Genomic DNA, 72,089 nt, shown 5'->3' on the forward strand with positions numbered 1-72,089 from the left:
TTGATGTGTAGATAAAATCTAAATTCCGATAAGAGTTTTGATGTAAGCATGGCGTTATTTTAGATAATTGTCTTCTTACCATTTCGCACCATCATGCTGGCTGTCGCCCCATTACCATTTCAAATGGTATGGTTGCTTAAAAACAGTGAAGACCTAGATATCTTTGTCATCAGCATTAATTTAACCATAGTTATAAAGGTATCTTTACATCGGAGGTTAAATTAATGTAAAGGTATTAATCTTTAAGCTATATATTTATCCTTTAAGCTATATATTTATCCTTAAGTTATATAATGTATTGTATTAAATTATTTTTAATGTTATGTTCTCGAAATAGTGTAAGGACTACTGTATGACGAACAAATGCAGATAAGAATAAACGAATGAATAAAGGTATGACTTGAGTGACTGAAGGAAAATTTTATGAATTTTAAGGAATGAAAATACTGTCACTTACACAGTGTTCTATAATCTTCCCACTTGATACATATTCTTAGGAACCTTGTAAAAATAAATTAAACAAGTATTTATATTAGGGGTTGCAAATCAGCATTTCAGCAAGGAAAAATACATTAAAGACATCTAAATAATCACGGAGGAAAAAGAGACAGCAAACTCGAAACCTGTTTGATTGCAGTAGATAACAGAGACGACTTGAAAGGTGATTATATGAAACCCCTTGAGGTTTCGCAAGACAATCTAACTAGTTTTGATATATTTTGTTCCACCCTCTTTCATTAATGATGCAACAGTTTCCAAAATTATTTTTGTCTCTTTTTTCAATCCTTACAAAGAAACGAAAAATATATATTAAAGGTAATGATTACGTATAAGGTAGTTCTAACTTAATTTTAGTCCACGCTTTTTCTTCTTTTTAAGATTCTGCAACTAGTTCAAATTTTTAGAATACAAGAAGGTTTTTTTTTTAAATGAAAAAATAAAACAGCAAAAAATTCTGACAGTTGGAAACTCATGATTTAGAATTTTGATAAATTTGTGTTTTTAATTTGAAAAAACAATGTCTATGAATATTTTTTGAATTAATTAATGCTTTTTTTTCAGAAGTGATCCTGTAAGCTGTCCTAAAAAGGAAATCATTGTATTTATTGTAGTGTTATATATAAATATCTTATAAATTTATAAATAAAATATTATATAACAATCAACATAAAGAGTTTACAGAAATTATTCGTGTATTTAATTTTAGCATACCATTATTTATTACTTTTGGTTCGTCAATGTACTGTCCGATTTTTTGTCAGTATAGTATAATTTATGATTTCTTAATTTGAACTTTTTAAACTCAAAATATTGTATCCTATAATATTAATTTTATTTAAATTGATTATCATCGAGTTACAGATTGTTATCAACAATAATATCATTTCTAATTAGGTCGGAAAAAGCGAAACAAACATTAAAATAATCAGAAACAGTTTAGTATTACAACACAACTTTTGGGTAACAAATTGTACAGCAATAATCTATTATTTCTACTAAAATTGAAAGCCTAAAACTACTTAACTCTGCAATAATAATTCTTAAGAAAAGATGATTTCAAAATTATTCTATATTTTAAACACTTAAATAACCTTATGATAGTACAACTCTTCATTTATAAATTCGAAAAAAAAAACTGCGAAATTTTGTTTGGAAATTTTTAATTTTATTTACAACAAAATGTGATACATTATAAAGTTCAATAGTATAGTATATTCAATAAAATACAAGAAAATTATTAAGAGAAGCAGTCCTGAAAATCAATAATCCAATTATTTTTTTTAAACAGATACGTCGTATGAAATTTTGACAGAAAAAAAAGACAAAATAAATGTAGCAAGAGAAAAAGCTGCAATGACTATTTTTGGCACAATTGAGTTCACTGACAATCGCTTGAAATTCGTCTCTGATGCTTAATATTTTTATCTTCTCTTTTATTGTCTGATGACCACAATGATTCTTCTATTTCTTGAAAATGGCTGCAAAACAAAATTAAATTATCAATATTTCATAACATAGTTTTCAGAGTACGATGCAAATATGTAAACTAATTTGCCTCTTTTCATTTAATATATTAGTTTTAATTCCTATTGTGTAAAAAGTTATATTCTTTTAATATTTATTACAGATAGAAAGAAGATTACAGTTTTTGTCATCTAACTTTAAATAAAATTTATTAATTGTAAGCTATACTTCCATCTGACTGTAAAAAACCTGCTACCTTAGTGCATATGTTAGTGCATGTTAAATACCTATTTGCACAATACCAGCTGAAAATATTATTACAATCAATAAATAATCACTTGCGTGAATGATAGTTTAAGCAATTTTTTACGGCCCTCGTAGAAAAAAGAATTTTCTAAACTCACTGTAAGTATTCTATTTCGTTACCATTTCATCCTGAAACAAAACAGTGTTAAGAAAGTTATCGTTGTTCACATCGCTAAACAAATTTCTAAACCTATCTGATATTTCCTATTTTACAGACTTAGGCATGTACGCCATGTTACAAACCTAAATTAACGAAACATACAAGCAAATAATAACGAAAATAGGTAAAACTAGCTTTTTAATCGAGACTAGATATTAATACTTAGAAAATTGTCATGTCGTTAAAAAATTGTTAATTTTGTTTGATGCAGAATTTTTCTCATCTGCGAAAATAAAAGATTTTTTCGTAAAATTTTTTGTTAAATTTCTTAAAGCAGGATTAACAAAAATGTATTAAAGGAAATGTAAAAGGGAACATTAATTTTTAAAAAAAAGATTGTATCACGTCTCTTTACTTATGGCTTAGTGCACAAAACTGCGGGTTAACTAGTCTAAACATTTTCAATTGGTTGTTAAAGAAAGCTCTTTTTTAAAATTTTAGTCTCTTATAAAATTTAAATTTAAAAATAATTGTTTAATGCAAAATTCTTTCTGTTTGAAATTAAAAAAATAATCAATAGTTTATTAAAAATTTAAATCGTAATAGTCTATAAAATAAATTAATTTTACGTATTACAAATTAATGAATTGGAGATGCACATTTATCTGGTTCAGGTCAAAATTACGATCTGTGGATGAATGAATGGATGTACGAATGGGTCCAGCCTTTGAAACGGACTGTGACGTGTGTGTGGCTGAAGACGTATTCTTGGCCATAGATGGCCCCACTGAACAACAAGAAACGTACCTTCAGCCTTAAATTTGCTTTGTTTCTCCAAGCAGGCTCGCTGGTAATTGGCAAGTGGCATTAGAAACAGCAACACAAAATAATTTTTATTCACTTGCATTTATACAAAAACGTATTTCATATTTTAAAATTTTTCAGTTTATCTCTTTTAAAAAATTCTGCTTGCAAGAAATTGTTAATAAAATTTGTTAATATGTTGTTCAGTATAACATTTTCTGAGAAAAAAACAGCGTTTATCTGTCTGAAGCAATAAAATAAAAATATTCTTACAAAATATTTAATCACGACGACCAAATTTTCCGTGCCACATTTTACTAACTATTAAAACATCAATAAAATATATAAATATCTCGTGAGGAATTATTAGTTTTAAATTATAAATTTAGAAAATCAATAATGGCAATCATTAAGATAAGATTATTTTAAAATGGCATCACTTTCTGATGGATTCTATTTTCTTCGATGATCAAATAACGATTCCAGAAGAGTTTCCTTCTATATTAAAAAATTACGCAAAAGCTGCAATTAAAACCAACCCACCTGATTTGCTTGCTTGGTCTTTAAAGTATTTTACAGCGTTAAGTAAAGGTGAACGCCCACCAGCAAGAGAGAGATTAAAATTTGATAAATCTCAATATCCCTTCTTAACCGTCGTTTCAAAAGAAGCAAAAATGGCGGAGAAGAGTTTGGAACAGAGACTGATTGAAAATATGTCTTTGAATGCTATTGATCACGCATGCGCCTACACTATTTATGAAAAACCTCATCATCCAAGACTTAGTAAAATAGTGTGCACTATAGGACCGGCTACGCAGTCAGTAGAAAAGTTAGTGGAACTCATGGAAGCCGGTATGAATGTGGCTAGACTTAATTTTTCTCACGGAGAGTATGATTATCATGGCCAAACTGCGGCTAATGTAAGAGAGGCAGCGAAGATAGTCGCAAAAAATAAAGGTTTGGATTCGTATCCTGTAGCTATTGCACTGGACACCAAAGGGCCAGAAATCAGAACTGGTCTTGTAGAAGGGGATAAGTTTGGAGAAATAGAACTGAAGAAAGGAAGTACAGTGAAACTTACGACTGATGACAGCTATTTTGATAAGTGCAATTCTGAAACAGTGTATATTGATTATAAAAATATAACTAAAGTGATTAAGGAGGGGAATAAAATATACATGGATGATGGACAAATTACTCTCATCGTCAAAAAAGTGGGCGGTGATTGGGTGGAGTGCGAAGTGGGGAATGAGAGCAAACTTGGAAGTGAGAAAGGATGCAATTTACCAGGGATTGATACAGATTTACCTGCAGTTTCTGAAAAAGATAAAGAGGATTTTGCATTTGGACTCGAACTGGAAGTTGATTATATTTTTGCCTCTTTTATCAGAAATGCTGACGGCGTAAAACAAATCCGCAAATTATTAGGAGACAAAGGCAAACATATTTGGATCATTCCAAAAATTGAAAATGATGAAGGAATACAGAATTTCGATGAGATTCTAGAAGTTTCAGAAGCAATTATGGTAGCCAGAGGAGATCTTGGGATTAATATTCCAACAGAAAAGATATTCTTGGCGCAGAAAATGATGATATCTAAATGTAACGTTGCTGGAAAACCCGTCCTTTGTGCTACACAGATGTTAGATAGCATGGTCCAAAAGCCAAGACCCACAAGAGCTGAAGCATGTGACGTCGCCAATGCTATTTTGGATGGCGCGGATGGCGTTATGCTTTCTGCAGAATCAGCCAAAGGACAGTATGCCGTTGAATGTGTCACAGTTCAGCATAAAATAACACATGAAGCAGAAACAGTTTTAAATCAACGCGTTATATTTTCTGATCTCTTATTTCGAGAAGTTATTCCTTCTCACTTTGATACGTGTATGGCGATTGCTGCAGTTGCTGCATCATTAAAATGCTTGGCAAGTGCCATTATAGTTTTGACCAAAGCTGGGAGATCAGCTTATGCCATCGCCAAATTCCGGCCTAGGTGTCCAATCATTATGGTTACAAGATCTGGCACAGTTTTTCGCCAAAGTCAAATGTGGCGAGCTATTTATGCTTTCCATTATACGGAGGAAATGCTACCTGATTATAACGAAGATGTCGATGCTCGTGTTCAGTATGGTATTAAAAACGGCATACAACTTAATATTTTAAAAAAAGATGATCCTGTTATTATTGTTAGTGAGTCGACTGACACTATGCGTATTATTAATATTGAGTAACAATTTTTATTAAAAAAATCATCAGGAATATTTTCATTTCTAAATTTAACGACACTGTTCATTATATTATTTAAGGTTGTCTTTATCATTTTTTAGAAGTAACTGCACCTGTAAATTTAACAGAAGGTGAAACTATTTTATCTTACACGCAAGGAACTTAGAAAATTGCGAAACTTGTTGTAGTTATCACTGAAAAAATTAAATATTTCATTTTAATAAGATAAAATTTGACAATAAGTTACATGTTTTAGACATAAATATATTATTAAAATGAGACATTTTATAAGGTTTTATTTTTATTATCTTAAGAAAAAATTTGAGAAAAGTATCGATATTTTTCCCGCTTATTAACCCCAGTAGATATTTTTTTAAAACTCTATTCACTTAAATACTATTAATCATGTGGAATCTATAGACTAACTATAATATTCTAATATTGAAAAAATTACACAACAGGCACGACAATTTAAGTTTCTTTTACAGTTAAAAATAACCGAATTTTTCGATTAGTTTATTTTTAATTTTTTTAAAATATTTATTTAATTTTTATGTTTGTTAAAAAAATATAAAAAATAAAATTAGTTGGTGGAAGTCCATATTCTTTGGCAACTTTCCCGGCTAACCTAAAAGCACCAAACTAGCTAGCCCTTTTTTACTAAAAAAATTTTAGTTTTTAATACTTTAAAAACTAGGAGTTGAATTTGACACAGAGACTTTCTAGTTCTCATTTATCAGATAAGTACCAAACTTTTATTGATTGATAAATGTAGTAATAGTTCTTGCATTTTTTTTCTTTTACAATTTATTATTATTTTTTTGGACTTTAAGCGAAACATGAATAAAATGTTACGTAAATTATATGTTTAGTTAGTAGTTTTTTAAATAATTTTACCTTATCAGAATACAGTGAAGCCAAAAACATTACTAAGCTACTCAAAAATTGTTTCACTTAATAATTAAATCTTTCATAACAATGACACTCAGATACTATTATACACATTGGTCAACTATTAAACACTGAAACGAATTTTGTTTTTAAATTTTACTCATACATTTTGACAGATATAAAATGCGAGTTCATTTCGGATATGAATATGGTAGTCATTTTAATTCGACTTATTATTATGTGGATGATTAACGAAATAGAGCTTTAATTAGATTTATTTTCTGTAATAATTTTGGTTAGCCAAGCATAAGCGAAAATTTGTCATAAAATGTTGACCTCCGCCAATTTCATATTTAATTTTTTCTTTTTTTGACTTTTTATACACATAAAAATTTAACAAAATGAAGAATAAAAAAATGATTGAATTTTCTGGCACCCGGCTTGCCGAAAAGTACCGATTTTTCTGCTTGCATTAAGAATTAAACGAATATTTGTCACGTGGTTTCTTCAATAATTTTTTTTAAAAAAAATATTTGACTGTAATATATCTTTCTAAAAGCATGTCAGTCATGAACGAAAGAAATATTGTTATTAAATAATAATAATAATTAATATATTTCTTATAATTTCCTACTTTTTTAAAAAATTTTACGCAGTATGAAGAATTAGTTTCATTTTCACTTGCATCTCAATAGTCAAGAGCAGTCAAAAGTTTGAACTCTATAATGTTAAGTATACTACTTTTGTATTACGTCATGTTTTTCGTATTACTTAATCAAATCAAAACATCTTAGTACATATTTTTTAAATTTGTTTATCTAAAGTTTGTTCCAGGTTACAAATATTTATTTTTAAAATCATGTATTTTGGTATTTTTGCATTTTGCCGGGGCAACGAAATTTGGATATTTTAATTTAATTATAATTTCTTTTTAAATATCTATCTTATAAAATAAATAAAAAATGCTGCATCGGATTGGCGACTTTATTGCTTGCGCATACGAAATGTAAAAGTACTAATTCTCTAATTATTTAATTTAATAATAGTTAAATATTTAAATTAAAAGGTATACAAAATTTTACTTCAGTTTAAACTACGTAGAATTAAGCTATTCTATTTTCAGATAAAAAGTCCAAAATTTGAATGGAATACGCAGTCTCTGGAGAAATGAAAATTTAAAAATATTATTTATTAAAAACTTACACTGTAAAAAATTTCTAGATTAAATTACGATAAAACGTACCGCCACTCAAGGTACTTTCGTTACGTTTTACCGCAAAATCAATTTTTAGCGGAACATGCTACGGAGCTAAAAATCTGAAATACCGCAAATTTTACAGTAATAATCACCGCAAAATGACTGAATCGCACTAGCTAAATAAGTATTACTGTTAAAATTACGTGTAATATTTTACGAAAAGGATTTTTTGAAAAGGACTCTACGAGTGATGTGCCCAAAGTATTGGCACTTTATACCGTAATTTATCCGGCATTTTTTGCAGTTTAATTTTTCAAGAACTTCCAGAACTTGGCCGATACCATTCGAATTTTGGATTTTGACAAGAAAATTGACAGAGTTTAAAATAATGCAACTATTCGTAATTATGCTTCAAAATTATTTAGCTTATTATTACAACAAAAGCCATTAAGTCCTGTACCATTCATTATTACAACTTATCAGAATGATACCAGCTTTCAGGATTTCAATTACCTTGTAAAACTTAAAAAGGGGCATTCATTTTGTTCTAACGAAGCTAAAATTTCCCAGAATTATATTTCACTTTTGAATTTAAAGCAAAATCCTCTAATAGACTTGTTTAAAGTTTTATTACAATATTCTAATAGTGAAAAACATAATATGTATTTTTCCATCTCAATATTATTGCCAATTTTTAGTTTTTCTGAATATGCAAGTGCCTTGGGTCCTCCGTGGTCGGTCAATAATTTAAATTGATTAGCGAAATATGCAAAAAGTGAAATTAACATTAAGTGGTGTTAAAACTTTTAACAACCTGACTGAAATAGTAGGCTTAAATTTTCTGGATTGCAACCAGCTTAACTAGCTATTCTAAAAGTTAAGAAACCATTATATTATAAATATTTTATAAATAACGATGATTACCTCATTGAGCTAATTAAGCTAATTTTAATTTTCTAATATTTGCTTAACATGGTTTAACTGTTAAGTTTACTACTAGACTTACGTAGTATGGAAGTGTAATGGTATAAAGATGTACAAAGTTTTTAAATTGATGGTTTTAAACATTTTGTTTAAGTGGCCCTACCTTTTTCGTTATTCAGAGACAGTAGGTTTTTGTGTTCGAAATCATACTTCAAATTATCATGCGAGGAAGAAAAATAGCAAATTTTGTCTTAGCACTTTAAGACGATTAAGATTATCAGTACTTGGCAATCTGATCAGTAGATCAAAAGTTATTAAAGTGGCCATTAAAAGTTATTAAATATATCACGATTAAATAACTTAGAAAATAGCTAGATGAATAAAAATTCTTTTTTATTTCAAACTCAAAAAGGCATATTGTTTTAAAAGCATGCCCACCTTTGTTTTCCGATTCCTATAAGTAATTTGATGGTTCCATTAAAATGTCATAAGTTAAACGTAGAAGAAAGTTTATTTAATGAAAGAATAATACCACTGCGTCAAAACTCATAGCTTATTGAGAAATGAATCTGTCAGGAAAAGGGTTTACCCGTATCTTGAGCAGTCAATATATTTTTGTAGCTAAAACGTAAAATTTTTATAGATTAAATCAATCAAAATTTAATGAAAAGTAGAATTTATATGTATTTTTTAAAGCGGATTTGTAAAAGTTTATATGTTGAATGAATTCGATTTATTCCAACACTTAAAATTTCAGAAACACTCAACATAATATTAATGCAAAAGAAGAGTTATTGAATTAAATAGAAGACTTTTGTTATGATTAAAAATATTTTTTTTGTTATAAGGTAAAGAAAAAATACGCGGATTTTTATTTTAAGTGAATATAAAATATTTTTAAAATTAAACAATATCAAATGTTTGAAAAATAAAAATGAAGGATAGTTTTAATTACTATTTATTTACTTTCAAATTAGCATTTAAAATGTATAAATTGTTCAAATATTTGACAAAACCTATTTTTAAAAAATTAATGGACAATATCTAGATGAAAGAAACATAAAATAAATAATATTGAAAATAGCTTTGATTTACTTTAAAATAACATTTAAAATGCTCAACTAAACTGAACTGAACGAAAAAAGTACACGAATTGAAAAATTATGAAATATTTGAATAAAGAAAAAAATATTATTGAATAAAAATGTTTTTTTATTTCTCATTTTAAAGTCAAATGCTTATTAAAAAAGAAGGAACGACAATATTAAAGTGACAGATAAAATTATTTTTAGTTTTAGTTTCAGTCATTTTTAGATTTTGATGTAATTTAAAAATCAACTTCTCAATTTTAGTAGTAAATCGTAACACTGCTTTTTAAGATTAAATTGTGTAAATTAGTTATACTAAAATTTCGCACATTCTTTCCAAAAATGTCAAAAATTTAAGCTAAAAAAGCTAATGGATATTTTTTTTCAAAGTATTAGAAGTTTGTAATATTATTTCTAGGAACATGCAAATAATTCATAAATAGACTAATTTCCTCAGTTATTGACATAAGCAGATCGATACAATAAATAGTTCCAAAGCCGGATCCATTCTTAGGGAATAGCCTATATTGCATTTTCAATTGATCATAATTAAGCATCGAATTACATACATAGATTTATGAATGTATTGCATAATCTCAATCAAATAAAGTGACCCTTGCATCTCAAATAATATCATAATATTAATAGACAGAAGCCATAATGATGACAATGATGGTGAAAGTTAGTAAGAGGGTAAGAGTTCAAACATTCAATTTAGCTTGGATTAATATCAGTTTTGGTAGAAGGAATTCCGTAATAACGATCTTGTGTATGGGGACTGCAAGCAATCACAGCTCCACTTTTGAGCATTTAGTCAGTCGAAATTACCCAGAGCCTTGAGTTAATTACAGTTTGTGCTTTTGTAAAGCATTTCAATGTTGATATACTCAATGATGCTTTCATGCCAAGAAATATTCTTGAAATTGCTATGGGTGGGATGTTCAGATATTACGTATTATCCTCACGTTTCGATAAGTGTTTCAAGCTCTTATACATTTTTTTTCAAAATTGTCCCCTAATTATTACCAATTAGTTATTTCAATTGATACGACATATCGATATAACACATCTCATGTATTACAGATCAATATAATCCATATTATATGAATTATTAAGGATCAATATGATCTTTTGGATTGATATGATTTATTATTATAAGTGATTAATACCTTATAGACCTATATAATTAATTATTATATTATTTTTCCTAATATGTTATTTTTATGACGTTTTACATGAATTAATATATCATACATAGGAGATTCAAAACCAAAATTTAAAATTTATAAATGTAACTGGGCACTCGCACTTGAAGAAGAAGAAGAAGATCACAAATACCAACACATGGGACCTATAACGTCAGAGCTAGCTGATCGTTTATGAGCGAAATGACGTGCTAAAGTTAAGTTTCCCCACATAAGTTAGAATGTTAATTAACATGAAGTTAATTAAATAGTGAGCTGTATCGCACACCAAATTTGTTGAAATATCATTCATTCTAGTCTACTTCTTTTACTTAACTTAGATTTATTATTTGTTTATGTCTTTTCTTGTAACCATGATATAATTTTGATTTGTGTATCTGGCAACTTTGATACATAATTAGTGTGTTTATGTTCTACATGGCTTCGTGCCTGTCTTTGTGTTAAGTAAGAAATATATAGTGAAAAATTCTTTGTAAAAGAATATAGAATGAGTCACTTAAGAGAATTGATACTTGACGGGTTTGGTTTACTCGAAATGGAATGGAAACAACAGTTTCTAACGTAAACAAATGCCACGTTTCACCAATCGATCAGGATGAAGATACCTACACTACGTCACTTGCAGGTATCCCATTATAGCATAACTGTTCATGCCTTTTTACATTCTTTAGTGTATTGATACTTCAATAAATCTGTTTAAATACAAATTTTTGAATTTTCTCCGCATATAAATGATATAATAATATCTTTCTTAATGCCAAAAAGGTTTCAAGTCAATGGACAAACAATTATTTCTTTTAATTAATTACCATGACTTTTTACAAGCTTTTGCAAGCAGACAATTAAAATAATAAAATTTTTACGCAATTTTGAAATTTTTTGAAAGAATTTTTACAAGCAGTGAACAGATTCATTTTAAGTACAAAAAGAGGAAATAATAATTTGTTCTTGAAATATCCTTTCTAATACTTATATTCCCTTTAATCTCTTGATAACTTAATCCCCCAGTAACTCACGCAAATAACGTTTATGTTTAAAGATGCATAAAATAAACAGTGATATAGTGTGTCATAAAAATGCCCTATACCATTAAATTCAAGAGACGAATAAATTCGCTTCCATTTAAAATAAATTCATGTCGAAAAATGTGGCTGCTAGGAGCCCGTAGTAACAGATGTTGGCGACACTTGAATTACTGAAATCTCAAAAGGTTTTACAACACAACTAGTTTCATTTGAGTTGTAATCCTAGAGGAATCCACGTCTATTAAGAGAAGAATGTAAGATATTCAGGATGGATTTTTAACAATAGCATATTGAAAGGATGGCTGAGTTGTTGACTGTAAAAATAGTGCATCCATTTTTATTATGTGAGTCTTGACATTGATATGTCTTTAAATATTTCGTTAAAAATGCTTTTTTATTATTCGTGCTTCAACAAATTTAATGCAATATCTAAGCGATTTTAATATTTTTAAACTTGGGGCATATTGTAATTTTAAAAAAAAATAATTTTATATTTAGCTCGTCATCGACTTTAGTGTGTAGATTTCTTAATAGAATAATTTTTTAATGTGGAAAGGAAACAGTACAGTTAAGGTTTGGACAATTTATAGGGTATAAAAAACCCAAACATGTAAAAGATAATTTGCTAGAAAGTGACTTTTCAATAACTTAAGAAAGCCATTTGATTTTAATTGGTATTTTAGTACAGAAACACAGAGTTAGCATAAATGAATGACTGTATTTTGCATATTTATATTTTTGAAGCAATTACGTGCATAATATACGAAATTCAAGTAAAATATACCCGTTTTTTAGTTATATGTGTTTGATATGAGAACCCTTTTGTTACACGACAAGCATTGAACTGTAGACTAGATCGATTTCTGATTCGCAAATAAACAAAACAATTGAAAAAATCGTTCAAAGGGATGAAATTCAAAACTTGAGAAGTATTTCTTCGGATATTTCTGGTCCCACATTTCAAGAATAAACTCACCAAATCTCAATGCATAATGAATTTAATGAAGAAAGAGAATTCTAAGGCGCATTTTTTGCTCTTGAACAAGCATCTAATTCCTAATCTAATTCGTTCCAAACATTAAGTCCAGTTTCACACTGCTAATAGTTCTAAATACTGCGTTTTTACTCTTTAAGTTCAATGTTTTCGGTATCGGTACTTCATAAATACTGTCTTGGGCGTGAGGGTGGTATGGAATTCACATTTAATAATATGGCCATTAAGACCTTACACCATGTGAATTTTTTCACAAAGCCTTATGTCAAAGGTATTATTTATAAACCACTGTTTCGAAAAACACGGTAAAAATTTTGTTGTAAGAGAAGCAAATAATTCCTGAAGTGAGAAATAAATTTTAAAATTTAACTCTTAATTAAGTCTTTTTAACTATATTCATCAAAATAAAACCAACAATTTTTTTTCCTTAAATGAAACTGAAAGACTAAATTGCAGTAATTGGATAAAACACCAAATTTCTGTTGGTCATAATATTAGAAAATAATTGGACAATATTTATTGTTCGCAAGTCAAAGACCTCATGAACTATTTTTATTTATTTATATCTAACTTCAGTTTCCGAAGACATCATTTTATCAGATGCTTTTCCTATCTAAAAATAATTTTTTTCCCTTTTTTAATCTATGAGAAAGTTGCGTAAGGAAAAGAATTTTAAGGGATTAGCGCAATAACAAGGTAAATCCAGACTCAGAAATTGTTTTATTAATTTGCAATAGCTTTACATAGTTTTCCTTCGCACTAATTGATTCACAAAAAGGGCTTATTTCGCATTCGTACTCGTTTCCTACTCTAATCAGCGAAGCTATATTGTGTACAGAAGCTATTTCTGACATAAAATCGTTTTGTTGTTATTTTATTACACTTATCCTTTTCAATTTCTATAAGACTTGTTCTAATATTGTACGCTTAGTTGGTCCAATACTCGTTTGTAGATGATATGCAAATCCTCTTTTTTTGTGATTATTAATTTATTTTCAGCAAAAAATAGTGTAATTAAATTCGGAAATAAATATTTCGAAAAAAATAGTGTGATTATTAGTAGGGTTACAAGCTTAGGCTTAAATTTTTAATTACGAATTTTAAAGATTCAAAACTATTAATTACTCTATGCTCCTATAATTTTTTTAAGAAAAGATACAAAAGAAATAAAGTTAGCTTACAAAAATATTTATTCTTTTCTATCCCTCTTCTCAAACGTTTCAAAGCCCGCTCGGTCGATTTCATCGAAGTTCCTCTTGTTGTAGGTCTCAAATCCAGCTCGATCTATTTCATCGAAATTCTTTTTAGCCAAGGCCAAACTGTTATGTCTGTAGGGTCCCCTCTTGGCGAATCCAGTGAATCCTACGTTGTCGATTTCATCGAAATCCCTCTTACTCATGCCAAAAGTAGAGCCACTCAGGGAATCGAATCTCTTGCTCATTCCAAATGCCATTCCGTTGAGTGTGTCCAAGGTTTGGGTACGTTTAGGAGATGGTGGGTGTCTGAGTTTAGACTGGCGAGCTCTGTCCAGAGCACCAAGGACTGACCCTCCTTCGACTGCATCCAGAGAGCTAATGAAATCGCCACCAGTCATTCTGTCCAGGACGTTCAAGACTTCTCCGCCTCTATAATTGTCTAGAGAATTGAGGTACTGTCCACTAGACAGCTGGTCTAAAGATCTTAGCATTTGGCCACCGCTCAGAGGGTCTAGTATTCGAATGAGTTCTCCGCCGCCCAAGCTGTTGAGACTCCTGGAGTTTAGAAGACTTCGGATAACATCTGCACCACTAAACTCAAGGTGACCTCTCATAGATTTATCTTCTCTGGCTAACCTCATGATGTTATTTCTGGGTCCACCCTACGGTAGAAAAAATATGACATATTAGGAAAAAATGTGATATGACATGTGAGGATACTGATGATGTGATATGATATGTCATTGTCATTAAACATGCCTGTTACCAAACTCATAGGTGAGGAAATGTTCCAAAAATATCTTCTATTTTTACATAAGATTGATTATATCTTTGCTTAAAGAAAAATGGTTTACATTGTTTAGGAAGTATACATTATTATTGACAATTTACCCAAATTTATGCGAGACCTTATTTTATTTTTGTTTTTTTACTAACGACAGTGACAACACAAAATATTCTTAATATAAGATAGATCACGAGTCTGCTTTTTCTAGCCATTAGATCGACTGAAATAAACATGTATAGTACTCAAATTTAAAAAAAAGGTTACACCTTTAACGTTTAACTAAAAGTACTTTTGCTCATTGAAGAGCTTACCAAAGAAGAGCAATTTAAATAGTTCCATTCAATTTGACTTAGTATACCAGGCAGAAAAACATGATTTCTTAGACACTTTCTTTTCCGAACTGTCTCTACCTTTTGACCATCAAGGTTAAAGGGCAGCTGTAATCTGTCAATCGATCCGATGGCCAAAACCTTGGGTCCTTCAATTTTTATTCGTCATATCGCTAGAAGTGATTTTCTTAGTCAAAATCTGGCTGCACCTATAATAACTCCTTTATTTGATGATAATGCCCTGCAATTTTTTCCCTTATTAAATACCATTTCTTATTTAATTCAATAACGTAAACTTGATTAAAATCTAAGTTATATAATTTTTTATATCATGTTAAGCTGTGTAAAAGTTAATGTTCAAGTTTAAAATTTGAAAGACATTATGCGAATACAGGGTACCTGTAAATAAAATTGGCACTTGTAAGTAGTCTATCTAAGCAACTAGAAGAGTTTCATAATGATGTAATGAAGTTGTGTAAGCGGGAGGATGTACGGATTTGATTGGATCTCAATACACCGAGTCTCAGATCCAAAAGGATCTGAGTGACCAAGTGGTTGAGAAATGAGTCATCTAGTGGAACAAATGATTATTTCCTGGATGAGATACCAAACATTTCATTATGTCACTATCCAATCTACAAATTTATTCAATCTGTTTTACTACAAATTTTCTTTAAAGTAGATTGCTCAGAAATGCTAACTGGACATCATGTAGGTTGTGATTAATCAACGATTTGCCTCATATTTCATACTTTTATATTTTAAGCTACGTAAATTAACTCAAATTAAACATTTTTTATACCTGGTATGCCAAAACGTCCTTTACTGAGTGAAATAATAATAAATAATAATAAAAATGCAATTTTTGTATGAAATTATCTTTGTTTGAACAAGTACTAAATATGAGTGCACAAAAATTTTGATTCCTGCAATTAGGTCTAAGTACATAATAAAACAAGCTCAAAGTGAAGAACAACAAAGGGGAACTGAAAGCTATGACAACTCTCCCGATTAAAATGTTGAAATCGTATTGTGGCTACACTTTATTTCGTAAGAATCTAAATTAAATTCCGAAACCGATGAAGGAAATTATGCGTATTCAAAAAATGTACGTTTTTTTCATTCTATTTCTTAATTTAGGGTATCTGACAAGTACAAAAGCATGATTTAGGGCAAAATTTTTGAAATTGAGTTTATTATAAATTTGGAATCCCTGTACTCTTAGCTGTCCAAAAATACTTTATTTTTGCGCTCAATTATTTGCAAAGTTATAGCAGTTCTTGTGCAAGGTCATAACAGTGAATAAATTAATGATTTTCAGTTATTAAATGCGTTTATCTCAAAATTAGATTTTTTTCACATTTTTTCATATTTTCACATTTTTCACACGATATCACATGTTGTTTTTGAAATAATTACCTATAATTTTTCATGAGTGTTTATGATTATAACACACATGTTTTGATCTACAGACTAAGAGAAAAAAGCAGAATTTCATTTTTTAATCATGTTTTTCCGCAAAGACAAAGGCGAAAATTTGGAAAAATTTGCTTTAGTAACTACATTGATCTCTAACTCGGTAGTGTATGCACTTGCTCTTAAGATGATATCCAAAACGCTGTTGATAGCCTTTTAAATAAAATTCTCAAAGGATTTTTTTTTGCTTCAGGCGATAGAACTTTTTTTTTACAATGTTTAGCGTATATGCAAAAAATGTCCTTTTTTTTTACTAAAAAATGGATCTTTAAAATAATAAAAATAATATTTTTTTGCTAGTTTTATAAGTTTTTACACATAATAAAACAAATAAACTAGTTTTTCAAAATGTTATATTAATATTGAAAAAAAAATTATTCAATATTTAATTGTGTTTCTTGAATCGTTAGAATTACATATGTTTGGAAACTTCATTATTAGCTCAAAAGTTTTTCTTTCTTTGTATATAAACAAGATGTTTCGAAAAGACAATTTTTAATTCGAAAGTATTTTAAGAATCTATTTTTAAAAGGAATTAAAATGTATACATATTAAGGGTTGTAAACTAATTTTTAAACGAGGAAAAAAGCAAACGTTATCGAAATGTGTAGCTAGTAATCATATCACTAGTGAGTAAGGCGGAATGAAAAACTTAGAAAAAAAAATTGAATTCTTCATAAAACTTGTTTTTAATAATAACTTATAAATCTTCTCTGTTTTTACCTGCAATCAAATAGGTTTTGATTTTTCCAGTGCCATTTTTCTTAATAGTGATTGCTTTGATTCAGATATTAATTTCGTTTTTTCCCACTTTCGTTATAATTTTCGAAAGTAAAAAAGCTTTTTTTGATATCATTAGTGACGAGGGCTTGGAACGTACCTATTAAGGGTGGTTTTCGCGGAATACCCTATATTGCTAATATGCTGTAATACGTCCCTGTACCAATTCGTCTACAGAATTCATTATAACCATCCGTGTCCGGAAGGAATTTTCATTTGAAAATTTAATGCATTAATTTTTTTCCTCTTCCCCTTCTAACTTTGAACTTTCTGAAATATTTTTCAGATTCTTTTTCATATTTGTGCTTCTAGAAAAATCTCAAGAGCATGCAAGCAAGAAATGTAGATACCTCTACTTTAGAATTCAAATCTCGACTATCAAGTGAAATACTTCAAAACTTACATTTATATATTTATCTTAGAAAGAGACGAGGTACGCTCAAAATGTGAAAATGTTATGATTAATTTAGATTTTCAAAAGAGGTTTATTTATAAATTTAAATAATGACATGAAATAAGGTTTATTAGATCTTTCAACAACTCCGAAAAAGTTTTCAGTTTAAGTCTTAGGAACGTAAGAATAAAATGATATTCAAATAGGCAACGAAAAAAACTCATTCGCAGTTTCATAAATCAGTTGTTTCAGATAGCATTTGCATTGAATTTTAAAAAGAATATTTTAAAGTTACGAAACGGAAATATCATTTCCAAAAAAAATCATTACTAGCTTAAACAAATCTGAATTGAAATTCAAAATAAATTCGTTTGATTGGACATCATGTGCAAAACATGCAAATGATGTTATATATTTACAAAAACTGAATCTTTAATAAAAATGAAATAAAGTTATTTATATTAAACCTGTTCAAAGCAATAAGAAGACTAAAATCTTTGAAATCTGCTTTGGAACAGAAATATTGTTTAGGTAGGTAGGCATATCATTTGCAACAAATAATAAATATCTTTCGTTCATGAGAATACGCGTTAAGGCATAAAAACATGCAACAATTGATAGAATTTGATGTTAATGCGAGAAAAATTTCATTCAAGAATTGCTTTTTTTAAAGTTAATGATTGCTAGTAGTTTAAGGTATAGGTGCTTCATAAAATAAAACTAATACCAAAAATTAATTAGTTACTGCAAGTAATGATAAATGTTCATGTTCAACCTTATCGTGGTTTAAAATTATTTACGTTTTTACCCATGGACGCAGATGGGACAACGGTGTCTCTATCATATATTTTTTTCTGATGCTCCTACATACAAAAATATACTTTGGTATTTTTTAATTTTAAAAAACAGTCTAATAATTTCTAAAAAAATCTATTACATTAAAGGATATATATTAGTACAAAAGTATAAGAACTGAAAAATATTAATTAATAATTAATTAATTTCGTTTTCATACGCATTCAAAATTTATCAATAGTTGATTTGGTAAATTATGTGAATTTTAATGATGAGTGATTGCTTCTCTTAGATATAAATAATTGCAAATAAGTGCAAATAGGAAAAATATTTTTTTGGAAGTGAGCCATGTTTTACCTTCAATACTGAAAAAAAAACACCAATGTTTCATGTTGTATTTCATAAGCATAAATTGCATAAATGCTAAGTATATTATTTCTCACTTATTTTGACCTAAATTAATACAAAATAATGAAAAAAGTATAAAAAATATGTTTAAGAAATCCAGACTCAAAGGGATAATAAACAAAAATAATTAATAAACAATTAATAAATTATAAAGTAATTTTTAAACTGAATAATTAATTATGAATAATTAACTATAAGAATAACTCATCCGTTAATTTATAAGACAATTAATAATTTATGAAATAATTAGTAACCTAATTAATTATTAATAATTGATAATAAAATATTTAAAAAGCAAAAATAATTAATAAACTTTAATATAGGGCTTTCATGGGTCTTAATTGCTAATCGTGGTAGCAAAATGGATATTATGGTAAAAGGAAAATTAAATTTGAATTTTTGAAACAAAATTGTCGATGAAGTTATGATAACCAAGCAAAATAATTAGATTTGGATTCCATCGTGATAAGATTGGTAACTAAATTTGTCACACCAAACCTGAATTGATACTGTAAAACAAATTGAGGTCTTTCAATTGAACATTTTTCTAATTTTTTTCTATTTTTTAAACATATTTTTAATTTTTTAGAGCCATGGTGGCTGAGGGGATCGAGCGTTCGCTTTCCAATGTTCCGGGTTTGAATCCAAACGAAGTTGGTTCCTCACGCAGTTTGCACCGACTACAGTGCTGACGTAAAATATACTCAGTGATAGACGGATCATGGGTTAGAATTCCGTTGCCGTCAGGCTAACCGTCGCAGGTTATTGTGGTTCTTCTCTCCATGTAAAGTAGATGCTGGTTAGTTCCATCAAAAAGTCTTCCTCGAAGGCTAGTTTCCCCTAATGTTTGATCCAGGAATTACTCTTGTCTTTAGGCTAGGGTGCCAAATTCCAAGGATACTGAGCTCAACATTGGTAATCTTAAATTAAATATTGGGTCGATTGTTCAACGACGGTTATAAAATAAAATAAAATAAAATAAAATAAGATCGTTAAGAAACACAAAATGATTGTTGAAAGCGTGATGTTTGGGGAGCAAGAGAAGTAGGCAGCTGAGGCACGATGGGAAAACTTCGTAATAGTAAAAAATAAAACAGCGAGGAAGTTACGATTATACACTGAAATATTATCTTCAGTATACAATATAATACAGAAAAAACAAAGTTGTTTTTTTATATCGTAGCTTGCATCGAAAATGATGATTCAGTGTGGCATCGAAGCATGGGAGACAATGCAACTAATTTTGTTGAAATCCTTTTGTTATGAAAGATTCAGGGAATTTAGTGGAAATTAAAACACAAGTTACAGTTTTTTTAAGTCAAAAGATAAAAGGCTTTAAGGTTCGTAAATATTAGAATTTTAATGTAATAAATTGACAGTCTTTTAGTCTGACTTATAGTAACTGTATCATTGTAACTGGTGTATTAATTTTTAAAAGTTCCTAAGCCTTTTACAACGAACGGAGATTATAGAAATTTATTTATTATTTTCTTCTGAAAGCTGTTTAATTTATTATTGGGTTGTTTGGAAAGTTAAGTCTATTTTTACAAACAGGACAGTATTTTTTTCACAGTCATTTTCGCACTTAAGTCGCGTGATCATTATATATTTTGAAGCAGCAGATGTAGCAAGGCTAGCTTTTGTAAGAAAGTTCGATTGATTCTATGCAGCAGTTTTTGGTCGGTGATCTTTTAAATATAGAAAACGAAAAGCTGCATTTCTGACATAGTTCACTTTTTTTCACTACCTAAAAAATAAAAAAATGAAAAAAATTTAAACAATGTATAGAAAAAAGATGTATCAACAGTACGCCAGTGCCAAAACTGGCTTCTGAAATTTCGATTTGACAATTTTGTTTTTGAAGAAGATGCACGTTCTGCAAGGCAACTTGAGGATGATGAAAATTTAATAACAGCATTAATTGATGATAAAATGATTGACGAAATATCATGGAAGTAGCGATGATGTACTGAAGCACCATTTTCAGTGTGCAATATAATACGGAAAATGGCAAAATGGTTTGCTTTATGTTGTAGAGTGCATCAAAAATATCAAGGATATTGCAACTAATTTTATTAAAATCCTTTTGTTATAAAAGATTTAGGGAATTTAATGAAAATTAATGCATAAATTACTATGATAAAATTTCTATAATTCAATGAATAAAATAATTTAATACACACAACTATATTATACTAGAATTTTAACGTAATGAATTTGTCAATCTCAACGTCTTTATAGTAACTGAATCATTGTAATTTGAGTAGTAATTTTCACAAAATTCCCTAAATCTCTCAAAACAAATGGAGATTAGAATTTTTTTTTAATTTTCTTCTGAAAGCTGCTTATTTTATTAATTTCTTTTGTTTCCATTGTCACATTTTTGACAATGTCTGAAAAATAGGAGCATATCAAATATGGCAGTGGGTACATTTTTAGAAAGTAAATCTTATTAATTGAGGGGCAAAAAAGTATCGACAAGATATATATATTTATATATATAGAAAAAAAAAACAAGTTGAGGCTCAAATTAATAGTTTTTTAAGTTTTACCCAGCGCAGAAGGCATGGAACTTTTTTAGCTTAAAATTGACTTTTGGTTACTGAAATCGTGCCAAAATTGCATTACGCGTTTCCTTTAACCTCCCATAGCTCGGAGGAAGAAAAAAAAAGGTATGATTTTATTATTAGGACCAATTTTATGTCACAACGATGTGGGTCTGAACCCCAAAACTGCCTAGAAATACAACTGGTACAGCTCAAAGTTTCAGATAACATTCCACTGATACGAGAACTTATGTCTATGATAAAACAAAATGATCTTTAAATCTTAGTTTTATCCATTAAATTTCTTTTATTTCTAGAAAAATGTAACATGTTTTTCTATAAAACTGTAACATAATAATATTGTAATATTTCTTAACTTACACATCCAAGCATTAATCTTAAGTATTTTATATTTAAATAAAGTTATTTGAAAAAATGAAACAAAACAATTGCTGCAAACATCCCGCGTGCTTGCCCTTATCATTCCAATCTTTACACAAGTGCCTATAAAATAAGGGAGAAACGCAATTTCTTATCGAGAAGTGTTAAATATCTCGAAAAGATTTAGATTGCAGCGTAGAAAGGACATTTTATTTGTCAATAAATTCATTTAAAGCCGTTGAAGCTACCGACATATCGACTAACGTTTCTAAGCAGCGATTGGTCGGATAATGCTGAATATTCAACCTATCTTGCGGAAGGTGCACTTTTATTTTCTATGGAATTTATCAAATTGGTTGATAAATTAGAAAATCTTCATTTGTAGTCGAGGTAACCGAATTTGAGCCGATCTAAATAATCTTTGGAAAGGGTGTATATACGGGAAGGATGTATATACTTTGGAAAGGGTGTATTTAATTTCGAAATAATTGAAATACTGTATTTAGAAAACTTTAAAGATCATACTGAATTATAAAAAAATGCTTGGAATTTCTGTGCTACAAATTATGGATTTATTAAATTTTAGTCATTTGCAATCTAATTTGTAGTTTTACTGACGAAGTGATTCTCGGATTTACTGATTCAGCTCTTTATGCGTTTCAATTGATTGTATTGATTTTTTATGATATTGAGTGTTATAAAAACTTTTAATAGCATTCATAGGAAATAAAACAAATTCTCTTTGAAAGCAATTTGTAGATTCATTTTATTTAATTTCAATATTATCCACAAATGCATTGTCTCTGTAATTATCTGATTCGTCAATAAAGTGATTCATGGAATCAGGGATACACCGGCTTACAAATTCCTTTTTTTTGCAATATCACGCAACTTTGCAAGATCTTGTCAAGAAAATAAAAGTGATTAAAAAATACACTCGATGTGGCAAATATTCAATTAAATTCGCCACAATTTTTTTCAAATATTTCACAGTTTAGTTTTGAATGATAGTTTCCAAACAAACAATTTTTATAAAAAAATAAAGATGGAGCGTTTAATTTCCAGTCGTATTTAAATATGTTTAATCTTTATTCGATACTCATAAACAAAATTTTTCCGCAATAATCCTTTCATAAAATGCTAAACATATGAAATATTACGAACTTTAATAGCCATCACATTTTAAATTTTGTATTGACTACTTTTCTTTACATCTTCGATAATAAACCTCTGTATAATGAGAGAAACTTTTGATTACAAACGACTTAAAGCTGTGCGCGTTCGTAAATTGTGATAAGTTGTAGTTTAATCCTACTTCTTGAAGTAATGATGATATATTAATGTTCGATAAAATATTTAGAAATGCACTGTTAACACCACAGAGACAGCTTTACAAAATAATGATTCTAACACGATCATTTGCTTTTAAGAAAAATAACGTTAAATGTAAATTATATTTAAATAAGATTAGATGTTGAAGAAATATGTTTTTGAAGGATTGAATGAAATTTTGTAAACATAGTCTTTACTCAAGAATAGCATATTCTTATTTTAATCATAGCTGATCAAAGGCAAAAACAAAGATTGCTTTAATAAAATTGCATTACATATGTACTAAAGTACTACTATTTCTTTTCAATAATCAAATTTTAAAACAAAAATTCATAATTTTTTAAACAGATTTTATTAAAACTTCTTTGTTATGTGACCATTTTATTATTTGGTTGCACTCTTCTGTTGCCTGCATTAAGGATTTGATACGTATTACTTAAAATTTTTTTAATTTATTTGGTCTCATTTGTTTATTTATGCCGAGACTTATTACAAAAATTAATATTCTATCATTGCTTGCTTTTTTAAAACAAAATTATGCTTAAAGCACCTTCTTCAGTACACAACCAACTAACTAGGAATTTTGTCTAAGCCTTATTTTATATAAACACTAATATAATTGGTACTAGTGTAATTGGTAAATTTTAGTACAAATTTTGCAAGTAGTTCATCTGTAAAAAAAAACTTAAATAAGTTTTGATTTAATGATTAGATTTTCATGATTTCTGATCCTCAAAATATGTCACATGCCTCAAAAAAATGTCATATGCATCGTTTCAATCTAGAAAAATATGATTTCAATAGTTTGGCGAGGAGAGTGTTTGAAAGTTCTAACTCCTTAATGATAATTTTATTTTTTGCGTATTTCGCTATATCTAGAGAAAATTTCAAGCGAATTGAAAACTTTTCGTACAAAATTATACAATTTGTTTATCGAAACATGCAAAACATAAATTTTTAGTAATTATTTAAGAATTATCGAAGAAGTATTGAAAATTTTTCCCATGATTTTAATGAATATAATTTTGTATGGCGAAATACAAAGTTTGAACGATATCGGATGAACAGTTCCTGAGAAATCAAATTTCAAAGAAAGTCGTACATTTAAAATTCAACTTCTCAGGGACTATTAGACCGATTTTGTTCAAATTTAATTTTTTTTCAGATAAAATTACAATCTTTAAAATGATTTAAAAATTTTTATCCCTTACAATTCAAAAAATTTTCAACTATTATTAAATAAAGTGATAAAAATATAAGATGCAATTATTTAAAAAAATTTTTTGCAACGACTCATCTTTGTATAAACGAATTTTATAATTATGCGCAAAGTTTTTTCAATTCGCGTAAAAAATTCCAGAGATATGGCAAAATACGCAAATAGTATAATTAACAATTGAGTCCAAACTTTAGACCGCAATCTGACCAAACTATTGGGACACTATCTTCTAAAATGCAGCTACCACCCATATTTTGAGAGCCAGAAATTACCTGCTTATTTACCTCAATATATCCAGTTTGCATAGAGTCGCGATGGCACTGTAGTTAAGGCAATGATCTTTGTGAAAGACTGGGGTTCGATCACTAGTGGTGACTTGAAGCTCACCCAATTTCAGATCGATGGGTATCAGCTTGCCAGGGAAGTAAATGGCGGTCGGTACACAGCGTTGACCACATTGTCACCATCATGACCTTTGATCTCTTAAGTTATGGAGTCTTAACATCTATGGCCCCTGGCCCTCAATGGGCTGTCGCAGAAATATTTTACTTCTCACATCCATTCGATTTCTTTTTGTATTAAATATTCGATAAAAATGATCTCCATTTTATAGGTACTTTTTCTTCGTGGCTTAACGTTTAATCTTGGTAATCTTTTACGGATGTCTTGTAGAAAAGCAACATTTATAGTAAAGCAACATTAATGTTGTAGTAAAGCAGTTCAACTGGATAAAACATTTTTCGAATACCTTTGAGTTCTATCTTTCGAAATGAAATTTAAAGCTTAAATTTTGGTGCAAGCTGGTAAAAGCTTAAATTCAAAAATGAGTAAAAAAACTCATGAGAAATTCTTCACAATCAATATCGCTGAAGACAATAAACACACTAGACAATATAAAAGTTTAAACGCTTACGAAGCGCTAGAGTTTAGAAAAGGCGATAAATTCCAATTTAGCGATGTTCGTAAAGTATTTATTCAAATTCCTAAAAGGAATGATTTATCCTATCCATTTACTAAATCTTTCAAACTTAATAAGTTCGAAATTCTTGAGTCTAATTGAATCTGATGTTTCTCCTGGGAAATCATTATTTTGAATAATATTTATATAAGGAAATGATTTCGTTGATATCTTGAAAAATTATAACATTCAAATACATTTAAACTAGTTAATGAAATGAAATTTAAACTAAACAAGTATTTGAATCCTAATCTCTTGTAATATTTGAGGACTTGATAACTTCTTTAAATTAAATTCCATTTAGATATTAAAAATATTTTGAAAATAACATTTTATTGTGCAATAAGTAGCACATTTTGTTATCTGTTATCCGTTTAAATTTGTTAGTGAAACAAATACCGTTGAATTACTTTCCAATAACTCAACACAATATAACTTAATTCAATCATTGCTTACGTGGTGAAGTCTATTATTCTGGTCCACTTGTGGTACCAACCGTAAGCAAAAGATTTATATGCGTTTCAATTTTTTTAGTCAGACAAATACCGTTGAGACATTTTCCAACAACTCAACTCTATGTAACTTAATTTAACGTATGCCAACGGCGCTTGCGTGAAGTCTATTATTCTGGTCCACTTGTGGTACCAACCGTAAGCAAAAGATTTATATGCGTTTCAATTTTTTTAGTCAGACAAATACCGTTGAGACATTCTCCAACAACTCAACTCTATGTAACTTAATTTAACGTATGCCAACGGCGCTTGCGTGAAGTCTATTATTCTGGTCCACTTGTGGTACCAACCGTAAGCAAAAGATTTATATGCGTTTCAATTTTTTTAGTCAGACAAATACCGTTGAGACATTTTCCAACAACTCAACTCTATGTAACTTAATTTAACGTATGCCAACGGCGCTTGCGTGAAGTCTATTATTCTGGTCCACTTGTGGTACCAACCGTAAGCAAAAGATTTATATGCGTTTCAATTTTTTTAGTCAGACAAATACCGTTGAGACATTTTCCAACAACTCAACTCTATGTAACTTAATTTAACGTATGCCAATGGCGCTTGCGTGAAGTCTATTATTCTGGTCCACTTGTGGTACCAACCGTAAGCAAAAGATTTATATGCGTTTCAATTTTTTTAGTCTGACAAATACCGTTGAGACATTTTCCAACAACTCAACTCTATGTAACTTAATTTAACGTATGCCAACGGCGCTTGCGTGAAGTCTATTATTCTGGCCCACTTGTAGTACCAACCGTAAGCAAAAGATTTATATGAGTTTCAATTTTTTTAGTCAGACGAATACTGTTGAGACATTTTCCAACAACTCAACTCTCTGTAACTTAATTTAACGTATGCCAACGGCTCTTGCGTGAAGTCTATTATTCTGATCCACTTGTGGTACCAACAGTAAGCAAAAGATTTATATGCGTTTCAATTTTTTTAGTCAGACAAATACCGTTGAGACATTTTTTAACAACTCAACTCTATGTAACTTAATTTAACGTATGCCAACGGCGCTTGCGTGAAGTCTATTATTCTGGTCCATTTGTGGTACCAACTGTAAGCAAAAGATTTATATGCGTTTCAATTTTTTTAGTCAGACAAATACTGTTGAGACATTTTCCAACAACTTAACTCTATGTAACTTAATTTAACGTATGCCAACGGCGCTTGCGTGAAGTCTATTATTCTGGTCCACTTGTGGTACCAACCGTAAGCAAAAGATTTATATGCGTTTCAGTTTTTTTAGTTAGACAAATACCGCTGAGACATTTTCCAACAACTTAACACTATTATAACATAATTAAACCTTTGCCTACGGCGTATCCTGTTCCATTTGTGGTGTCACCCGCAATAACAACTGATATGCGTTTCAACTTTTTAGTTAGACGAATTTCGTTGAGACGCTTTCCAACAACTCAACTCTATATAACTTAACCTTACATTACGGAACTTGTGTGAAATCTATCATTCTTGTTGTATTAGCGTAAGCAAAAGGTTAATATGCATTTAAAATTTTTTCGTTGAGAGATTTCCTATGAAGCAAGTTTGAAAAACAAACAATATTAAAACAAACATCACTAAAGCAAACTTTATTTGTTTATTAAGAAGGAAAATGAGAAAGAATTGTAACGAGATTAAATAAACAAGAGGGCTTGATGTTTAAGACTTTTTGCTATTCTCAAGCGACATGCAACTAAGTAATTTAATGAGCAATAAATAAACAAATAAGAAATCTTAGTAATCGTAAGTAAACGCTGAGTTTCGTATTTTATTATTAAAAGTAACTAATTAATAAGCAAACACTTCTGAAGAACTTTCCCGAATACTTATGTCTAATTTATATTTATTTATAGGTTCTTAAAATTCGCGAATATGTTTTTTTTTTCAACATAAGCTTGTATTTATCGTTTGATGGCAATTCAAAAGTCTTTAGTTTAAAACTAATCGATAAATGGAATTTTACAACTTGCTTATTTGCGAGGAAACGTGTTCGAAATTAAAAATTTAGCGCTTTGTATCATTAAGCTTATGTCATCAGTATTGCGAAAATATGATAAAAAATTTATAACTTTCGCATTTTTAGGAATATTTTAATACAATAGTAATTTTTTTAACTCGATGTCTTATAAAATTTTAATATAAATAAATTAATTTGTTATCAAATTTTTAATTGTGATGAAGCACTTGGTTTATTTTATTATTAAATAGTATTCAGTTTTTTAAAAGAAAACTTTGAGGATTATTTCATTTTCTTATTCTTATTTTTATTGCAATGTAATCCGTAAAGGCTCTTGTTATATTTTTAACCAATTTCTAACTATAGATTCTAGTATAATAAATACCGCAAATTTTTAAAATTTACTTACAACAAATTTTAGAATAAGAATTAATATATAAACTTTTCAAGTTAAAACAATCTCAATGCATTTTTTTATGTTTTGAAACATTCCACAGTTGAATTTAATTCTTCTGAACATATAACAAATAAAATAATCAAAATCTAATACAAATAACCATTTGGACAATTTCATTTAAGATAATATATAATATATAGTGAGTTATATATCGTATCAGCCATATTTGTTTCATTATATTTACATTCGCACGCATACTTATGAAGACAATATCTAAGCACATTTTCAAAATGGGTTCAGTTTTAAAATACTTATTTAAAATACGAATAAGAAATTGTGTATAATTTATAAAACAATAAAATATACGGAAATTTAAATAACGAAATTAAACCTTAAAACAATAAAATGTAAATAATATTTTATCAGATGTGTATTTTCAACTATAGACATAACAAATATACCCTTGAAATAAAACCTTCTATAGTTTTTAAAAACGCCCAGACATTTAATTTGAATATTTTATTGCTCAAACAATTTAAAAGATTATTTTTATAGCTATCAAATTTCTAAATTCTGAAAATCATGATTACCAAACTGTCATAGAAATTTGCAAAATTAAATACAGAAACATTTATTTTATGATCCCACAAAAATAAAGTGCACTTTATTTTTAGAATAATTTATTTTTCTGTTATTCAAATGAAAAATATATATTATTTTCTGAACGAAAATTTGTTAAATAAATTGGCTTTAATGAGCATGTAGTTAAAATGCAGAAAATAGTTGCAGTTTGCATGGTTTTAAGAAAGAATTTGTTTTTTCTTTTGGAAATAAAACAACTGTTATTAAATCATTTCTGTCTGTGTTTTATATATAGCAACAGGTAAGGTAACAATATAAACAAACAGGTAAGGTAAAGATTATGCAAACAAATTATTATACTTGAATTGCTTAATGTAGCCAGCGTATTTCAGCACAAAATGGGAGTATCATTTTCCTTAAACTAAGTAAGATATTTTCAGATAGTATTGGGGGACAATTTTGTTTCCTGCTGCATGAGATTTTTTTAACAGATATTAAATTCTTTCGCATCGCTGATTTCAAATCTGTAACCATCTTTTCTCCACAAGCTGCAAAATTTTTTAAATGACATTTTTAGTCATTTCTTTTGTCGAAATGTACATGTTTAAAAACGTTGTAAAGAATAGGGGATCGTATAAATTTTGCGACAAACTTCTGGGGGAGTTAGGGCACACCATCCGAATTATACTTGCATTGGAACCCATGCCCGAAATTGTCGCCATACTCCACAGGATGCGCTCAGTGGCTACAACTTTCTTCGCGTGCTTTTGAACAGATCATAATATGGAAGCTCCTCTAGAATCGTATGACGACATTTCCGGGCACAGATTCCTATGCAGTTTCAATCCTGATGATGTGCCCTAACTCCCCTAGAAGTTATTCGCCACATTTACGCGACCCCCTGTTATATGCATAGTTTTTGAACTTGTACATTTCGAGAAAAAAATAGAATAAAAATGTCATTTAAAAAATTATGTAGCATTAAGGGCTAAATTAGTTTCAGATTTGAAATCCCCTCTCCTAAATTAGGCAAGATCAAGTATTTGTATAAATACAACAGAAAATTTAGTCACTAGTGTATTTCAAAAGTATAAGAATGATAAAGATTATGCAAAAAAAATATATACTTGAGTCCCTCACTATAGGTAGTGTACTTACTATAGATGTCACTATATGCAGTGTACTTACTATAGGCAGTGTACACAAAATGGGCAGCATTTTCCTCTAACTAAATAAAATATTTTCTATTCAATTTTGGTTTGAAGAATGGATAGATGATTCTTTGGAAGGTACAGTGATAAAAATAATGGACCACCCTGAATGATCTGATCTAATGATCAGATCTTTACGTTCTGGGACTCATTCGTAATGGTTCAAAAGGGTGACCTCAAATATGCTAATTAATAAATGCAGACGATATTTTAAGTTACGGAACCAGACACAAAACTATACTTTTACTGAATAAATACACATTTTTTCAAGAGATTCGGATTTTTCACCCTCAAAATATAGGGGGTAGTCGCAATCTGGGGAACATGGTCCCCATAGTTTAGCCAGGAGAGTGATCCAAAGTTCGGATCCCGTAATGTTAATCTTACTTTTTTCGTATTTCGCCATACCTCAAGAAATTTTAAAGCTAAATGAAAAATTTTTGCACACAATTATAAAAATAGTTTACCCATAGATAATTCCATGCAAAAATTATATTTTAGTAAATATTTATCATTTTTTTATTATTTTATAAACTAATAGTCAAAAACATTTTGAGCTGTAAAGTATACAATTTTTTTAATCTTTTCTAAAGAATATAATTTTATGCAACAAAATACAAAATTTGAGCAAAATCGGTCAAACAGTTCTTGAGAAATTGAATTTCAAAAAAGTCAGATTTCTCAGGAACTATTCTACCGAATTTGCTTAAAATAGGATTTTTTTTTATATAAAATTACATTCTTTAAAATGATGCAAAAATTGAATCGCTTATAATTCAAATTTCTTTTAACCATTCTAAGATAAAATGATAGAAAATAAGGCCTATTACATTCTCAGAGAAACAACGCTTAGCCATGTACTTGTGGCCATAATGTAATGTTTCTGAAAACTTAATAACGCATTAATTTAACACATGGCTCCGTTAAAATTAAACCATAACACACTGTAGTCAAATTTAAAAATTATCGTAATAAGAGTGAAATAAAACAGTGTGAATAAAGTACAAACAAAGGTACAAGGATGGAAATACTAAAGTTTTGGTTCCATAAACAAGAACATTCCTCAATGTCGAAACATAAAATGACAGAAAGAAATACGTAACAAACACATCTAACCAATGGGAACAAGTTTGATCAAGATAATGAAAAGAAGGAAGATAAAAAAAGAACATAAAAAAACTGGTGTATGAGGATGAGTAAGGTGAGAAACCCAGGTGTGAAAATATAGAAATTAAATTGAAAAAAGATTTCTAAACTCTATGAAGATCATTAATTAAATTATTAAAATTTTTGTAAGCAAAAAAAGATTGCCAGAAGTCAAGATCAGAAGTTGAAGTTCAGCATTGCATACTTTTAGAAGAAGAAATACTATAATATGGTAAAATTCTTCTTATATTATGGTATTTAATATGGTAGTATTTATTTGCAGTTAGTTTGAACAATATTCTGGCTTTTTTGAACGATGTACAAACCTGATACAAACTAGATCTTTAGTTTATTTAATTTAATCACACTGCAAAGATTTCTAACGATGTATTTTATTTCTTCTTTTATTCTTCCTAGTTATTTTTTAAAAACCGCATATTTTTAAAATATCTTTTAAACCCATTGCAGACAGGTTTTTATCGGTTACAATAAATTTTAATAAGAGTATCACCAAATAAAAATTCAGATAATTTTTACTATGTGATTGAAGGATTTAGTTTGTGACTTTTTCATCGGATTTATATTTAAATGCTTACTTTAGCTCATGCATTATTTGAAGTTTTGGATTTTATTGTACCGTGTATCGTTTACATTTCTTTCAATATTAATAAAGTACATACATTGTGATACTTCTTAAAATTGATAACGCTATAATATGATTCAACTTAAGATGATTGCGCAAAATTTTGAGCACATTATGGTTCCAAGTGATGTAACAATATTTTAGTTCTAAGTGAAATTAATTTTCTGAGAGTTTAAGAAGAAACTGCAATATATCTTTGCAGTTTCTAAGCATTCTAAGTATTTTCTAAGTATCTTCTAAGTATTTTAAATATTCACAGTTATAGAGTATTTTATTTAACACTATAACTGTATTTTATTTAATTATGTGAGTTAAAATATTTCATTTTTTATATTCTTTTCTTTTTACTTGAACAAAAAGGTTTTACTAATTTACATTTCCTTTAAAACGATAAACAATTTCTTCTCGTTTTTATCGCCAGTTTTTATTATAGCTTTTATCTGTGCTATCTGAAATTTAACATGCTGAGTTTGATGGTTTTTTTTATTAAATTACGATAAAGATTAACACTTTTACATTTCCAAAAACTCGTCAAATATTAATTTTAAAAAGTATAACTTAATGAAGATTTCTTACAGAATTTAATATCTTTTAGAGTTTTAAGAATATTCAAAAGTAAATAAATGATTTTACGCATCCAAATTATTTTTTTGATTTAAATTCTTTTATGTGAAATATGATGAATTATTTCCTAGAATATTTTTATTGCTTTTTAATTCCCTCGCTTTAAAAGTTTCAAAGTTTTTTTTAGTTTTTTTTATAAGGATTTAAGAATTTTTTTGCTTAATTATAACAAATACCTGAGTAAAAAAATGTCCCTTTTTTATCTAAGAACTGAAATCAGTCAAGCAAATACTAATAATTGGATTGAAAAACGAATAAGCTTTTTGAAAATCTGGCGATTACGTTAAAAAACTTCTCGAACTAAACAACTAATTAAAACGGTGGTAAAATATTAATTTTAAAAACTACTCATGTATGATTATATTTAATGAATGTGTTTTTTTAGTTTGAAAACAAGATTTAAAATTATAAAAACGAAATATTTCCATGTTATTAAAAATCATAATATGTGCATTTTTAGTTTAGTGGAAGATAATATTCACTTAACCAATTAAAAGCGACTTAAACTGCTAAATACTCATTTTTTACCTAAAGCAATATTTGTTTTTACACTTCGTGATTAAAACTTTTTCACACGGCTTTTTTGTAGCTAAACCTACTTTTTAGCATGGAAAATATGCTGTAAATAATTTTTTCTTTAAATATCAAAATAATTACTTTAATTCAAAATTAAATAAATAGAAATTTATTGCATGCAATAAAATTAAATGTAATTAAATTATTTTTTGGAGTAATAGTTATGGTAAAGAAATACTTAACTTAGTTCGTTTTCTAACAAAGAGTGACTTGTGTAACTTAAGTGCGACCGTTTAAATATATTACTGCAACGTTAAGATGAAACTTTTTTTAAAGTTTCTTTTTACTCAAATTTGCCTCAATGCCTTCTTGAAACATTAAAAGGAAATGGTTAGTTTATACATTATGTTTAAATAGTTAACACTGTAATATTTATAATGTCTCTGTCTTACTTTTGTTTACTTCCGTAGGAATATATTTCTAGCATGGACGAAATATACTTCTTTATGATTTTTAGTTTTAAAGTTTTTTTTGTCATCTTATTTCAATAAATATTGGATTTGGAAGAATTTCTGTAAGTGTTTTGAATTTAATTTTTCATGCAGTGCTTTGTGTAGAAACATAAAAGTTTCTAATGAATTCCAAATCTTTTATCTTCGATTTTAGTTCTATTACCTAAAAAAACTAAAATTGAAGATTTTTTAGTTCTATTACAACGGGTTTGTGGTTGTGTGACGTGGGCGACGCTGCTCCACCGCCGTGGCTTCGCCACAGGTGCCCACTGGGTAACGAGAAGAGAGTAGCAGTTCTGGTATTACTGTGGCCAATGGGACAACCCCCAAGTGCCCGCCATTAAAAAAATAAAATAATAAAAAGTTTTATTACCTACAAAAAGTGTTTTTATCATATTATTTGCTATTATTCATTTAATTCTGACATATGATTAATTCTACTACAAACAGAAAATAAAGAAATTATGGAAAATTATTGATGCAGTAATTATAAACAATATGTCAATGCTATTAGTTTAATAAAAGAATTAATGGTGATCTATAGTTATAAAATTAGTCCCTTATTATTATTTTTTCCCTGTTTTTCAATAAAAAAACGAATTAAAGATTAGATTGTGTGAATATATGTTCATTTTTTAAAAAAAAATTTATGTTGTGGAAAAAATTCTGTAATTTTCAAAACAATTCAAAATATTTATTCCTAAAATTTAGTCACATTATTCGTGAATATTTTTTCTGCCATGTTTTCATTTACTACTGTCTAATTCTAATTTATTCGGTTCTATGATAAATTATATTATAAATAAATAACAGGATTTGATTTATGTATTAATTATTAAGCTTACGTTTTTATTCTCTTAATATTTTAAAAAGATTAATGGCGCATATCAATCACAAAAATATGTATTTTATTCAAAATATAAATGAAGTTAAGAAAAGGAAAAACTGCAAAAAATTTAAATTTTTGAAATAAATTGTCTCATTTTTACTAGCGTTAGAGTGGAAACTTCTTATGTATTTGTTCGTGCTTATTACTTAAATTTGATCCAATCAAACGTTTCCAATCTAATGTCTCAAGGGTTATTATTTAAAACAGATGAATTGTTTGAGCAAGTTAATATTGTAGAGAAATATATAGAGAGTTTTTTCACTCTAATGCTGGAGCATTCAAAGAGGCGACATGTCTTTTTTTTTTAAAGCACGGCAAAATGGCAACACGCTCCGACCAAATGCATTCAGTGAACCACAGTGAACCTCGCTGTGAAAAGCTGAACTACTTGTTAAGTGATGAATTTATTGTTTTATTTCATTATTTTTAATTAAATTTATAAAAATCTTTCTTTTCATGGATATTTAGTTGCTTAGCTATAGCTAGCTATAAATGCTTGGCTGCTTTTTCTTTGCAAAAACAAATTACTTCATGCCTTAACTCCCAAAATAAATTAATTTCTTTTAATTAAATATTTTAATTTCTCTTTATTTTTCCAGTCCTTATTTTTATTTCTATGTTGAATAAAATACATTTTCACTAGATTAATGTATAGGTCATTATTTTTTTAATCTAATAGAAGAATAACTACTTAGTTCTCATAATGACTACATAAATAATTTTCGATTAACTATGATTGATAATTGTTTTCTTTTCTTTATTTATAGCAGAACAGAATGAAATACATGAGAGTAAATAAAAATATGATCGAAACTCTAATCACGAATTATTGAAATAAAAACTAAGATGAAATATTTAGAATCGTTTATAAGGTTTTGTGATTCTGCGCTACAAAAATACACTACAGGGAAAAAATAATAAATAAATAAGGACAAAAACAGATTGATTCAAACAGTTTAATCTCGATTGAACTATTTTTATTGAAATGAAGCAAAAAAAAAATCGCTGAAAAATTATCCATCTAGTCCATAAGTATAATCGCACAGAACTAAAATACTATGATAGAGACATTAAATTATAACTTGTAGAATTTTAATTATTCTAATCTACAATATCAATTAAATGTTTCAGTATTTTAGTGTTTCAAGAGTGTGCTATGACCCGCTGTATGAAAAAAACTTTAAGAAAAGCGTTAAAATGACGTCACGTTGGCGTATGTAGTATTTATTTTAATTCGTATATCGTTCAGGATTAGATTCGACGTTGAGCAAAATTGCTGTTCTAATTGCCTTGATAATGATGGGATAAAAGAAATATTTTGGTAATTATTTTAATCGATATTTTTATGTTGTAAATTGAGGTGCAATTGTTGTACGATTGCGATATTTTCTCATAAAAATTGTGAATTTTTTGCATGAGCGATGTACTAGATACTATTAGCAGCTTTAAAATGGCATATTACTATACCCTATACTGTACATATTAGTACTTGGAGTGGAAATGGAGGAAAATATTTTTCATATGTATTAAGAATTTTCCTATAATGTATTTCTTCGAAAAAGTTGGCTGAAAGTAATATAGAATAAAAGTTTCGCAATCAACTGAGAATTATATATGCAAAGTTTAATAGTTAGGGCTTGAAGGTTAGGGTTGAATATACTATACGATTTAGTAACTTTGGTTAAATTAGTTTTATTATGATTCCTTAGAACAAGACAAATAAACTATTTATTCAGTTAAATTTACTTTTCAATTTTGTATGGTTTACTAAATGTGTGTTTATAAGAATTATAATTTTGAAGACGAACAAAATATATGAAAAAAAAATTACCAAATGAATGTGTTTTAATAATGTACATTTTGATATAATTAACCAATATGTTTTTTTTCTATCTGAAATGTCGTACGGTAATTTTACCAGAATTTTTTTCTCAGTGGAAGTAAATTTACTTCTATGGTTATCATTTTGTTGAACATTTGTCACTATTTGTGAGGAAGGAGGTAACATAAAAACTTCACATGGACAGCCCAACCACTTTGGTGCAAAAGTATGGAATCTCTACGTCATCTGTAGAAGAAAAGAAGAAATTATGTTATGTCACTGGATCTCTAAATCATTATCAGTCTAGAAACGTCAAAGACAACTTAAAAATACTGAATGTTATCGATAAGACCGGACTGACCTGAAGCAGATCGCAAACATAACAGTTTGTTTAAAAACAAAAATTTCGAAGCACAGCAAGTCCTCATTGAATCATTTTACTCTTGTACATAAAAAAAGTAAACCTTTATTTAGCAAATCTGATAGTATGTCTTTCATTTGCAATCCTTTTTTCATTTCAATACTCATATGTCCAAAAGTTTATGAGATTAAAAGTAATTTTAATCATAAATATAGTAAAGAATTAGAACTTCCTTTTCCATGTGAAAATATGCTTTTCCTGAATTTTCATAATCTTTATTGGCAGTATTTTTTGTACGAGAGAATTGAAAGTCAGTGAAGAAATGATCAATGAAGAGTCAATGAAGAAAAAGAAATTGAATTGAATGAAGAAAAGAATTTCCCTCTATAGTCAAAAATTTATAGTTACACACTGAGTGTATATAGTTACAATAATGGTCAGAAATACCAGAATATGGTAAAATTTACCATGCTTCTGGCCCCAAAAAGCTCGATAATTTTTATCGAAGTGCTTTGGTTATGATTCTGCAAAATTAACAACAAAAACTATGGATTTCGTTAAAATTTGGTAATTTTATCAGGATTCCTTTGAGCAGAGCTATAAACTATTTATTTGGTTTAATTTATTTTTCAGTCTTGTATTTTTATAAAATGGGTGGTAATAAGAACTATAACTCTGAAAATTATAATTTCTGGTACACTATTACCATATGAAAGGAAAAATTACCAAATGAATGATTTGAACTATCGTACATTTTCGTTTTTATTATTAAAAGTTTTATTTTTTAATAGAAATGCTATTAACTTTCAGTATGGTAATTTTACCAGGTGTTATTTCCCCAAAGGTAATTTTCATAATAAATATTTATAAAGTGTATAATAGAATATAATAGAATACAGAAAACAAATGGTTGTTAACATAATTGGTTCGTATTTTTTGCTGCAACTTTTATAGCAAAAAGTATTATTTATTGTAAAGAAGTTTGAAAACTTATTTCAAAAACGAATATTATATTCGGTTGGAAAAAAAATTATCTTGTCACGTTAAATTCTTCATGTATTTAGTGAAAAGTTAAAACACTTTATTATAAACGAAGGAACATTTTAATGAAAAACTAAAAAAATATTTCACAATTTAAAAAAGAAAAAAATATTCTATTCCAACTTAGTAAAATGAAATATTTTCCCGTAGGCTTTAAATTAAAGTACCTTTTTATTCAAATATTCATCTCAAAATTAGAAAAAATATTTATGTTGATTTCTCAGTAACTAAGGAAGCTTCAGAGAATCAATATAATACTCTCAGTTCTTTTTTTTTAATTGAAATCTGGTTTGAATAGAATAATAGAATAACATAATGAACTACCGATTTCTTTTCAAAAATATGTAATTTAATAATAAAAGTAACTTAATAACTTTATTCAATCCGTCTTTCTTTGCATGGCTAAATTTAAAAAAAAAAAAGAACAACATTGAATATCATTATTCAACTTTTCCGAAAAAATAGCTTCTCTATTTTGATAAAAAAAATGCTGCAATTTCAGGGGAAAAAGGAACTTTCAAATAAAAAAGAATATGCAATGCTGTATTTATAGAATCAATTGATATTTCACTTTTAAATTTTTAAAAATAAAGTCCTTTACGGTTAAAATTTTTTTGTAAGTCACAGTTAATTTGCAAAAAACTATATTTTTGGTATGTAAAACCTTTATTTTGCCCTATACCTCTAAGTTATGGAAATTGCCGTGATCCAAAGAAACCCATTTTGGTATATCAAATCAAAATATTTTTAGCTATTTTAGGTGAAGTAAGAGAAAATAATTGCTGGCAAATGCTATATAATGCATGAAAATGTTTTAAGGATGCAGATATTATAAATTTTATCAAGATCAATAAATTTATCTGGGCTACTCATATATCATATTTAATATGAAATAAAAAAATACCACAGAATATTTTTTTATTAAATAGTGACTTAATAAAACATTTAAACAATTTAAAATTTTCTTAAGGACATGAATTTTAATTTTTTGAATCATTTTTCATTTGTAGATTAAAAAATAAATTTTACGGTATTTTGATCTGAAATCGCTTTCTTCTAAAGTCAAGAATAAATTTCTGTGTTTCTTTGCACTATTTGGTTTAAAAGCTTTCCAACAAAATAAATAACTTACGAAAAATGCAATCTCTTGGGATTCAGAACAAAATTATATAGTACAAACTCATGCTTTGAAACTTAGTTTAATTAAAATACTTAATTTCTAACATTTTAATTAAAAATTCAATTTCGAGGACATTAAAATCTTAATGTATATCTTAAAAGTGATATTCTAACCTGTAGCTTTATTTCATTTATCAATAAATTATTTATCTGAAAAACAATATTCCTCAGTGTTTTATATTTAAAAAAGAAACACTTTTCTTTTTTGCTTTAATCCTTATTTAATTTAGTTTATCATTATATAATGTCATATCTCTGAAATAATCTCCCAAGTTTGCATGTTATTTATATTTTTTACAATTATCTTTTTTTTTTAAAAAACTATTTTCTTTTCAAGTGTGTTTTTAATTATTTCTGTAATCCTTGATTGTAAATTTTAAATTTAGAAAATATTAAGCCCCCATCTTTAAATTAAACTAATGAGGAATAATTTCATAAAAAAAAACTGTTTTGCTGCTGCAATTGAGTATAAGTTTTTTATATAGGATGGTTGCAAATTCAATATAGGACCTACTTAAATCAAGCCAAGACCCGTACTTATCAACAGATTGTAATGAAACATTTTTTAAATGTTATTTAGGTTCTAGGGATGGGATTCTGATCGGCTTCTATGGTGATCAAGAACCTGAGTGGGAGGAGCTAAGAAAGGTCCCGGGTTCAAAATGGGCACGGATGTCATTTCTCCTTCTCTCTGCCTTTCGTCTGTTGTTGGGATGACGTTGATTCACCTATATGGTGCTCTCAAAAAACGATAGCATCCGTTAAGTACGACGAAGGCATATAGATGCCATATGTGGTAGGCATTGGAAATTGGAAATATATATATGTTTAGTTTTTAAGAAATAAATAAAATAATATAAAATAATAGTCGAATAAATGAATAAATAAGCGGAATAAATAATAGTCGAAATAAATAAATAAAATTACAGCCGAAATTACTTGCGCGGGCGAAATGGAAAAGTACCCATAGTAGAATTAACGCACATATAAACATATTTAACCTAAGTTTTGCGAAACATTATTTAGGTATCCCCTTTCTCGGGTCGAAATTTAAACTTGTTTTTGTTGAACTGGTAGCCTTATTTTTTGATTGCAAATTTCTTTCATCAGCTTTCATACCCACTATTCATTATTTTTCTAACTAACAAAGTTCTGATTTAATAGCTTATGATACGTTATTTATTGTCAGTATATATTTTATTTGTTTCGACGAATATTTTTTTAAACCAAAAAAAAAACTTCAATAAGAAGCTACAGTATGCTCATGCTATGTATTAAACGAAAATTTGCTAATTAAAGGAGGTTTTTTCATTGTAAAAATTAACAACTTGCCTTACTTGTAAATAAACAAGTTGATCCCATTTTAATTTTCGATATTACACATTTTCAATGTTTTTTTTAATTTGCCGAAAAATCGCTAATTTTATTTTTAATTTTGATTGTCCTCTAAATTAAGAGTATAAAATTATGGAAATTTATTTAAAATTTATTTTAAGTTTATTAAATTAAAAGTATTTAACATTTGAATTTTTATATTTTCCTCCAGGTTTGAAGAATAAGTTTATTTTTGATGACAAACTTATGTTTTTTTAAAACAAATTAACTATGAATAATTTTTTTTAAGCAAAAATATAAATCTGAAACAGTGGTGGAGAAATAATTTCTCTCAAAATCATTTAAATATCGATATTAAAACTTAGGTATTCATTTATAAAACACTCAAAGAACAGATATTAATTATAAAAAATAACATCAGAATAGATATTTATTATTATTAATAAAAACAAGTACTCAAACCGTCCTAGTTTACTGTTTTTGTATATCTAACAATAATTTAAAACAATGCTTTTCAGTACTTTTATTTTGGTTTTAAAAATAAAATTTAACGTCTCTTTTGAAAAAAAAAGAAGTAAAAATATACTTTGTTAAATAAAGCAGTTCCCTAAAATCTTGACAAAATATCACCAAGAACTACTCAGAAAAATTAAATAACCAAAAAGGGAAGCTTCAAGAAATCTTTGCTAAACTTTAGTTAAGTGTCTTTTTAACACCTTATGCGTTGCAAAAGAAAAAGAAAAATATACCATTTTAAGACAGTAATTTCCATCTACTTGAAAGTGCTCTTACAAATCTTTTGCATATTCTATTAACTCGAATACTCCAAATGAATTTATTTCCCTTGCTGAGTTTGTCTTACTAAATTTTGTATTGTGTGAAAATAGCTTAAAATACATTAGTTACAAATCAACAATGATAGTTTTTCCCAGTGTTCCATGTTGAAATATAATGTTATACATTATAAGTAATTTTGCTATATACGAACCATCCCTTCTGTATGAAGTTTCTTGAAATCAATTTTATATTTAAATTATAAAAGATTACTTAGTAATCAAAACTGTTCGATAGAAGTAGTTGACAGTTTTTGTTATCTTGGATCAATTATAAATAATCAATGAGGTACAGATCAAGGTATCGTTAACAGGTTGAACTAAGCCCACAGCGAAGCGCCCACAGCGAAGCCCACCGAAGCGCCATTCTAAAAAAATTTCGGGTATGCAGGAATATATAAAATAAAATGAAAGCAAAAATAAGAATAATTATCTAAAATTTCAAATAAGTACTTATTAAAAACTTAGTACAACTTTAAAACAGATACAAATAAGTTAATTAAGGCCTTTTTAAAACAGATGTATCAAAGGAATTCTAAACATAAAATAGTTTCACAAAATATCGACAATGAATTATACGAAAACAATAAACAAAAATCAAGAAAATTAAAAATCAGAGAACTGAAGTGAGGATGGATAGCACAAACTATTATAAAATATTATTAGTTCATTAGTTCAAAGTAACACAAGTTATGGACTGGACACTTAAGGGAAAACGAAAGAGGGGAAGAGCTGAAAAATGAAAGGTCCGGAATTATTAAGAATGAAATAAAGACGATAAATAAAACATGGAAAGAGATAAAGTGCTTGGCCACCAATAGTGTCAGATGGAGAGCCATTACCAAGGCCCTATGCTCCCTACCCAGTGAAGAGATCGAAATAAATACTTAGTATTTGGAAAAAGGAAATTATTAGATCATATTTTCAAATATACGAGAAACGTTCTTTTTTCCGAATGAAGAAAACTACTTTCTCTCATCAGCTTCTTAAACATGAACACATAAATTCACAAAATTTGGAAAATATTCCGTAAACAGTTTAGTTACGAGAATAGAAAAAAAGTTAGTGATTATTTTTATTTTGTAATTTTTGCCATACTTCTAAAGTAATTTGTGAAAGATCTAAAAATATTGCATATAATATAATCAAAGTTATTTGAAAAATAAAGAAAGATTTTTTTTTGTTAAAATAATTTCCTTCATAACAAATTTTATAACAAAACAAAGAAATTCTACATGAGTGTTCAGGCATCACCATCTATTGATGAACTTTGAAATTGTTCGGATAATTTAGCGAGAGTAATAACTGGTTCTTTAAGCAATAAGATTTCCAGCTTCTTCCAATAATCATCAGTGATTTTTTTCAAATTGTCGGTCATTCTTAGCTCGCCTATATCTGATATGATTTATCTGGACATTTTTTGTAATTAAATCTTATAAAAGGGTCTAAACACATTAGCTTGCATTAACACTGGAAAGACTGAAACTTAGTATATACCTATATTGTCCAAAAGCAGTCAAAATGACTGCATTATGAAATAATAACGAATGTGCGAGGAAATTTATTTAATTAGTTTTTAATATTTTTTATATTATTTACAGTTATAACAAGTTATTAGTAAATATTAACAATAAAAAAATTTACTTCACTTGGAAAGAAAATATTAATTTATGCATTATTATTTGTAAATTTTTTGAAAATGAAAAAGCAGTTAGAAAGTAGTCAAAATGATTTCCTTTAGGCCACCTAATGTTAACTAATTCCAAGGATATGGCAATAAGCAAAAATGAAAGCATGTCATAAAAATAATAATGGCGCTCGTTTCGGTGTTTTTTTTTTTCAGTTTTAAGCTGCAGGCCTTCTTGTGTCAAAAAATAAGTTTTTCTGATTTTAAATGATGCGAAAGAATGCGAAGCAAGAAAATTACAATACAAGTAATGTTCAATTTTACCAATGGGTTCCAAGCTTAATAAGAATAATACTAGCAAGGGAAACTAGGAAAGTGTGACTCGCCAATTTTGAAGTAAACTAGTGGGATGTATGCCTTATGAGGAATAATTTTAGGGGGCAACAATCGTTTCGGCCCATAGAAGGTCCTATGAGAGATACAAAGTAATTCAATATATAGAAAAATCGGTATTTTATTACTTCAATGCAGACTATTAGTTATTGTAGTTATCTCATACTCCAATTAATTTTGTGGTACTTTCACGTACTATGTAATGCATATTTATTGTCAAAATGGATTTCGAAAATTTTATATCTCTGTAGTTTTTCAGAAAAACCTGTTAGATTAATTTTAAAAAAAAATTGTACAGTAATTTAAAAAAACAAATGTTGTGAATTTTTTTCTAGAAAAATTTTTTCCAAATTAATCGGAGTAACAAATCAATTAATAACAAATCAATTAATAATTAATTAATTAGTAATTAATTAATTAATGATCAAATAATTAATTTGCTAATTAATTTGTTAATAAGCAAATCAATTAATTAGCCAATTAATTAATTGGAGTATGAAACACTTACAATAACTAATAGTCTGCATTGAAGTGATAAAAGACCGATTTTTCTATATATTGAATTATTTTTCATGTCTCATAGGACCCTCTATGGGCCGAAACGAATGTTGCCCCCTAAAACTATTCCTCATAAGGCATACATCCCACTAGTTTATTTCAAAATTGGCGAGCTACACTTCCCTAGTTTCCCTTGTAAGTTTAAACCGCTCTTCCCAAGTCAAAATTCTTGATGGTTCTATCAAAATTTTTTGATGACTTATGTTGGTTTCCGTGTGATTCATGAGGGATCAACATCATTTGATGGTCACCATCATCCAACATTTCTGAAGGAACTAAAGCCTACCCCCTCAACTCTAAATGCTATCTACACCGAGCTTCCGCCGATCATATTCTGGACTGTCTTGATCTTCTCTGGGAAGATATCTACTCTACTCCTCTTTTGGTCTTCGATTTCATTCAGGTCAACGGGTTTATAGATCTGGTCTGACTGCGTCAGGCCAGATGAGGGTATGCAACAACAACATCATCCAACATTTTCCATTATGAGTTTATGTTTCTTGAAATGCCAACAAACTTCCATCATTCCATGATTCTACTCTAATACTATGATGGTTAACCATCAATAGAAGTTTGATTCCCATGGACCAACAATCCGTGATGATCCATGATGGTTCCAATATTTCCATGATGGTTTAATTGGAATTCTTGTTGGTTTTCAGGAATATACCATGAAAACAACCTGGTTTTTTTTTTATGTTGGACCATCATAAATCAGTCCGAATTCCTCGTCGGAGTGATGATTGTTCAGGATCGTTTCAGCATTTGATTTCCAAGAAGCTATGATGGAAATTTCAGATGGTTCAGCATGAACAAACCATCACAATAAGTTGCTATTCTTATGATGGACCATCATAAATCATTCAGAATTCCTACATTGTGGTGATGGTTGGTTACTATCAAGAAATAAAATGGTTCATGATGGAATTATTGATCCTTACCATCAAAAAATAAAATGGTTCATGCTGGAATTATTGATCCTTATCATCAAAAAATAAAATGGTTCATGATGGAATTATTGATCCTTACCATCAAAAAATAAAATGGTTCATGATGGAATTATTGATCCTTACCATCAAAAAATAAAATGGTTCATGATGGAATTATTGATCCTTACCATCAAAAAATAAAATGGTTCATGATGGAATTATTGATCCTTACCATCAAAAAATAAAATGGTTCATGATGGAATTATTGATCCTTACCATCAAAAAATAAAATGGTTCATGATGGAATTATTGATCCTTACCATCAAAAAATAAAATGGTTCATGATGGAATTATTGATCCTTACCATCAAAAAATAAAATGGTTCATGATGGAATTATTGATGGTTATCACAAAAATTATGTTGGTCCATCAATGGAAAACCATCAAAAATTTTGACTTGGACTGACTACTGTTTCAAATCATCAAAAAAAATATTTGATGTTTATTCTGCTTTGTGAATGTGTCTACTCTCGTATGCCCTAAAGTAGGGCGGGGCAAGATACAAATAAACTCATTTGATATTTATTCGGGAAAGTAATTTGCGTCTAATTTCATAACCTAAACTGTGGTCTTCACTAATTAATTAGCATGCCGGGAGAGCCTGGTCGGTAGGTCGCTGGGCCCATATCCAAGAGGTCGTAGGTTCGATCCTCGCCGGCCAAAGACTCCCCGTGTAGTAAATGGTGACTGATGCACGTTAAATCTGTCGAGTCTCAAAGTCCTCCATGTTCCCACAACAAATCAATACCTCTGGGGGTACTGATCCAGGAGTTTCCTTGTCTTCTGGATTAGTTCAAAATTACAAGGCTACGGAGTTGAACGTTAGTAGTCGTAAACCCATGAAGTTGGGTTGACTGTTAAACGACGGTTATAAAATAAGAAAATAACTAATTAGCATATTTTAGGTGAACCCCTTGTAATAGAATCATTGTATTTTGCAGAGAATGAAAATGCGATCATTAAAAAGCTATGCAGTTGCATTTGTTTTCAATATGCTTCACTTTCGCATACTTATATACCCGTAGAAAAACAATTCAAGTAGAATTACCGTTTCGTATTTTAAACATAGTTCTGGTAAAAAAGAAATATATTTCTAGTTAATAAATTCAAAATATACGGTATTTAAACCATTCATTTGGTAATATTTGAGTTTATATGGTAACGGTTTACCAGCAAATTTTTTTTTTAAATTATAGTTCTTATTATCACACATTTGTAAAAAATACATCACTGAAAAGTAAATTCAACTGAATAAATGGTTTTAATACCATGCTCTAAGGTATCATAATAAAATTACCAAATTTTATCCCATATTATGAAATCATATTTTATTGTTAATTTTACCACAACCATTACCAAAGTACTTCGGTAAAAATTTACCGATCTTTTTATTGTTCCTAAAGAGTACAAACATAAGTAAATAATACCACATTTTGGTAGTTTTGACTATATTTTTTTTCTCAGTGCAGTATTTGATTCGATAAAAAGAATACAAGTTTTTTTTAAATCACTATAAGTCCTGAAATATCATCATTCATCGAACTAAATATTTATTGAACATTTGAAACTTAAATCAAAATTGCTACATTTATTCCATGAATTCGTTTTATAAATAAGAATAATCTAAAATGTTTTAAGTTTTGTTTTATTTTTAACTATTTCCTGAAATCTATTGTTTAGTAGAAATCTTCAATCAGCAAAATGGAGGCATTTAAAAAAACATAGCAAAACTGCATAATAAAGGTCATAAATAAAAGATTTAAAACAAAGATTCAATTTCCAGTTTGATTGTTTTTTCTAAAAAAAGTTAATTAAACTTCGATTGTAGTTGCAAGTTAAAATCAGAAGTTAGGTTATTGTAACTGATTGCGTGCATGCAGTAGATTTCTTCCATCAAAACTTATGTTATTTAGACATTTAATTTGTTTTAAATATTTTATCTGAACACAATAGTTTCATTGAACAACATTTACAATTACAAATTTAATTCAAAAGCGTCAAAAATATATTTCCGAAATAATGTATTTAATGTATTAATCTGATAATCGAAAAAATAATATTGAGTTCTAAAAATCTGGGAATTATCTAATGAAATTTAAATTTCCCCCATTATTTAACAAATACGAGAATATGACGTTTTGTAAGATTCATATCCTCAATATTTTAATTGCAAAGCTCGATTAAAAGGTTGCCCATCAAAATTCTTAAAAATGAAATAATGAATTTTATTATTCAAAGCTATAATGTGTGTTATATTTGTTTATTTGCCTTTCATGGTCGCATTTTTTTTGGTACTTTAAGTAAGTTTGTCACTTTAAGTAAGTTTGGCACTTTATGTAAGTTTGGCACTTTAAGTAAGTTTGGCCCTTTAAGTAAATTTGGCACTTTAAGTAAGTTTGGCACTTCAAGCAAGTTTGGCTCTTCAAGCAAGTTTGGCACTTCAAGCAAGTTTGGCACTTCAAGCAAGTTTGGCACTTCAAGCAAGTTTGGCACTTTCATAACATATTTTTTAATGTAGTTATTCTTAATATTTGATTTTTTTTTAAAAATTATACTCTCTTAAATTTAAATATCTATAAATTATACCATCGTAAATTTGAATATCTATAAACAATTGTAAAATTTCTAATGTCATTATGAACCTAAATTATTTTGTTTCAGTAATTATCGTTTAAGGCTGATGTTTCCTAATGATAAGGTATGAACAAATTGCTATTAACGACATATTTTAAAATCGGGGATTGTAAATTTAACTCAACTTATTGTTATAAAAGAATATGTAGATAAAAAAGTGTCGATATATACTTTTATTTTTCGTAATAATTAAAGTTAAAACTGAACTTTTTAAAATAAAGTATTTATAGTGTCATTTTCGCCAACTAGTAAAATATTTTTATAAGTTTAAAATGGTATTTTTTTAATATACTGGCCAAGAAAGTTTTTTTAAACTATGTTTATGAATGGAAATAATGTGTTATTTACGTAAAGTCTGAAAGCTAATAACCAGAAAAAGTCTAACTTATTTTTACAAAGAGTAAGATGCAAAGTTATCATAATATTTTTGCGTGCCATCTTCCGAGATCTGTGGACCCAGTGACGTCATGAGGAGGGAAATCGTAACTTCAGTTCTAAGAGCGGAGTGAACTAGCCCTTCTATTCTCTTTAGCCCTGGTTGCTAGGGAGAAGTGTTTAAGGTACTATGCTATCCCTGCGAAGGACTGGGGCGCGATTTTCCAATCCAGAGGCCTTTAACGACCCGATCTTTTGTTTGACATTTTCTTAAATTTAAAAATTAATTTTTTTTTTTTTTTAGCTCTGGTCACAAATTTTAAAGGAAATATAAGCTTGCATTCTAGTTGTGACCAACTACAGCCGAGAGAAAAGTCTCCAAGAAAAAAAAAAGAGTTAGTCGTTAAAGTCTGCTGGATTGTAAATTAGCGACCGGGGTTTTATCTCCGATAACGGCTTGCAGTAAGTTTATTTTCAGATCAATGGTGTCATGTTGAAATATTAATGATTTTTATTTATTGAAAAATTTTTAAATAAGATTATAATTTGGTTTTTAAATGTTCAGAAATATGTTATGCATATTTCAGCATGACAGATGGGTAAAAGCTTGTTTTAGAAGTAAAGGTGGTAGGTGAACAATGCTGACATTATTGTTACCATCATGACGTTGGTCGAACATTAACCTAGACGACACCTATGATTTATTACCGGTGCTACAGCTTTACTTTATTTAAAACGCAATTATTAAAAAAAAAACATTTTCTAATGAAGTAAACAATGCACTTATCACATGTGTATTCTGAATGTAGTTCTTTTAATTGAAAATTAAAATATTTCCCATAGCTTAAGCATTAATTTTTATTAATTGATTTCAGCCGAAAATGCATTATTTTTTTGACAAAAAAAATACAGTTGATTGCTTGAAACTTTTTAATTAAAAAATGTATCCTTTTTTGTATTCAGGGACTTTTCAAATTAGTTAAAAAAAATTTTCTTTGAAAATTCTCTCTAGTATCTTTTCAGTTGGTTTCACAACATTTAACACAAGTAAATGGATTTTGAAATTATTAAGTAGGAATTCATAAAAAACAATGGCATAATAATTATTTATTTTAAAATAAGTTATAAATATGCACAAATTTGCTTTTAAAATATGTCTTAATTATTCAGACAAAATAATTTGCAATACAGATTTGTTACTCGTAAAAAGTTTAAAATTTGCGAGTGTAATATTTTTAGTTTATTTTTACAGTTGTTAAAATAAAATAATATGCATCACTTGTATACCAATGATTATATTTGAAAAATATAAAGAATTTATAAATTTATTTTCTACTTAAAAATTGATTTATTTTTTAAATAGGCTAAGCAACTCTGCTATATAAATAATTGTATTTAAAACTTATAATATGTGCACAAAGATTTTTTGCAATTTATTTAAATATCGATTTAAAAATATTTCGATTAACCAAAAACTTTGATGTCTTGTTACTCTAATTGAAAAGCTTAGTGGAAGAACCGGGTAAGTGACATTTTCAAAAGAAATTTTAGATTTCTAGGCGAAAGTCCTTAATTTAGCTTTATTTAAACATTCCTTTATTTCGCTAAATCTATTCATTTCGAAGATATTCAGTGGAAGAACCGGCTAAGTGACATTATTTCAGTATTCATTGGATGAAAAAACCGGCAAACAAAAGTAAAGTATTTTTAGAAAGCTAAAAGTACAGGGATTCTAAATTTATAATAAACTCAATTTCGAAAATTTTGCCGAAAATCATGTTTTTGTACAAGTCAGAAAGATACCTTAAGAGAATACTATTTTAAAATCAAAAATTATCGAATTCTCGCCAATTAAAGCGATACATAGCTGTGAAACATCTACTCCGCGAAAGTTGAGCTCACGCTGCCTCTGAATCTTTTCTGATCTGCTTTTGGACTAACAAGTCTAGATGAAATTTGATACCAGTTTGTTCCAAATTATGATTGCTAAAATTTTATTCTATGAATATAAGTCTAAATATATGTATATTTATTTTATCTATTTAAACAAAATTATATTCGATGAGAACATTTAAAATAGTCCGTAAAAACAAGCACAAAAATCATCAAAATCTTCCTTTATAAAAGAGTTGGAATCAAATAACTGGAACAGCAAAAATTTTCAGAGTTATATCTTCACAAAACATACTAAAAAGATAAAAATTGAATGAAAAAAAAAAGGAGGAACGTATAAACTTTAGCTCTCATTTACTCAAATTGACCAAAATCTCAGTTAACCGGTTCTTCCACTGAGCCCTTCAATTATGAAATGAATTTAACAATAGCTTAAAAAGAAAATTAGAAAAAAATATAATAATCATTTCTGTAAAAAATTATATCCAGACTTAGATAAAATGAAACCCTTTCTGCTTTCACAGAATCTCAATTAAAAAACTTACTGCAAGCAATTGATTAATTCTCGTGAGTATTTTCAACCGTTTCGTCACCACCTCACTTTATTATTTATATTGTGTGAATATGAACCTCAATGTATGATTTTTAAATTACGTGAATGCGAATCTCGTTATTTAATTTTAAAATCGCGTGGTACTAATCTCGATGTTTGATTTTAAAATAGCGTTAAGACGAATCTCGATGTTTGATTTTAAAATCAGGTGAATACGAGAAGCGATATTTGATTATAACGGTAAAAATACGATGCGCGATCCTATATCGCCTACATACGAATCGCGATGTGTCATTTAAAAACATATGAGCACGAGTTGCGATGTGCGATTTTAAACTACTTGAATCAAATATAAAATCTCGAATGCGTAGAAAATTCTTGTGGGAAACCGAGTAACAAAATAATATTTTTATTTTGGGAATTCGAAAGTGATATACTTCTTTGAAAAGAAAGTTTTTTTTTCTAGCAATGCAAAAAAATTACCACGATGGTGGCAAATTTTCAGCTAGCGGAATTAGCGCGCTCATGTTTATTATACACGTCTGATTAAATCACTCGTTTTTCAATTGAAATAAATATTTTCAGAGAAAATAAAGATTAAAAAAAATGTTTAAGGAAAAAAAATTTCGCACCTCCTTTACATAAAATAAAGCGCATTAAATTATTTCTCAGCCTAGAATCTATGTACCACCAATAAAATATAAGTAAAACATATTTGGATGAAAACGTTTTACAGATTTTTTCTTCGTTTAAGAGAAAACAACATTAAATGAATAGATGACATTTAGATTAAAGTTGCAGAATTATATATTTACAAACGGACATAAATTTTTTTTTTTTGCATGCTTTTGGTGAAATTTCACATAAAAGTTCTACACCTGCACATATAAATGAAAAAACCATTTAATCATACCTGAGCAGTAAGCGCTGAATTGATCAACATCATCAAGAAACAACTGACGTGAATCAGCATGTTGAAATGAAAATTAAAATTAGGACTGCTTTTTAATTAAAAAAAAATTATTTTCTTTGCGCTTTAATTCGTTTGGTAAATGAGGGGAATTGTTGGAAGTAAATCGAGTGAGTTTTGAAGTGGAAGAAAAATGAAGATGTTCTCGAATTTTATATGCTTTCAAATACCTGTCAATTCCATTTCGCCCACGCGCCTTTTGGGTTCCCGGCTTCTCTACCCAATCAGAGATCACAGCGCTCTTCCTCTCCGAACCGCCTTTCGTGACGTCTAAATATGACGTTTGATACCTTAACTTTTTTACGGGTTATTTAGCGTAGAATTGGGGATTTGTTAAGGGTGTTATTTTTCTGGGTCATAAAAGTCTTCTGGAATATTGTGTTTCATGTTTGTTCTTTGCAATTATACGAAACGCATACAAATTAAGAATAATTTAGCATAGAAAAGTCTCAAACTTCTCGACAGTTTATTTTAAAATTAGTAATAAAACGCATTTTACCTGTTGAGAAAATTACTTATAATTAATTACATTTCGACTATTTGTTAATCTCGGCTATTATTTGCTTTCGTTAAGGATTATGCCAATAATTGTGTTTTTTAAATTTTGTTGATTATGATTTAAATATTCTTCGGATAATTGTGTTTTTTGAATTGTGTTGATTCTTATTTAAAATTAAAAACAACATTGATTAAATTTTCTTGCTAAGAAATTAGCCAGGCTTAAGTATTTATTTTTAACATAAATTTCAGCTTTTGACACATTTTTTATATTTTTGTCCACACAGATTCTCTTAAAATTTCTGTGTTTTTTTTTTAATTAAGAAATTTTTTGCTCATTATTTTAATATTCTCCAATAATTGCGGTTTGAATTTTTTTATCATAATTTAAAAATAATAACAAACTTAGTTAACTTTTCATGTTACAAAATCATTAACGTTTTAAATAAAACAGATTTAAAAAGTCTCCCTTTTTAACACATTTTCCAAAATGTGTTTATTTTATCATTCTTAATGGATTCTGCTAATAGTTGTGTCATTAAAATTGTGGTGATCATAATTTATACTCAACAACTAAATTGGTTAACTTTTCTAGTTATAAAATTATCCACGCTTAAAATGAAACATAAATTTAAACAATTTTAAAAATGTGTTTCTCTTTTTCCTTCTTAACATATTCTCTTAATAATTGTGGTATTTAAATTTCATTGATTATAATTTATAAGCAACAACTAAATAGGCTAACTTTCCTAGTTAGAAAATTATCCGCGTTTAAAATGAAACATGTGTCTAAGCATTTTTCAAAATGCGTTTCGTTTTTTAATTTTCATTTACGTATTCTCTTAATACTTGTGACATTTAGATTGTATTAGTTATAATTTATAAGCAACAACTAACTTTTCTAGTAATAAAATTATCCACGTTTAAAGTGAAACATATGCTTAAACATTTTTGAAAATACGTTTCTTTTTTTCCGTCTTAAAATATTTTATTAATAATTGTAGTATTTAAATTGTATTGATTATAATTTATAAGCAACAACTAAATTGGTTAACGTTTCTAGTTAGAAAATTATCCACGTTTAAAATGAAACTTTCTTAAACTATTTAGCTATGCTTATATTTTTATATATATTTAAAAACATCTTTTTTTAGGCGTTCTTTACAGGTTTTCCTATCATCTGTGGTGTGATGCCAGAATTGGCATACACATATTTATTTTCTATCTTTTAAAATATCTTTCATTACTTAAGCTGATTCTTTATTAATAGAATTACATTTAAAAATAAATCAAAAACTTAATCTTTTAAATGAGCATAAAATATTTATTTCTTCTCTTCCAGATCAATGTAACGGATACTTTTTTTTTATTTCATTACTAATGCAGACTTATATATTCACTGTCGCCTTTAATCGAAAAATATTCACTGTCGCCTTTAATCGAAAACAAAAATCTATTTATAACTTTTTATTCTAATTTTCCAACGGCTAAATGTTTCGGTTGCATGGTTGTAATAATTCACATAAATTTGTTGGCGACTCGTGATCGCCAAGGTATTATTTGAAACCCAATATTGATATGCTGATTGGCTTTGTTTTGGCTATGCTATATTTTAATAAATCGCCAATTTTGGATCTCCTACCCATGCTTCTGTGTCCGATCGGAACAAATTACACGTACTTTTTAAATTTGGCTTTTGATTAGGCAGGTCGTGGGGATTTGTCTCCCACGGCCTGTCCTTATTAATATTATTATGCAGAATTGATTCAACTGAAATTTATGGATAATATTTAGTTTTGTATCTCGAGCTCTACAAATACTATACATAAAATAAAAGCCTTTTTATTAATTCTAATCCGGCTCAACTATTATTTTCACCACCCTTCTGTATTCATCATCTTCTGTTTTCATTACTGTCTTCAACTGGCCCTTTGTACGAATACAATAATACAAACTCCAACCTCACCTGCCTATCATCATCACCAATATAAATTGGCACCCAGAATCCCTTCTCCATAATATGGCACCCCTGAAGCTTCAATCTATCTTCATAAAATTGGTACCCAGATTACAAAATTTTTTCACCAAAAAATGGTGCCTAGTTACAAGGAGCGAAATATTGGGTTTACAACGCAAAAATAATATGCTGATCTTCAACTCATAATTTTTATCTTCACGGCTACTTCAAACCACTACTTCATACTGGAGCTGATGCTTAGCGGAGAATTTGCAATGCAGCGAATGGAATTGGAATTATGGAACTGTATGAAACTTGACCCTGGAATGGTTTACGTTGCTCTATTTCGTCTGATGTTCGACATTCCCCTCCTACGCTACTCGAAAGAAATATCTATTAATTTATGATTCATCATAAAGAAGAAACTAAATTTGTTTTTCCTTCAACTCTCGTCTTGCTTCTGATTTCGTTTACAACTTCATCGAACGTTCTTCAGTTTCGTATCCTTTTTGGTATTTATTATAATTCATTATATTTCATGTTTACAACATTTAATTGAATTTTAATTTTTGTATGACAAATTGATAGAGCATTTGACTTAAAAAATTTTTTAGAAGTTTAAAATATAATAGAAAATTTTTAATTTTATTTAATTACAACCTGAAATTTTGTAATTTATCCAGTTAAGCGGCATATTTGATTTTATTATTAGCCTTTTGGTGATGTTTATACAGTTGAAGAATTTATTGAAAATTGAATTATTGTTGGAATTAACTTGAATTCTGAAACGAATATATTTTCACAGGATTTGAATAATTTAGTTTATATTTTTATTTCAATGATAAGGATTTGTAATTAATCAATATACAAAAGAAATGATATGTAAAATCAATTTTTCCATATTTTTGATTTCTATAAAAAAAAATCGAGTGTTATATATTTTATTCGAGTGTTGCATTTTTTTAAAAATGAACATTAATGATGTTTTCAGTGATTTTAGGGAATTTTTATTTGTTCTTAGCAATAACATTTAAGAGTTTTTATTGTCCACATTTATTATTCTATAAAATGATATTTGAGTTATGATTTCAAATTGCCTATAACTCGTGAATTAAACTATTTTAATGTCTGAACTGAACGATGTAAATATACTTTGGTATTCAAGAAATTTATTTTTGGTAAATTACAAGGAATGTTTTCAGACTTTCTTGCGTTCTGTTTTTATGGTGTTATGGGAGCTTTAGTGTTTCTGCATCTGATTTTACCAGTAAGCAAACTTTGTTAATTTGAAAAATTTCTTCAACTCTTGTATTCATATAACAGACAATTTCTTCAAAGCAAAACAAGAAATGATTATAGTGTTGGTTAGGTGTGATTTGCATGTGAAGTTTCTTTAGGTATCTTGTATTTACAGATCGTGAGGTGTTTGACATTCTACTTATGTATAAATTTATTATCAAGGATTAATTTCTGCAATCAAATTTTGCTATCTAATTAAGAATAACAGAACTTAAATATTCGTATCATATATTGGTTCATAAAAAGAATTTCAATTTTGTCTGATTTAATTGGTCATTTTAACATTATTTATGTTACCGTTAATATTTTGGGTTGATCATTGTCAAGAATTGCAATATTATAATAAATAGGAATTGATTTTATACTGTTTACCATAAATTGATATACTATATATTTCAAGTGCATTTTTAAAATTATTGTTGTTTATTTACAAATGTTATTAAACAAAACCAGAAATGTATTTTAAATAATACTGATAATAATAATGATATATTTTATAAACCCTTATGCACACTTAAATTTTGCAATTTAAATTAGCTTCAAGCTAATTAAGTTATTTTGAAGTGCTCATAATATCAATAATTAACTATCTATTTTTTTGAAATGTTGAAATTTTCAAATAAGATAACTGTACTTAAATATGGAATATTGACATCTACACAAAAGCACAACAGGGAATAACATGTTATTAAAATGTATTATAAGGATTAAGTTATCCCAAAGTGATTCTTAATCAGTACTTATAGTAGTGTAACATAATTTCACCCAGATTTATTTTAAGAAGTAAAATAATAAACACAATTACACACTTTTGTTATCTTATGAAACCATATTAATCTGATATTCCAGTCCTTTAGAAGTTAGGTTGGTATGAGTGTTTGAAAATTAAAGAATTCAACCTATATATTTTTTTCTTCAATTAAAAATTTCATTAACTGTCTCATTGTTGCTGTTGTTTTGCATGGAGGCATCTGTGCGGAATGATTTATAGTGATTTTCTTTACTTAGGTGCCAAGTAATTAAAATTCATTAAGTGACATAGAGATATTTTTATAATAAGATGAACATAGTAATAAAATAATTCATCTAATATTTTTTTTTAATTTTACAATAGCTATTATATTGAGCACGAATAGTTTTTCTCTTACATAAGTAAGCCATTTTATTCATTGCAAGTGCATATTCAATAGGGATGATTCAAATAGTTACTCACGAATAATTTGTTTTATCAAAACATGAATAAATTCAGAAATTTTATTATATATATAAAAAAAAATCCATTGATTTGAACAATGCAATTGTCGAATATTTTTTTGAGTATTTTAATTTTTATTAAATAAGTGTCCAACTGAGCTAAAAATAAATTCATGAAATTCAAAATAAGAATAATTGAGCATTTTTATATAAGATGACAATATTTTCCTTCATTAAAATGAAGTGAATTTTTATAGATGCAGTAAAAAATAAAATAAATAAATAACTTTTATCTTCTTGAATATAATATAGAGCCATGATAGTATAAATGATAATACAATGCATCAAGTATGCAAAAATTCAGGTTAGAATCCTGATCATAGGCTTGCTATAACATTAATTCAAAAGTTGATAGGGTTAAAAAAAAAACTATAAAATTATTTTAACTTGAATTTAATACTAGATAGCTGTGATAGTATAATAGTTAATACATTGTGTCACAAAAATTCAGGTTGGAATCCTGATCACATGCTTTCTAGGTCATATTAGTTAGTTCAAAGGTTAAAAAAAAAAATTTAAATAAAAATATAGATATACATGCTGCATTTTTAGATAATTTTGCCTCTGAAATAATAGAGATGATTTTACCTCTTGAAATATAAGAGATGATAATTTTGCCTCTTGAAATATAAGAGATGAAAATTTTGCCTCTTGAAATATAAGAGATGATAATTTTGCCCCTTATGAAAAAGGGATGACTAAACCTAGGTAAATAAAATAACAGTCTGATCAACTGTTTGTTTAGAGCTAAAATAAAAGCTCATATTTTTTTGAATGATATGCTCTGCTCAGTATGTTTTTAATAATAAACTAAAGAATTTTTATTGACACTTATAATTATTTGAATATTTCATAGTAATAAACATTTCATTAACTTATAATAAGAAATATAGAATATGATAAGATAAATTGCACTTATATGTTTAAAAATTTTATGTATATCAATGTGAAAAAGTATAGATAATAAGGAAAATATATGGTAAAATGAAATGATTTTGCAAATTATGTTATTTGTTACTGATATAGTTTTCTCAAATTTGAGAGAGATTAGAATATCCTGTCCAGGTGAGGACAATGCTCAGCTAATTTTACATCAACATAAGATTTAATAACATGAATATTGAAAATATATTTTTGAAGTATAACTGAATGATGTCTAAAAATTTTTTTGAATAATAATTTTGCTTTGATATTTAACTATACATAAGTGTATATTATGTGTTCCATGGATATATTATGTTTTAATGCATAAAATTTTTTTGTAACATGGGGGAGATCCAGTACTTTAAAAAAAAAAAAATATCTATATATATACATATTTTTTTCTGTGTTCAGCGGGGATATATGTGATGCCAGAATTGGCATACACATATTTATTTTCTATCTTTTAAAATATCTTTCATTACTTAAGCTGATTCTTTATTAATAGAATTACATTTAAAAATAAATCAAAAACTTAATCTTTTAAATGAGCATAAAATATTTATTTCTTCTCTTCCAGATCAATGTAACGGATACTTTTTTTTTTATTTCATTACTAATGCAGACTTATATATTCACTGTCGCCTTTAATCGAAAAATATTCACTGTCGCCTTTAATCGAAAACAAAAATCTATTTATAACTTTTTATTCTAATTTTCCAACGGCTAAATGTTTCGGTTGCATGGTTGTAATAATTCACATAAATTTGTTGGCGACTCGTGATCGCCAAGGTATTATTTGAAACCCAATATTGATATGCTGATTGGCTTTGTTTTGGCTATGCTATATTTTAATAAATCGCCAATTTTGGATCTCCTACCCATGCTTCTGTGTCCGATCGGAACAAATTACACGTACTTTTTAAATTTGGCTTTTGATTAGGCAGGTCGTGGGGATTTGTCTCCCACGGCCTGTCCTTATTAATATTATTATGCAGAATTGATTCAACTGAAATTTATGGATAATATTTAGTTTTGTATCTCGAGCTCTACAAATACTATACATAAAATAAAAGCCTTTTTATTAATTCTAATCCGGCTCAACTATTATTTTCATCACCCTTCTGTATTCATCATCTTCTGTTTTCATTACTGTCTTCAACTGGCCCTTTGTACGAATACAATAATACAAACTCCAACCTCACCTGCCTATCATCATCACCAATATAAATTGGCACCCAGAGTCCCTTCTCCATAATATGGCACCCCTGAATCTTCAATCTATCTTCATAAAATTGGTACCCAGATTACAAATTTTTTCACCAAATGTGGTATTTTTAGTTTTAAACCATATAATTAAAAAGTAAATTACATAATACAATTACACACAATCTCACTGCCCTGTCATAAAATAAATATTGAAAAGAACTGTAGAATCTACACTACCATTCTACTTCAGCACTAATATTATGTGTCAAATGTGGGCCTAGAAAAGTTATTATAGTTTTTTTATACCCTATATCAGTGCTTCCCAAAGTGTGGTACGCGTACCCCCAGGGGTACGGGAACAGTTTAACGGGGGTACGCGTTCTTATGCGAAGTATCTTGCAACAAGAGAAAATTTCAAAAGGTTTTATTTAAAAACAAAGCTAGTCAGGAAAATTAACGAGTACTTATTTTTCTATTGGCTATTTTTTGCAGAGTTAACATTCTATAATTAGTAGTGACGACAGTCAGTTGTGATTTTTAACTTTCGTGCAATTTTTTTTTATCGTACCAATAATAATATCATCCTTCTCACTGATGCAAATAAACTTATTAACAAAACTTTGTACCAAAAAGAAAAACTTATTTTTAAAAAAATACATTAATTTTTTATTAGTGGTACACAGCGTTGCGAAAAATTTAGAAAGGGTTCACAAAAGTCATAAGTTTGGGAAACACTGCCCTATATGGTGCTACGATGATTCTTTTTTCTTTCTTTTTAAGTTTGTCCTACTGATTTTAAAACTGCTTTTGTCGCAGGGCTAAATAGTCCAGGTAATAGACTACTCGAGTCTTATCTGATAAATAAGCCGTAATTCTGGTAATATAGTTAAAATTTATGGTATTTAAACCATTCAATTTGTAGCTTTTCTATTCAATCTGATTTTCAAAATTAAGTTCCTTATTACCACGAATTTAGTAAAAATATAATTTTGAAAAGTAAATTTAATCGTATAAAAGGTTTTTATGCCATTCTGTAAGATATCATGATAAAATGACCAAATTTTACCACATTTACAACCAAACATCATAGTAATAAAACATATTTTATTGTTAATTCTACCAAAAGTCATTACCAAAGCGTTTAGGGAAAAAAAGTACCCTGCTTTTTGGTGTTTCCATAGAGCCAGAACTACGGTAACTTTTTCCATATCCTTGTAGTTTTGATCAAACTTTTATCTCCGTGTTTTTTTTTCATACAATCCAGAAAGATTAACAAAAAACGTTTGCCTTTTTCCGAATCAACGATACAGAAAATTCGATTTACATTTAAAAAAAATTGGAATTATTTTTATGAAGGGGTTCGATATCTAGAATATTCTTCCTATAATATTTTTATTAGGTAATTGACGAGATTATAAGAGAGTTACTTTTCATAATTATCACCAAATTTTTATTACATCTCAAATATGTAATTTAAAATATTTATTCAACGATTAAACTTAGCGAATGTGAATAAAAAGGGATAACCTATTAAAAATATGTAAGAAATATTTTTTTAATAATTTTTAGATTTTTAGCGTCTTTATGAAACCAGAAAATCTTAATACTTTGAAGCGATATTTAAAAATCGGTCCATCAAAAACAAGAGGTTCATTTTTCTTATTCTAATAATTCTATAACGGTTGTAAAAAATAATGAAATGAAGTGCGGATTTTCACTTAGTCTCATGACATTAATGACACACCTTCCATTTCATGTGTTGACTTTAATTCCATTTTTTTATTAAAATTAAGTCGTATAAAAATAATATTCAAATTTAGAATTACTTTCAATCACGGCGAGGTTTAAGTTATTTTTCAAAAACGACAAGTTTATTAATAAGTACGCGACAAAGGAATTTTAATTTTTAGTTTCTCGATATAATTGAAATACTCAAAAAAATTGCAGTAATTGAATTCAGCTTTTAAATTAAATGTCTCGTTATGAGTAAATTCGAATTAATTAAATATTATAATTAGATTTGACAATAATTAGATTTATATTATAATAGTTTTTTTTTAATTTTTTTTGAAAGAATATATATAATTTAGATTTTATTTATTAAATGAATTTATGAAAATAAAATTAACTAAAAAACTTTATTTTAAATACATGATTTGGGATAAATGATTTTGTAATTGTAACTTATTTTTAAATTTCGAAATGCATATAAATATAACACATCGTGTACGAACTTAATAACGAAAATCATTCCGTATTTATCATATTGTACAATATTACAATTATTGCACAATAGTTTTTTGAATAAAAATATACAACTAAACATTTTTTTATCTTCTGTGACTTAGATACTTTCGTTTTAAAAAAAGCGAAAAAATGCAAAATTAAAATTTAACATGAATTTGTCAGGCATAGAAATATCTATTTCTGCAAAGGATATAATGTTACACATCTTTTAAAAAAATTAATAATGACAAAAATAATTTGAAATTTAACAACACGAGGAAAGAATTACTGGAAAAATTACCGTACTGTATGCCAGTGACAGTTTTGATACAGGAAGCAATAATTGTGGTAATAAAATCCAAAATATATGATATTTGAACAAAACAAATGTTTATTTTTTCCTCTATGTGGCTGCGGTTACCAGAAATTCTTGCTTTTAAGATTATAGATTTTATAACCACATATTTAATAAAAATACAAAACTTAAATGTAAATTCAACCGTACACATGGCCTTTAATGCCATGCTCTAAGGTATCATAACAAAATTGCCAAATTTTACCATATTTACCAAATTTTTTCACACATTATCAAATGATATTTTACATAAATGTTGCCAAAAACATTACCAAAGAGCCTCAGTAAAAATATTAAATATTTAGTGTTCCCATTGAGCCGAAAATACAGTAAATTTTATCTTTTTCTGACAATTTTGACCATTGTTTTTTCTCAGTGTAAGTATAGTAGAATAGTTTATATTTAGATAAAATTATATAACTAAACATTTGATTAGGAAATCAAGTCTATATATTCTCGAAAATTTTCAAACTAGTAACAAAATTCCTCAACGGATGGAATGGCTGACTAAACATTGTGATAAAAGTGTTTTATAAATAGTCTCTATTTGCAGTAACAACGTGGTTGTAAAATTAACGAAAACACGTGCAAATATTGTTAATTGAAATGGATCCAATCTGACAGAAATTTTTTTTTACATTTCAGTCATCAGCCCTATCATTCAGTCGATTTGGGTTTGAAGGTTGGATAGAATAAATTCGATGATGTCATCTACAAAACAAAGCAAATCATATGTTTCAATTTATTCCGTTTTTCTTTAAGTTAATTATCAAATCTTCGTTGGTCTTTTTGGGGGTCACGTGGTTCTAAATTATTCAGAGATTTAATTAATTTAGAGAACTTTCTCCTATTGCACACTTCTGTCATTATTATTTATTTTAAAAATACTTATGACTAGATAATCTTTCAATAATTTTCGTCTGAGCTCTAAAACTTGCAAAGCATAACAAAATACGGAAATGTTTCAATAATTTAGAATCATACAGATTCAAAATGAAAAAATCATTCCTTGAAACAAATAAGAACATTAAAGGAAGAAGGGGGAAAAGATAGTCTGACGTCATATGAATGAGAAGGAAAACGAAGGCACCGCCAGTAAAAGGCATATAAGACCTCTCGATATTAGTTTATACAAGTGTTTAACATTAATTCCCTTAATTTAAACAATTATAATTTTTTTAAACAAAAGGGGAATAATTAGCTTTGGTTCTGTCCAAATGAAGGAAAAAAGTATATATTTCGTTCACCTTTCGGGATAGTTTAAAAAAACATCAAGACTGTTTCCGAAAAAAAAATCAAAAATATAATAATGGACAAATTCTTCATTTGTTTTCAGTCATAATTATCCGTAACTACAAAAAAATATGATTTTACAGGCATTGGTTTTATCTTTACATCAAAAAAGCGTTGGCATAAACAATTAAGTTACTCCAAATCTTATTCGAAATTTAAAACGAAATTGAAACGAGTTACTCATTTACAGACATAAAGATACGTGGTTGTAAACAACTCATGATTCCTCTGCTAATAGTTTTCGCTTGACTGAATTATTTGCCTTAAAAAAGAAATCTCCAACTCTAAAATAAAATAACTCAAATAGTTATAATCTTATCATCAACGATTTGACTCTAGAAAATACTTTAAACTTTCTCTAAAAATTTCATATTGTTTTATTTAAAATTTTTCTATCATGACAGTGAGAAATACACACAAAAATTTTCAGAAACAGTATTTTCAACGCACACGAAGAAAAGAACTACGGTACAAGCATTTTTGGAAGAAAAAAAATTCCCATAATTCTGGTATTAAAAACCAAAATATACAGTACTTAAACCATTCATTTCGTAATATTTTTCTTTATATGGCAATAGTTTACTGAAATTTCTGATTTTCAAATTCATAGTTCTTAATATCGCACATTTAGTGAAAAGTACAAAGATAAAAAATAAATTTAACGGAACGAGGGGTTTATATGCCAAGCTCTAAGACATCATGATTTACCACATTTACCAAATTATATCACGTATCATAAAACAATATTTTATTCTTGATTTTACCAAAACGCATTTATAAAAATTGTCGTACCTTATTTAGTGTCTTATTGAGAACCTTAAATATTACCATATTTTTCCCTCAGAGTAGTAATATTTTTTCCATCGAGAAAAAACACCAATATTTGTTTATGTTAAAATTAACTTCTATTTCCTTTCTAATAAATTTCTTTCACTATACTATATTATCTTGCAGATGTGTGGCTCATGGGATTTCCCAATTATGCGGCCTTAGGGTGCAAAAGGTTGAAAACCCTTTCTATAGAGTGTTATAATAAATTAAATTATTTGCTTATCAGAAACATTTAACTTGTTTAATAACATAATAATTTCATTATTATACAAAAATAGTTTCGTTTCTAAGCCAAGAAGAAAAAATAAAACTGAAACTGTTTTAGTACCAATTTGTTCCTAGCCTTTACATTATTTTTCTTCCTTTTTCTGATTTTGTCTTTAGGGCTGGTTATATTACAAGAATCAAATAACTTTTATGACTTATCAAGTATTAAGAAGGTGGTGTATTATTATAAACTGAGTTAAATAGTTTTTAAAAATTATTATGAATGTGTTTCATAATATTTTACGTGAAACATCAAAAGTTACAGAAACGGCTTTTTGATTTATTTTATATTAAATTTTTAACTGTAATAATTAGTTTCAATTAGAATTGTTAAAAATTGAAGTAAGATAGTTCTTTGGCGAAACATTACCTATTGTTGTTTTTGAAATACCGTCAAGTTATCTTGACTCAAAGAATAATTAATATAGATTTTATTACACAGGGCATTCAAATGGTTTGAACAATGAGAAAAAAAATATGGCAAAAACTACCAGAATATGGTAAAATTTATCGAGTTTCTGGCTGTATGGGAACACCAAAAAACTTATTAATTTTTAACTAAAGGCTTTGGTAATAAAATTAACGATAAAATATGGTTTTACAATATTTTACATAACATTTGGTAAGTGTGGTAAAATTTAGCAATTTATCATGATACTTTAGAGCCTGACTTAAAAAACCATTTACTTGATTAAATTTGATTTTCAGTTTTGCATTTTTTACTAAATGCATGGTAATTAGAACTATAATTTTGAAAACTAGACTTTTCTATAAGCCGTTACCGTAGGAACGGAAAAATTACCAAATGAGCGGTTTAAGTATCATATATTTTGGTATCATTAACCAGAAATATGACTATTTTTCCAGAAATGTCATTACTATCGAGAGCAGTAATTTTAACAGTTTTCTTTTTCGTACAACAAAATTATTACTTGTCCCTATCGAAAGTTAAAATAAATTGAAGAATAAAAAAATAAGAAGCATTTACTTATGCAGACCTTATAACTCATACAAGAATATTTTCGTATTTAGGCTGAAAAAGAAAAAATAGAAATGAAAATTCGTTAAGTACCAATTTATTCTTCGCCAAAACTTCCTTTTTAAACGATATTTTAACTTTTTTTTTAGGATAGATTTTATTGAAAAATTCGAAATTTTTTTAAGACCCATCATTAAGATTGATGAGTCTTAATATTAATTATCGTAATATTTTGAAATAAATTAAATATAATTTAAAAACAGCTATAAATTTGTAGCTACAGTTAAATACTTATTATAAAAGCCTATCGGTCTTAAAGTATATCTAAAACTTCATTATGTAATATATAATTTCAATTAATATAGTTAAAAATCAAGTTCAATGTAGTTCTTGGGTACAACCTTACATTTTGTTGCTTTTAAAGTATTGCCAAGATAACTAGGTTAGAAGTATAGTTAACATAGATTTGCTTATCGCGCTCAAATTCTTAGAACGATAATGATAAGAGGTTTCTTAAATAATACAGTGTGTGTATCATGCTCTTATAAAAGTAGCTAGTTATCTCAAGGTTTGCTCATCTAATGTGAAAATATTAAATGCTTATCGTGGGGAAAGATTAAATATTCTTGGTTAATAAAGAACAGTCATTTTAGGGCATGAGATGCTTTAAATAGCGCAATAATTTAAAGACTTGGATCTGTTAAATAATAATGAAGTATAATCATAATAAAAAGAATAATAATATAATAACAATAATAGTAATATAATAATAATATAATAATAATATAATAATAATAGTAATATAATAATAATAAAACAATAAATAGAAATTATTATAATGTAATAATAATAAAATAATAAATGAAAATTATTATAATATAATAATAATAATACGCTATGACTAGTGTATTTTAAATACTGTAAAAAAAAATTATGAACGCAATAAAGCTGGATTATCTATACGTAAATATATAAATAAAATTTAAATTAACCCCAATTTCAATAGTAGATATAAATATTGTGCATAATGTTTTTAAAATTTATAAAAATAAACTTTTATTTTTATTTTAGATGCTTGGCACTTCGTGTTTAAATAATGGCTTAATTAATTTGTATCTCCGATATATTTGTTTCTTTTATACAACTGTGGGTATTCTTAGAATGTTTTAGAATGTTAGTTGTTCTTAAACTCCGTATTTTATTCGATAACTTTCTCCAGCAGCCGAAGATTGCTACCTTATCTTATATGGTTTGCTTGTTTAAATAACTATAAATATAAAGACAAGTAAATAACTCATGGTATTTGTAGATTTTGTCTTTCCACGTACCGGGAATGCATCTATGCTGGTTGACTCCACCCACTGTTCACTGACGTTCCTCAATCCCCGAAGATTCCTATGCAATATTACATGGTTTACTTGGCAAACCATGCTCACCTTGCTCGCTACTAAGTTAAACCCATTTGAAATTTGTTTTAGCATAAAGTCTTAAAAATTCCTGTTTAGAAATGTAAAATTTTTGATCAATAATAAGTTATTAAAATAAAAAAAATTTAAATTAATATAAATGACAAATTAATATAAATGACATGCAGTCGAAAAACTTGCAAAAATAGAACAATAATTATGTAAACTTGTGCGTTTCACGCCAATTACAGCTCACATTTCAATTCTCTGCTGCCAACGCAAAAAAGAAATGAGGAATTTATTCGTGCTGTGTAAGTGAAATATATGTATATAGATATCCGTGCACTCTAATTTCAGTCTAAATTTTAATAGTATTTTTTTTATTTAATTTCATTCTTAAAATATCAAAGTGTCAAGAAAAGAAGATATCAAATATAAAAATAAAAATCGAAAACCAAATTAGATTGTACGAATTCTGTGTCGTATTGCTCTCTGTTTTAATTTGCTGTATAAAATATCTTGTATAGTATACAAGGTATGCATCATTACTATACTCCATTGCAAGTTAAGAAAAAAACAATTGAAGTACAGGATTTAAGTAATCATGCACGACTATATATAGTTCCGTGTTTTATTTCGTTATGAAATTATATAAATATGCTTTCAAAACAATATAAAAGATTATGAAGTTAAACACGTCAGGCAGAAATTTAATTCGAGCTATCTTTTACGATATATATCATAGAGTTATTAAATACAAAAGGTTATAGTTTCGTAGCCTAACTTGAATCCTAGACTTGGTGACTCATTTCAATAAACAAGAATCCTTCATTCTTGAAAAAGAAACAACTATATGACATTGCAAGATCATTAGACTTGATTGGACTACTAAAAATGGCACGTCTTATGCTGACATGCCCTTAACAAATCAAATGCCAGATAAGAAATTTTTACTTTCGTTTCACTGTTGAAGAAAATAGTCTGCTAGAAACAATATTTATCATTCTTTTATCAGTTTCTTTAAATGAGAACAGAAAGACGTATATTTGTTATGACTTTTAAACATAATTATTCTAAATTCTTATTACTTGTTAATTCATCATTTTTGTTAATAACTGTTAGTGATAGGAAAACAAGAAAAAAGGAGGCTGTGCAACATCGTTTCAAGATTTGGGGGACATTGATTACGTTTGCGCTGCAAGCTTGACATCCATTTGGCGTGCACTTAGTTGCAAACAGGTTCACTCTATAGGGTTAATAGTTTTTTTCCTAACCTGCAATAGAGTGTAAAAAAATCAAGTCATTATTAAAAAAATTAAGTTCCAAGAAACTAAAACAAAAAATTTTCATTATACAATTTTATACAATTTTTATCATTTACAATTTTAATCATTATACAATTCTAATCATTATACAATTTTTAAAGTTTGTGTGTAATGTTTTTGAAAATCGTAAGAATAAACTTTATTTTAGATGCTTGGAACTTTATATTTTAATAATGTCTTACTTTCTTAGAAATGAAATAATAAGATACCTTGTATATTATACATTTGTTTGTTTTGTATTTTTTCATGATGTGTGATACATGAGTAAGATAGTATTTGCATAACACAAAACTCTAATAAAAAGTTGATCTCAGAAAACAAACAAAAAGAAGAGCATGAAATAAAGTATGTAAAATTTTTAATTTGGAACGAAGTTAGAATGCAAACAAATGTATGTTAAAAATAGTCTACTAGGCGGTGATTTATAAAGTGTTTCATGAAAAATAGGAAAGGAATTTTATTTGCACGAGACATCGTATTTCGAAAAAAAAAACATTAGATTTTTGTTGAATAAACAGTTTTTTGCGCGTTAAGTGTCAAACACTTTTCAGTATAAAACAAACAATTCAAAATATAAATAAACGTTTATTTTGTAAACTTCTTAAAAGGGCTTAAGTAAAAACAATATTCCTTCAAATCAGAGAAAATATTTCTTAAAGTTTCATCCGCTTCTTTCGTTTTTAAAATGTAATTACAAATAAAACAACTTCTTTTTCCCTTCACTTTTCTTTGAGAAATTCGAAATCGTAAATGAATTTTTGAGAAACAGTTTTTTTCCCAAACTGCTTGTTTTATACTCAAGGGTAATTTTGATCCCCCATGGACTTCGTTTACTTTTTATTTCTTAAAAAGTTTTATAGATGTAATCTCTAACCCCTTGCTTCACGTCATCGAACTTAATGTAGTATCTCTGTTGTATTATGTTGTAGTATCTCTGGATATCAGGGTTACATATAGACTATCAAAATATACAAAGATTTAATAGTCTGGAAGTCATTGTTTGCAAGGATATTCCCGTTTTGAAAATTTCTTTTTTGTTTTTATTTTCGGAAATTTTTCTTCATAACTGCAGTTTTATTGACAGTGTATTTTAGTAGTGAAATTACATTTTGTATTTAAGAATTAGTTTTATTATAATGTGTGATGAAATTGCTGACATTGTTTTAATCGTAATTATATTGATTATGTAGTTCTATTGAATTTAGATTGGGCCGGGATATTCTGGCTGGCAGAGCGCTGGACTCACGTTCGTGGGAACGGAAGTTCAAATTCAGAATATCGAAGATTCCCCGTGTAGTACATGGTGGCTGGTGCTCGTTAAATCTTTCGAATCACAAAGTCCTCCATGTTTCTGTTTCAAATTCTAACTTTATAGGGAACTAAATTGGAGATTGATCGTTCTCGGGTTCAAGTCAAAATGACGATCTGCTGATGAATGAATGGATGTGTGAAAAGGTCCGCCCTATGTACGGGTGTGAAGTATAGGTGCGGCAGAAGTCAAATTCTTGTCCATAGATGGAGCCACTGGAAAACATAAACAATCGCAACCCTTGCCTTAAAGGCCTGTTTAGACGATCCAATTTTTTGGACAGAGATTGATTGATATTGATGGAAACTTGTTTTGCTTTGAGCTTTGATCGTGTAAACAAACATCCAAGAACTTGGTCCAACTTCTTGGACGATAGTAGAGCATGTTCTACTTTCCATCCAAGTTTTTTCTCTCTTAACCAATCAGCGTCTTAGGTTTTGTGACGTCAACAATCAGGCAGCAAATTATGTCATCTTCTTGTCTGTTTTCATATATTTTAGTCCAAATAAACTGATCTGCTGCGGTTTATTTGTGTTATTATGATTTTATTTGAATTTATTTAGTAATTTTAAATTTATGTAAGCATTATTTTATAATGTGGAATATGAACAATGCGCATGCGCAAGTTTTTCTTTCAACGAATCAGCGACATTCAAGAACTTAAATAGTGTCAACGAATCATCCAATTTCTTGAACAGAGAAATCCGTCCAATTTCTCGGATTCAAGAAATTGGACCGTGTAAACAGGCCTTAAAGGACGACAACAACACAACACATTGAATTTAGTTTGTAGTTTTAATAATTTTGCAATTTTGTTCTATATTGTAAAAATTTTGTTGTACAGTTGCCACCATTTTTGGCATTGAGGTAAACTAAGATTTTTTACAGTGTATACTGTCACATTTTTTATTTAATTTTTCATTGTTAAAGTTATATTCTTTCATTCATTCATTTTTTGTTTAATTATTTACCGACAACATATCTCTTCATGTGCTTTAGAATAAATTTATCACTTCGTTGCAAAAATATATTTCGTTTAAAACTACAAACACATTTTTAGTTATACATTAGTGCTAATCATTTGAAACAATTGTTATTTTACAAATTTTATTTAATATTTCGCACGATATCCGCAGTTATGAACTAAAAAATGCATTTAGTTTGCCGCAGCACTAAAAATGGCAACCACTACACACCAAATGTTTTTATAGTGTAATTAAATTATAATTTTTATGGTTAATATAGTTTTGCTGTAGTAATAATAATTGCAATTTAGTTTGCAATGCATTAAATGTCTTCAAAGCTAATGTATAAGACATATCTGTGGCTTCTGAAAGGGGAAGGTAACTGAGATTAAGGTAAAAATTTGGTACGTTGATTTCAGAAAAAAAAATTTATGATATGCATAATTTTGTAGCGTTATGTGATAGAAATTAATATCTGAAACATTGTTTTCTTATATCAAATATAAGTTTCAACCAAAAGTATGAACATTTGAGCGCTTTTGCAAGCATCTTTTAATAATTTTTAACTTTCTTGCTTGCATGCATTTTAAATAGTTTAAACTTTCATTGATTATAATTGAATTTATTGCCTTTGGAAAGAAATTTTTGATATTAAAACATATTTTTTGGTATAAATTAAGCATCCAGAACGGTTTTTGAGTTTGTTCAATGGCAATACGATTCAGCATGGAGCTAATAAATATGGATTCATATTTATGTTGATATTTTTCTTAATAAAATTTTAGTAGAATAGAAAAAAGGCATAATATTTTGTCCAATTTGTTTATCCGAGAAACATTCACAAGCTATTTGAAAATACTTTGTAGTCAAAAATAATTGTTGCAGGAGTAGACATTTTATCAGTGTTTCTCGATTAAAAATGCATGAATTCCATGGCGTTTCCTATTTTATTTTTTGACATTATGAATTATTGTACACATATTTATTTCATTTTTATTATATCATGCATTATTAAAGTTTTGTCTTATGATTCCTTTTTTGCTCACAACGAAGAAAACATTGCGAATTTGAAAGGTGATAGTCAGAAACACTTCAAAATTTCATCAAACAACTAAATTGGTTTTGTTGTTTTTCGTTCCACTGTACTCACTAGTAATTAGACTGGTTTTGATAGCATTTATGTTTCTCTCTCAATGAATATAAACCTGTTATCCCTAGTGCGCATACTTTTATCACTTTATTTTTGACATATATTATAAAAATATGTTAAAGAGGATCATTGCGATACAGAGTGCATGCAGTTTTACTTAATTAGTTATTAATTTTACGATATAAATTAATTATTTTTATTCCAATATGCGCCATTTTTTGAAACAAAATTTTCATGCATTCAGAAAATTCCCATAACTTATTTAATAAAAATGAATACCTAGTGATTCAAAAACACAATTTTTTTTAACTAATTAGGCTAATTAAAATTAGGTTAATTAAAATGCACCGTGAGCAAAGTAAAATACAGACCACCCTGACTAACTTTTGATCTAATGATCTGATCCTCACGTTCTAGGTCTCAATCTTAAAGGTTAGAGAGGATGACCTCAAATATGCTAATTAATTAGTACAGACTATATTTTAAGTCACAAAATCAGACACAAAAACGCATTTTCTATAAATAAACACAGTTTTTTTCGACTGATTCGGATTTCTCACCCCCGAAATTTAGGTGGTAGCCGCAATCTGGGAAATATAGTCCCCATAGTTTGGACATTAGAGCAGTCAAAGTTTAGACCCCTTAGTGTTAATTTTATATTTCTTTCGTACCATATCACGAGAAATGTTTAATAGAATTCGAACATTTTTCCACAGAATTATAAAATTTGATTATCTAAAGATAATTCCATTTAAAATATAACTTTTAAGAAAATATTTTTTTTTATTTTTTCAATTTAAAAATGGTTGAAAAAAGTTTGACTAGTAAGGTAGAGAATTTCTTACATTTTTCTGAAGAATGTAATTTTGCGTGGCAAAAAAATTCAATTTAAGTTAAATTTGAGCGAAATCAGTCGAATAGTTTCTGTGAAATCGAATTTTAAATATACAGTTTCCTTAAAATTTGATTTCTCACGAACTATTCGATCAATTTCCCTCAAAATTTCTATTTTTCCAGGTTAAGTTACATTCTTTGAAATGATGAAAAAAATTCTATGTCTTGCAATTAAAAAATTTTTCGATTATTATTAAACAAATTAATAAAAAATAATAAATATTTATTAAAAGCAATTTTTCGCATGGGATTACCTTTGCATAAACGAAACATATAATTTTGCTCAAGAAATTTTAAAATCGCTTAAAAATTTCTAAAGATAGGGCGAAATAAGTAAAAATTATAGTTAACGTTAGAGGACCAAACTTTGGATAACTCTCCTGATCAAACTGTGAGGACCATATTTCCCAGATTGCGGTTGGTTACCTCCTATATCTTGGGGGTTGAAAAGCCGAATCCTTTAAAAAAAAGGTATGTTTATTAAGAGAAAGTAAAATAAAATAAAATAAAAGGAAATAAAATAAAATAAAATAGAAAGGGAACACCTTTGATCAAATGAACGGATTTTCACTTACTAGGAAATCTTAATGGTTTGATGTGGGTGACCACAGATGCATTAATTAATTGATGAAGATGGTATTTTAAGTTACGAAATCAGATCCAAGGTACTTTCTCGGAATTAATAAAGCTTTTTTCGATAGATTATGATTCCTGAAACTAAAACTGTGTTTTATTTTATAACCGTCGTTGAACAGAACCGACCCAATTTTGATTATCAATGCTGAACTCAGTTACCTTGTAATTTTGAACTCAATCCAGAAGATTAGAGAACTCCTGAATTAAGTATTAGGAGAAATTTACTTTCATGGAGGAATTTTTACAGGAACTAATCCATATTTGAGTTACATAGAGAGGAAAATCACGAAAGCATTCCACGGTAAGACTGGCGGCAAGAGGTATCTAATCCATGATCCGTCTACCCCTATGGATATTTTAAAATGGCACTGTCAGCGGTGCGAACAGAGTGCGGTACTCTTGTTGTACAGCCATTGCTGGGATTTGAACCAGAGTG

At 27.9% G+C, this 72,089-nt stretch overlaps 2 protein-coding genes across 2 annotated transcripts; one reads left to right on the forward strand and one right to left on the reverse strand.

Annotated features, from left to right (window-relative positions):
- Nucleotides 1–1,644: 1,644 nt before the first annotated feature.
- On the reverse strand, nucleotides 1,645–51,114 carry LOC147806280 (uncharacterized). The gene is made up of 3 exons (XM_087169094.1): nucleotides 50,823–51,114; nucleotides 13,908–14,584; nucleotides 1,645–1,979 (listed from the first exon to the last, which is right to left on the reverse strand). The coding sequence occupies exons 1-2, from the start codon at nucleotides 50,880–50,882 to the stop codon at nucleotides 13,916–13,918; spliced, it is 729 nt and encodes a 242-aa protein (XP_087025220.1). The 5' UTR covers nucleotides 50,883–51,114; the 3' UTR covers nucleotides 1,645–1,979; nucleotides 13,908–13,915.
- LOC107444188 (pyruvate kinase) lies at nucleotides 3,616–5,724 on the forward strand. Its single transcript, XM_016058273.4, has one exon. It carries the CDS (start codon nucleotides 3,622–3,624, stop codon nucleotides 5,404–5,406), a length of 1,785 nt encoding a protein of 594 aa, XP_015913759.3. The 5' UTR covers nucleotides 3,616–3,621; the 3' UTR covers nucleotides 5,407–5,724.
- Nucleotides 51,115–72,089: the final 20,975 nt, after the last annotated feature.

Source organism: Parasteatoda tepidariorum, chromosome 8 (genome assembly GCF_982258835.1).
Source record: "Parasteatoda tepidariorum strain Cologne lab strain chromosome 8, Ptep-v5.0, whole genome shotgun sequence".
Classification (NCBI taxonomy): Eukaryota; Metazoa; Arthropoda; class Arachnida; order Araneae; family Theridiidae; genus Parasteatoda; species Parasteatoda tepidariorum.

Coding starts and splice junctions, on each gene's coding strand:
- LOC107444188 (XM_016058273.4), top strand. CDS start 3,622: ATGGATTCTATTTTCTTCGATGATCAAATAACGATTCCAGAAGAGTTT.
- LOC147806280 (XM_087169094.1), bottom strand. CDS start 50,882: ATGCTGATTCACGTCAGTTGTTTCTTGATGATGTTGATCAATTCAGCG. Junction 14,585..50,822: donor ATTCAGCGCTTACTGCTCAG/GTATGATTAAAT, acceptor TTTCTACCGTAG/GGTGGACCCAGAAATAACAT.